The sequence below is a fragment of the Arachis ipaensis genome, chromosome B2, assembly GCF_059453495.1.
Source record: "Arachis ipaensis isolate K30076 ecotype BB chromosome B2, ASM5945349v1, whole genome shotgun sequence".
NCBI lineage: Eukaryota > Viridiplantae > Streptophyta > Magnoliopsida > Fabales > Fabaceae > Arachis > Arachis ipaensis.
Genome location: NC_142437.1, coordinates 90,770,364 through 90,842,452, shown reverse-complemented (window position 1 = coordinate 90,842,452; position 72,089 = coordinate 90,770,364). Strand labels below are relative to the sequence as shown.

The following is a 72,089-nucleotide window of genomic DNA, read 5'->3' as shown; positions in this document are numbered from 1 at the left end:
TGTTGATTCTGTCTGTTGTAGCTATCTTCCTTGGCATGCATTGCTTTTCTATTTTGCTCCACCACTTCTGTTGTCCTTGTAGCTGCTCCACTAACCTCTATTGTTCATACATTTCATTTTTGCTCTACCAACCTCTGATGTTTGACTCTTTGTTGTTTTTAATGCAATGTTGTTGTCTTTGTGTCCTTGTTGTCTCTTGTTCTCCATAATGTTGCCAAATGTTCCATTTGCATTTTTCTTTCTCTTAGCAAATGCAGAACCTTCTCTCATTGTATTTTGGTTATGATTTTTGTCTTCATATGCATTAGGATGATGCTTTTATTTTTACATTGTGGAAGTTTGTTGAAGCAACATGAAGTGGGTTGAGATGAATATCTTAGGTCTGCAATACTCATAAACCCATTAGCACACTTTTGGGCTTTTAACCCAATAACAATATTTGTCATCATATTATTAACCCAAAATTAATTTTTTACTCAACAACTCTCTAAACAAAAGAAAGTAACTACCCACCACTATAGGTGGAAGAGTTACAACATGATGGTCAAGCTTTCACCTTAACTATATAAATATTCCATCACACATAGGTATTTCTCAGTCTTAATTTATAAAAATCTATCTAAAATCTTTGCTAACTTAAGCATATTGAAGTCCTTTACAGGTAACACCCCCTGTTCTCACTAAGGAATTCGGACAATTTTGCTTTGTCGGAAAAGACGTCGAAACTCTCATCAAAAGAAGTCTGAACTTCATATTCAGGTCCAAACCACATCAATTTTAAATAATTCTCGGAACAATTAGTATTTTTATATTCTAAAAAAAATCAAAACAACAAAGTGTTAAAGGCCTAATGCTAATTAAATTTTGGCTAAAAATTATTAAAAATGATAGCCATTGAGACTTTCTCTCTATTTATTCTTGGCCAATCTATATTTACAAAGTAATTATAAGTTAATTATTTAAGAGGATTACTATTTTTCTAAACTAAGAATATTTTTATAATTCAAAGAGAATGGCCCAAGTGACTAAAATTTTAAAATAAACACTATATTTATTCCATATGGAATTCATTAAAAAAAATTCTAGTAAGTATATAATTAAGAATTATTTGATAAAATCATTTAAAAAAAATTTGTCCATTACAAAGGTTACTGACATTTAAAAATGTTAAAAAACAAGAATTTGAAAAAGTGACTTTGTAATAATTTAATAATTAATTATTTCTATCAATGGTTATTATTACTCATATCCACAATATTAGATACATAAAAAATAATAAAATTAATAATGTAAGAACACCAAACAGATACAAGAACCATATAAACAAGCAAACAAACCAGATCAGACCATGTTTATCAAATAGGGGTTAAAAAACAAATTAATTAATTAAACTGTATAAATTTATAATATATTAGATAATATCACGTAATACTAATATGACATGCAATAAATCATTTAACATGTGATATTGATACATTATTATCTAACTCACAAAACAATTAATTTATTATCATAATTATTTTATAAATTAGTCGGATTGAATTTTCAATAGTCAAAATTGCTAATTAAAATATAATTGAATTAAAATCATCACGTAACAATTTTGATATATATATATATATATATATATATATAGACACACACACGAAGAAGATTATAATAAAATTCTTTTAAAGTTGTATTTTTTGTGTTCGAAGGAAAAACATAATTCTATTAAGTAAATTCATCCTTTTCAACTGTCAACATTCAACTTATTTGCATTAAAATCGCCAAACCCCATTTTTCTTTTTTAAAACTATATATGTCGTGTGATATAGTGCCATAAGCAGTAACTAGTAAGTATTCCCATATGGTAGTAATTGTATCTTTGCACTCATTTTATTAGTTAATATAGATGTTGAAAATAATATTTTTAAATGTAAAATATTTGTCAATATATTTTTTTGTTTGTTAAATTATACTATTAGTTAATTTGTTAAGGTTAACTAATAATTTGTTATTTTCTTTCATTCTTTTCACACTTATTGTATAACTATATAAACTGTATAGCATAGTGTAAAATTCTTATGATGTATTATTCAATTGCAATTAAAATATTCATCATCACCATATTCTTCTCTCTCTCGGTTTCTTCTCTAATCATTCTTTTCTTTTTTTTCTTTTTCATTCTGCTACAGCTATTTCACTGGCAGTCAATAACCATTCTTTCTCCCTTTGTTGCTAATTTGTTGCTCAAGATTGGTACCATTTTTATATGGTATCAAAATTAGGTTACATCAATGGAGACAAACGAAGAAAACAGCACAAATGCTAACACTTAAGTAGATTTCGCTGTAGATTTCGAACGATTCACAGCGTTTATGCGTCAGTTCTCGCAATTTCAAGCTCAGCTCAACAGATCGAACTCTTATTCTCCAATCTCTGATCCTATCAGCCCGTATTACCTGCATCCGAGTGAAAGCCCAGCTACGATTTTAATTCTGCTTCAATGTAACTTACTTCTCAAAACTACTACCAATTTGCACGATATGTGGAGAGTACTGATAAACCACTATTTTATGGTTTATAATGTGTTTAATTGTGTGGTTTTATCATGATCTTTACCCACTTATTCATATGATTAGCATGCATTTATATTTCCTTCCTAAAATTATTACATGATTGAAAACTTGCTTCCTAGAGACTTTTAATTATGTATTTTAATTCTCCTTTATTCCATTCGATGCCGTGATCTGTGTGTTAAGTGTTTCAGGCTTTATAGGGCATAAATGAGTTGGAGATTGGAAAGGAAGCTTGCAAAAATGGAAGGAACACAAGAAATTGAGGAGATGACCATCGAGAAGTGACGCGGCCGCATGGCTCACGCGACCGCGCGAAAGAGAGGAAATCGCAGTGACGCGGCCGCATGGTTCACGCGACCGGGCGGATTGGAATAGCACAAGTGACGCGGAGGCGTGGACGACGCGCTCACGTGGCAGGGCAAAATGCCGAATGATGTGGCCGCATGAATGACACGATAGCGTGACGTGCACGATCTGCATAATCTGCAGAATTCACTGGGGGCGATTTTGGGCCCTGTTTTGACCCAATTTTTGGCCCAGAAAAGCATACTAGAGCCAAAGAACATGTAGAAACCAACAACAACATTCATTCTACACAATATTAGTTTTTAGATCTAGTATTACTCCTCCTCTAGGTTTTCTCTCTACACATTCATAGTTCTTAGGATTTTTTATTTTACTGCTTTTGCATTGGAATATTGAGAAGAGTTATTACCTTAGCAAGACTTCGTCATTCTAGTTCGTTTTGTTTACTTGGCTCTTACTCTTCCATGTCCTTAATTTGCTCAATTTTACTATTGGATTATTTTATAATTTATTAATACAAGAATTACTTTTATTTTTAATTGATTTCTTTGATTATTATTTATCATGACTTTCCTTAATTCCCTTTCCTATGTTATGAATTCTACATTCACAATGAGTGAGTAGTTCACTAACTTGATGGAGAGTTGATTGAAAGGAACCCTTGAGTTGGAATGCTCAAAAGAAAAATTGTAATTGGGTTTATTGTTGGATTGCCCTCTAGTCACTGACAGCAATCCCTTTTAATTGAGTGGGTTGGAACTTGTGAATAGAAGTAGCATTCCAACTTGTTTGACTTTTCCTTACCTAGTAAGGGATAACTAAACAGAACAATCTTCAATTATCAATTAATCTAGAGAGTACTTCAACAAGAATAGGGCTTCCAACTAATCTACTCCCAGTCAAGGCTTTTATTTAAATTATTTAATTTCTCTAATTTAAATTCCTGTTTATTCAACTCAAACCCTTTTTGAAAACATCTGATTAATAAAATAGCACACCTTTCTGCAACTCGTTGGGAGACGACCTGGGATTCATACTCCCGGTATTTTAATTTTAATTTTTGTGACACCCTTCTAAATTGATAAGCGGATTTCTGGTTGGTTAAGAACTATACTTGCAATGCATATCTTATAACAATTATTGACTCGTCAATTTCCGCCACATCAATTTTTGGCGCCGTTGCCGGGGAGTTGCAATAGAGTGCTAAGTTATTAATTGAAATTTATTTATTTGCATTTTATTTTATCTTGCTACTATGAGCTGCTTGTTTCTTTTGTTAGATGACGCGTTCACTTCCTGATCCAAGTTTGCCAGTATTCGATCCTGAGATTAAAAGAACTATTCACGAATAAGGCAAGCTCGGCGTCGGTTAGTCCTCTCTGAGGGTGGATCTGAAACGTCACTTGAGGAAGAAACCAGCCCCCGTTCTACTAATTCGGTTTATTTACGTGTAGGTGACATGGCAGCAGCTAGGAGAGTTACTATCCAGGAGGCCGGAGCTCCTGATTTTTCAATGCAACCGTTTCAAGCGCATCACCCAGCGGTGGCTACAGACTTTGAAATAAAGACTGCACTGCTCAATTTGATGTCCAAGTTTCATGGCTTACCTGCTCAAGAGCCTATCAAGCACCTGAGAGATTTTCAAGCAGCCTGTTCTACTATCAGGCGTGATGGTGCAAATGAAACTTCAATTTTGTTGAAAGCTTTTCCGTTTTCTCTTGAGAGAAAGGCAAGAGAGTGGTACTACACTCAACTCGCAGCAACTGTATCCGACTGGGATACAATTAGAAGAGAATTTTTGGAAAAGTTCTTTCCAGCTGAAGTTACTGATAAACTGAGGAAAGACATTTCCATGATTGTTCAGGACGAATTCGAGACTCTCTATGAATACTGAGAGCGCTTCAATAATCTTCTGGAAGCATGCCCCCACCATATGATTGACAAGATAGTATTACTCGGTTACGTCACACAGGGCATGAGGCCCAAAGATAAGACCACATTGGAAAGTGCTAGCAATGGGTCTATGAAAAAGTACAAAACCACTGATGAGGCATGGCAATTGATCAGTGACTTAGCTGAATCTACTCGGAATCACAGGCAGAAACAAGGCCGTTCAAAAGCCGTTGCAGAAGTATCCTCTAGCAGAGAGACTGCTGCTCTAACTCAGAGTATCTGTGAAATGACCAACTTGCTAAAGCAGATGCAATTGAATCAACAACAAGTTCAGCAAGCTCAACCTTCTCCACCACAGCAAAGCCAACAGTTAGTCCCACAGAGAGTTTTCAGAGTCTGTGCTGATTATAGCCATTATACTGATGAATGTCCGCAGCTCCAGCAGGAAGACAACACTATGGCAGCCACTCATAACTTCTATGACCGCCCCAACCAATTGTACAATCAAGGTGGCAATTACATCCATGGATGGCAGGACAATTCTAACCAGAATTGGAGGGACAACAACAACAGAGGAGGCAGAGACAATCCGGGAAATCAGAGGTGGAATAATAACAACAACAGGCAGCAGAACCAGAACCAGCCTTATAGAGCACTTCACCTGAGGCAATCCCAAGGACCACAGAATACCCAACAGCAGACCTCTCAAATTACTTATCCTTCTTCATCTTCTAATGACGACTTACTACAATCTATTGATCGAAGACAACAGACCATGGAAAATAACCTTTATGCTACACTAAATAGTCTGAAATCTACTTTGCAAGCTCTTGTCTCACAGATTGGATCAATGAATAACTCCAATAACCAGCCTTTGAGCTCCAGTGGCATCCCCTCTCAACCATTACCCAATCCAAAGGGTGGCATTAATGCCATCACCCTAAGGTCCGGAACCACACTGCAGGAGAGGAATCAGGAGGAGCCAAGCCCACCAAAACACGCCTCAGCTGAAGAGATAGTAGAAATAGAAGATGTTGAAGAGGAAGAGGACATACAGGACATGGCTAAAAAAGAAGAAGTTCAACCATAGGAGGAAGCACCAAAGGGCGCAGACACTGTAGAAGATACCACTCCCATTCCATTTCCACAACTTGCAAGGAAGCCCAGGAAGCAGCTGGAACCTGATCCCAAAATGGTAGAGATATTCAAAAAGGTTGAGGTAACTGTTCCTCTTTTTGATGTTATTCAACATGTACCTAAATATGCAAAGTTTCTAAAAGATTTATGTATACAAAAAGACAAAATTAATGAATTAGAAACTATTCCTTTAGGTAGTTCCATATCTGCTTTAATGGGAGGTTTACCTGAAAAGTGTAGTAACCCAGGTCCATGTATGGTTAATTGTACTATTAGTGGTGTAGTATTTTCTAACTGCATGTGTGATTTAGGAGCATGTGTGAGTATAATGACTTTGTCTATATATGATATTTTGAGGCTCCCTCCCTTAAAAGGGTCGGCAGCTCGTTTTGTGTTAGCAGATAAAAGCATTATTACAGTGGCTGGAGTTGCTGAAGATGTATTAGTGGGCATTAAGGGGCTCACATTTCCCATTGATTTTTATATCCTGGAGATGCCCCAAAATGACTCAGAGAAGCCATCATCAATCCTACTCGGAAGACCATTCCTAAAGACCTCGAAGTTCAAATTAGATGCTTTTTCAGGAACATACTCTTTTGAAATAGATGGCCGAGTAGTAATCTTCAATCTGAATGGAGTTATGAAGCATCCTCCGGAGGATCATTCTATCCTCCAGTGTGACATCATAGATGAAACCGTGGCTGAAGTTCACCAGGAGGAATTTGAAGAGAAGTACATAGGACAAGGTCCAAGTGTGGGGACATTCTCAGAGGACAATGACAGTGCTTTACCATTGTTATCAGCTCCAGACAACCCAGAGCCTGACCATGATCAGAAGTTAGAATTAAAACCCCTTCCTCTACACCTTAAATATGCTTACCTTGAAGACGAGCAGAAGTTTCCAGTTATCATTGCAAGAGAACTCACTTCTCAACAGGAAGAGCAGTTACTTAATGTGCTGAGGAGGCACAAGAAGGCAATTGGTTGGAGTTTGGCAGACATAGTAGGCATCAACCCTGAAGTCTGTGAGCATAGGATATTTTTAGAAGAGGGAGCAAGACCTGTCCGTCAACCCCAAAGAAGACTGAACCCCACTATCTTAGAGGTTGTCAAGAAGGAAGTGACCAGACTACTAGAGGCAGATATCATCTACCCCATTTCAGACAGTGAATGGGTAAGGCCAGTACAAGTGGTGCCCAAGAAGTCTGGAGTCACTACAGTGAAGAATGAGCATGGAGATCTCATGGCAACCAGAGTTCAGAATGCATGGAGGGTCTGCATTGACTACAGACGCCTCAACCAGGCCACTCGTAAGGATCACTATCCTCTTCCATTCATTGATCAAATGCTGGATCGCCTGTCAGGTAAATCACATTATTGTTTTTTAGATCGTTACACAGGTTATTTCCATATTCATATAGCTCCTGAGGATCAGGAAAAGACCACTTTCACATGTCCTTTTGGAACCTATGCTTACAATGTAAGACCCAGAACTTTTGAAAAGTTTTATTATGATCAAGTCTCAAATCATATTGTTATTTATAGCCTTAATTTCAGAAATTATTTTATTAAAGATAATTAAGGCAAATTTTGATTTATTGAATTTGAGATAAGTTATGGTTATTATCCAATTTTACAATTATTGGATTATTTTCTATATTTGAATCATATAGTTGGTAGTTATGAAATAAAAAGGATTTTTATATGATTTTGGACTAAGTAATTAATATTTTAGAATATTGATATTACTATTTTGGAAAATGAAGAAAATAAGTATATTATTTCTAATTATTTGGTGGGGACATTTTATTGAAAATAATTTATGAAATTGATGAGCAAATAGTATTTTTATACATTATTATTAATGGATTAGAATTTATTTCTAATTACTATAATATCCCCACTTTTATTTGAAATTACAAAAGTACCCCTAACCTTAATTTTCAAAAAAATGAAACCCTAGCCACCCCCCTAAACACACATAGCCGCAGCTGCCATCAGAAAGAAAGAAAGGAAGAAAGGAAGTGAACGGGGAAAAACGGAATCAGGGAAAGGGGGAAGGTCCAAGAGAGCAGTGAGGTAGAGAGGGAGAAGGGCTTGGCGCCGCCGTGCATCTTGCCGCGCCTCCTGCCACTGCCGCCCCACTGATTCGCCGAACCCGACACGCCCTGCCGCCACAGCCGGTTGCGTCTGCTGCCTCACCGCCGCCGTTTTCGCATGCATCACCGCCCCGTAAAGCCGCGCCTTGCTGCTGATCTGTCACCGTGTTGCAGCGCCGCCATGGGTGAAGCTTCTGCCACCGCCATGAACTGCAAACAGAGGAGAGAGAGATGTTAAAACAGAGAGCTACGCGAGGAAGAGGGTGGCCGTGGGTCACCGACGTCGGGGCTTCCGTCATGCCCTGCCGCTCGCCGACGCCGATCGATGGAGGAAGAAGACGTGCAAGTCAGGGGCGCACCAGGTAGAGGTCGCTACGGTCGCTGACAACGCGAGGAAGAAAAGCGTTGTCGTGCTCTGCCGCTACCAGCGCCGCGCCTCTCTGTCTCGTCGCCGCCGTCCTCCTCATCGCCGACCAGCCCGTCTCGTCGCCGTCGTCGAACCCGTCCTTTGCCGCCGCCGTTGAAGCTGCGAACAGAGAAGAGGGAAAGGGATGAGTCGCGAGGAAGCAACGCTACCCTTCCATCGCCGCTGCTGCCACGGTTGTGGTTGAGGGTATTCCCATCGCCGTGGGTGGCTCCACCACCCTTGCTGCCGTGCCGTCAGAGTCTGCCGCCATGGCCGCCGGTCTCCTAGTCGCTGCTGTGGTTGGGGGTCTGCTGTGTATGGTCATCGGAGCTGTCCTGAAACACCATCGGAGTCTGATAGCGCTGCTGCCGGAGTTCTGAGGCCACCGGAACCACCGCCAGAGATTCTGGCTACTTTTGCCATTGTCGGTAAGGGTTTTAATTTGCAGTTTTGGTCATTTTGGAACTTGAGAAGGTTTTAATGTTGCGCGGTTTTTATAGTTGATCCACCGGAGCTTCTGGCTGCCGCCGGAGCTGTTGTCGAGGCCGGTTCGAAATCGCAACTGCTTCGTGTTGTTATTCCGGTAAGAAATTATGTTTCGAAAAGCATCGCGTTAGTATTCGGTTGTGTTTGATTAATGAATATGAGTCTTGGTAATGTGGGATCGAGTCCTGATTATTATATGTTGCGATTAGTGTTGCTATGATTATTGCGAAAGTGGCTGGGAGCTAAGGTTTTGGTTGCCGTCAGTTCGGGTTGAGGTGGAAAGGACTCTGTGAGGCGTTTGGGTTATGGAATTGCGTTTTGAGGTAGGGGCGCTTTCTAAAAACTATGTTTTATGTATTGGAATTATTACATATGGATACTGATGTGAGATATTGTGTGTTTGGTGATTGTATCTGTCTCATGTATTATTTGACTGACTCGAATGATTATGGATGTTGGTTTGGCTGAATTGTTGTGCGGCTTTGTAAAATGTAATGTTTTGAAGTTGATTCTTTAAAGATTTGAAATCTGAGTTTAATCCGCTGAGGATTGATTTGATTTGAGTTAATTGTTTTGATGAATTGCAAAGTCGAATGCACTTTTGAATTCAGCCTGGTTTACTTTAATTGATTTGGTTTTGGACAAATGATTTGTTATTGAGCCATTTCTTTAAAGCTTTAGAAATGAGTTAAATCGGTTGATATTGAGTTGATTTTTGAAATGGTTTCCTTGAGGTATGCCACTGAGGCGACTGTTGAATTAGCTTGCTTTTGAATTGATTTCTGGTTTTGAGCTGTTGAAAAGGAATGAGAAACGGTTTAGTTGGGACCCAAACCGGGTGGCAAAAGTCTAAGTTTTAGGGGAGGTGCTGCCGAAATTTCTACAAAATCCTACACTTGTTTGTAAAGTTATTTAAAAAGGGTTGGATTTGAGAAATTGTATTATTTGATTTATTAAGAGAATATTTATGTTTTCAAGCTTAATTTATTTAATGAACTTTATGCGTTGATTTCGGCTTATTTAGAAATGAACTATTTGTACAGTTTGAATCACTGAAGGAAAGAATGATGCTCTAATATTGATTTCAATATAAAAAGGAGCTTTTAGTGATTTTAAAGGAATTTAGACTTTTGATAATCAAGTTTGAGGCATTTTGGAAGAGCTAGAAAAATGGGTTCCAAAAAGAAACCTGAAAGTGGTTTGATTCAAATGAACCGGTTCCGTTTCAAATGAGTTGATTTTTGGACCGGGTTGGAACTTGTGATTTTGTATGATCGGTTTCATAATAACTTCAGTTTTATTTACTTGAACCGGGAATCTATGATTTTAAAAGTTTCAATGAATTTTAAGGAATTTATATAAGTTGACCTTCCCTAAAGACTTGGGACTCTGGCAAGAAACTTTTGTTATAAAATCCCATTGTTGGATGGGTGATTTTGAATGTTCCCAAAAAGAATCTTTAACTTTCCATGGTTTTGGAAGTTTTGGAAAGAGAATGCCGAGAGTGGCTTTGTTTTAAAAAGGGAACTCACTTTGAGTAGATTTGGCTTATGAGCCTGAGATGATTTGAGAAATGAGATCTTTAAAGCCAAGGCTAAAAAGAGTTGAAATTTGATTTCAAGGTGAAATGGCTTGAGAAAAGTGATTTATGGCTTAAATGCCGGTTTTATGAATTTGATGATGTTGAATGGTGGAAGTGTTGTTTTGTTGTGAGCCGGAATGGCCGTGTATGCTATTGAACTATGGCTGATTGCCGAATGAGTTGTGAGCCGTATGACTGATTATGAATTATGAACTTAAGCCGAAGGGCTGTATTTATTGATAAATTGGCTGGTTCTGGATTGAACCGTGAGCCGGATGGCTGAGATGGATGGTGATCCATGGTTGAGTATAAATGCATGTATGCAATTGAATGAATTGTGAATTTAAGCCGGATGGCTGAGATGAATGTTGTATGCGAGTATGCTTGTGTTTTCTCTCTGGTTGTAAGGGTGACAGGGCACCGATACCCTCTAATGGCGACAGGGCGCAGATACCCTCTAATGGCGACAGGGCGCAGATACCCTCTAATGGCGACAGGGCGCAGATACCCTCTAATGATAATAAAGCGCAACAGAGAGACTGTGTCTGGGTTAGCTACCGGACACGTCGGGTTGGCTTGGTAACCGACAGATGATATCATCAGCCACTAAGGACAGGCATGCATCATATGCATTTGTGTGACATTGGTTGGGTGTGCATATTATACTTGGTTTGCCTATGTGATTAATTGCTAACTGTTCTACTTGTAATAACTGTTTGTTTGTGCTTGAACTTCCTAATTGTGTTTGCTACTGGGACTCTGTTGGACTGTGGTGATTGGTTGATTGTTGGATTGTTTGGGCCTAGGGCCGTGGTTGGAATGAGATGAACCGATGGTTGATTTCGGTTTTATGTTTCTGATTTGGAATAAAATATGAAAGCCTATTTTGTTTCAGTATAGATAAACCGTTTTGAAAGGCTTTTGAGTTTTTGAGAATTGAATGGTTCCTCTTTCAGAAAAGATTTCCGACTTTACTTCTATTGTAAACCGTTGTTTTTGAAAAGAGGCATAAGACGGTTATGAATCACTGGTGCGGTTATCTTCATGTATCCTATTACAGTAATTCCCAAAAACCCTCTACTGAGAACCCTTTCGAGGATGATGTTCTCACCCCCTACATTTTTCCCCTTTCAGGATATGGGCGCCGAAGTTACGAAGAGTTTATTTAATTATTGTGATGCTCTGTATTGTTTTAGCTATGGTTTATTGTACCCTCGCCTTTATCTTGATATAATCTGTAAGAGGGATAGGAATTGTATTAGATTATGGTTGTAATATTACTTATATATATGTATGTATATATATGGATGTACTCTTTATGAGTTTTGTAAGTTGTATGGTATTTATGGATGTATGATATCGGATGAAAGTATTTTTGGATCGGTATTGCGATTTAAAGTTTTAAACAGGCTCATATTTTAGTATTAAATAATATAAAGTCGTCGTAATGTCCGAACTATCAGAGTCGCGCAGCCGGAAGTGTGAGCTTTGGTAGTTAGGATGTTACATTATGGTATCAGAGCAGTTCTTCCTGTAGAGCCTGAGGAATGGACTGACTATGCTTCAGTTGCATACTCTGAGTGTTTGTCATGTATTAGGCCTTGTCGAATGACAAGAATTAGAGCTTTATGCACATGACGATCTATTGATTAACGCTGTTAGTCTTGCATTGCATACTTCCTGATATTAAGTTTGGCCGGCTTAATACTAGTGAATTATGTATATGAAAGCATTGATGGGTTATCATAGATGAAATACGAGTTTTGAGTAAATCGAATCGCGGGCTTTGGGAACGTTAAAAACTATTTCTCGAGGCTATTCAGTTGTGTGTCTTGAATTTTATTCGAGTCGATCTGTTCTTTTATACCCTAACCTGAAGTTCTTGTTTGCTAATCCTCTTGAAAAGTAGTTTGATTTTCTCGACTCTATTCCTCTATTCATATGCATTCTTGTTTGATCTTAAGTGCATATGCTTGGTTGAACTCCTTGTTGTATCTATCTTTCTCTGTTTGAGTTCTTCTTGATTCAAGTATTCTTTGATATAGTCTTGAACTTATCTTAATGTGCTGTGACTTTTAACTCCGGGTTCCGTGTTCATTCTTAGAGAACTTGTTGATTCAGTTTTCCTCTTATTTGACAGTGATTACAGCTAATTTTGAGATTTTTATAAAAATTGCTGTTGATTAGATACATACTTATCTATATACAAATTTTGAAGATTTCTTATACAGTTTAACAATTATTTACTCCTATTACCTCGACAGTACTTTTACTGGTTTATAGAACTGCACCTACTTAAAATACAATTTGACTTTCTAGTAACTTTACTATAGTTCCAATGGATATCTTCATTTGATTATGTATTTGGTTATTCTTCAAGATTCTAGAAAGAAAGAATTTTTCGCTTTTACTTAGGTTGAGTTTCGTTTGGTAAACTTCACTTAATTCATTTTGATTGGAGTTTGATTTAACATACTACATGGTTTATGCCATTGTTGTTCTTTTGAAAATGTTGGACTCATAGCTTTCTTTCTATGGACAGACTAAATTCTCTATTAAATCTTCCATCTCCATGAATGTCATGTTTGACCTTGTTTTTAACTGATCTTTTACATCTTGTGAATATTGCCATTGATCTTGGTTTTTCCTTTTTATGAATCTCATTCGTATATGAGTCAGTTTGATTCGTTCAAGTTAGTGCATTGTTTATTCTCCCGTTATCTCTACAAGAGTTTTTAGTCAGAGATTTATCATTTAGAAATCACAAATGATTGAGTTGTCTTTTCCTATGACTTTTTCTTTTAGATCAATTGAAAGCTTGTTTGATGTCGCATGCCTAGTGGATCTTGTTTAAACTACTTTGATTTAAGATCTTTTCTAGTATGGCTTGACTCCTTTTTAGTACATCTTAAACTTCTTGAATGTTCTTCTGAGATGGTGATTTCAAGAACACTTTTGGAGTCTTGTTTTGAATCTTTTTAAAGAAGTTTTGAATTCTCTTTGAAGACACATTAAACGGAATTTACCTTCTGTTGCTTGATTGAGATCGAAACCATTGTTCAATTTTGATGAAGTTAATTTAAAATTCGGCATGCGCTATTTTAAATGAGGTTTTGGAGGACTTCCTTGTTTAGTGGAAACCGATTCGTTTGTAACGCACCACTTATTTCCTTTACCAAATTGTAAGCAAATTTTTACTTCGGAGTTTCTTTTCTAAAAAGAGTTTAACTTCCTCTTTCGTACTTGCTATAAATGTTATACATGCTTGTTTGAATATGAAATTTTGAGAATTTTGAACAAGCATTTGATACTTCCGAGTTTTTATGAACTGCTTTTGGTTAAGTTGTGCATCTAATTATCTTTCTAAAATATTTGAGGAAATATTTTAGCTCTTAGCCAAAGTTGTGTGCATTTGTTTTTGGAACTCTACAAAATCTACTTCAACATGAAATTGTATTGAAGTAAAGTCACATTCATGCTTTTGTTACTCTCTTGAAGGATATTTGTTGCTTAACTTTTCTTTTAGACTGCGAGGTGATTTTCCTGCAAGTTTCCGATTCTTTTAAGAACAATGTATTCAGAAGTATTTTTAATCATGCTCTTAAGTTCTGTGAGTTTTGTCTTGGGTTTGAAATATTTTTTTTTTCTGTAAACCTTATACTTCTTCGACCCAGCTTGAGTTTGTTTCAGACTGATGTGCTAGTTTTCCTCCTATTGATCTTGTTGAACTTCTTTGATCCAAGGGTTATCTTTGAAGTTGTCAATTGATTCATTTCTAGCAAACTTCACTGCTTGAGCATCCTTGTTTATCTGGAATTGGATACACTCTCTCAAATCTTTGAGTATTATCCTTGACATTTGACTCTCCTTTCTAAAGTCTTGTATCCTTCTGAGTAGACTCGAGAATTATTTTGATATCACGTGCGACTTGTAGACGTAGTAACGCGATGCGTTAGTTCTTTAAGGCGTGATATGTGTATACGGAAGTTGAAGCGGTAGGTGTGCAACGTTATGAGTTGTGGGTGTTTTGTTCCTTGCGAACGGGTTTGCGGTTGTCAGGCTTGTGATCGAGTATGGGGATTGTAAAGTGGTTGATGGAGTTGGAAAGTTGAAACCTTGAGGTTGATATAAGATTAGTGTGCGGATATTGAGCACATCGTTTTAACCCCATCATGTTTTATAACCTTCAATGCCTTGCCTTACTATCACATGTTTGAACCATGTCATCATTACTTTGTGAACGCCCATCTTGATTTGCATCCTATTTGGTACCTCAAGTTTTTGTAAAGCTTTGAGATCATATGGCCTTGTGCATTGAGCCTATCTTGTAACGTTTGCTTTGCAATCACACTCCTACCTTTGTATCGTTATGCATACGACCACCCAAGTATTTGAAAACCGTATATATGTTTATGTTTTGGGGATATTTTTGCTTCTTCTTTAAATGTGTTCAAGGGTGAACTGTTATGAAATTCCTTTCATTTTGTATCAATTTTCGAGGGCAAAAATTTTTATAAGGTGGGTAGGATGTAAGACCCAGAACTTTTGAAAAGTTTTATTATGATCAAGTCTCAAATCATATTGTTATTTATAGCCTTAATTTCAGAAATTATTTTATTAAAGATAATTAAGGCAAATTTTGATTTATTGAATTTGAGATAAGTTATGGTTATTATCCAATTTTACAATTATTGGATTATTTTCTATATTTGAATCATATAGTTGGTAGTTATGAAATAAAAAGGATTTTTATATGATTTTGGACTAAGTAATTAATATTTTAGAATATTGATATTACTATTTTGGAAAATGAAGAAAATAAGTATATTATTTCTAATTATTTGGTGGGGACATTTTATTGAAAATAATTTATGAAATTGATGAGCAAATAGTATTTTTATACATTATTATTAATGGATTAGAATTTATTTCTAATTACTATAATATCCCCACTTTATTTGAAATTACAAAAGTACCCCTAACCCTAATTTTCAAAAAAATGAAACCCTAGCCACCCCCCTAAACACACATAGCCGCAGCTGCCATCAGAAAGAAAGAAAGGAAGAAAGGAAGTGAACGGGGAAAAACGGAATCAGGGAAAGGGGGAAGGTCCAAGAGAGCAGTGAGGTAGAGAGGGAGAAGGGCTTGGCGCCGCCGTGCATCTTGCCGCGCCTCCTGCCACTGCCGCCCCACTGATTCGCCGAACCCGACACGCCCTGCCGCCACAGCCGGTTGCGTCTGCTGTCTCACCGCCGCCGTTTTCGCATGCATCACCGCCCCGTAAAGCCGCGCCTTGCTGCTGATCTGTCACCGTGTTGCAGCGCCGCCATGGGTGAAGCTTCTGCCACCGCCATGAACTGCAAACAGAGGAGAGAGAGATGTTAAAACAGAGAGCTACGCGAGGAAGAGGGTGGCCGTGGGTCACCGACGTCGGGGCTTCCGTCATGCCCTGCCGCTCGCCGACGCCGATCGATGGAGGAAGAAGACGTGCAAGTCAGGGGCGCACCAGGTAGAGGTCGCTACGGTCACTGACAACACGAGGAAGAAAAGCGTCGTCGTGCTCTGCCGCTACCAGCGCCGCGCCTCTCTGTCTCGTCGCCGCCGTCCTCCTCATCGCCGACCAGCCCGTCTCGTCGCCGTCGTCGAACCCGTCCTTTGCCGCCGCCGTTGAAGCTGCGAACAGAGAAGAGGGAAAGGGATGAGTCACGAGGAAGCAACGCTACCCTTCCATCGCCGCTGCTGCCACGGTTGTGGTTGAGGGTATCCCCATCGCCGTGGGTGGCTCCACCACCCTTGCTGCCGTGCCGTCAGAGTCTGCCGCCATGGCCGCCGGTCTCCTAGTCGCTGCTGTGGTTGGGGGTCTACTGTGTATGGTCACCGGAGCTGTCCTGAAACACCATCGGAGTCTGACAGCGCTGCTGCCGGAGTTCTGAGGCCACCGGAACCACCGCCAGAGATTCTGGCTACTTTTGCCGTTGTCGGTAAGGGTTTTAATTTGCAGTTTTGGTCATTTTGGAACTTGAGAAGGTTTTAATGTTGCGCGGTTTTTATAGTTGATCCACCGGAGCTTCTGGCTGCCGCCAGAGCTGTTGTCGAGGCCGGTTCGAAATCGCAACTGCTTCGTGTTGTTATTCCGGTAAGAAATTATGTTTCGAAAAGCATCGCGTTAGTATTCGGTTGTGTTTGATTAATGAATATGAGTCTTGGTAATGTGGGATCGAGTCCTGATTATTATATGTTGCGATTAGTGTTGCTATGATTATTGCGAAAGTGGCTGGGAGCTAAGGTTTTGGTTGCCGTCAGTTCGGGTTGAGGTGGAAAGGACTCTGTGAGGCGTTTGGGTTATGGAATTGCGTTTTGAGGTAGGGGCGCTTTCTAAAAACTATGTTTTATGTATTGGAATTATTACATATGGATACTGATGTGAGATATTGTGTGTTTGGTGATTGTATCTGTCTCATGTATTATTTGACTGACTCGAATGATTATGGATGTTGGTTTGGCTGAATTGTTGTGCGGCTTTGTAAAATGTAATGTTTTGAAGTTGATTCTTTAAAGATTTGAAATCTGAGTTTAATCCGCTGAGGATTGATTTGATTTGAGTTAATTGTTTTGATGAATTGCAAAGTCGAATGCACTTTTGAATTCAGCCTGGTTTACTTTAATTGATTTGGTTTTGGACAAATGATTTGTTATTGAGCCATTTCTTTAAAGCTTTAGAAATGAGTTAAATCGGTTGATATTGAGTTGATTTTTGAAATGGTTTCCTTGAGGTATGCCACTGAGGCGACTGTTGAATTAGCTTGCTTTTGAATTGATTTCTGGTTTTGAGCTGTTGAAAAGGAATGAGAAACGGTTTAGTTGGGACCCGAACCGGGTGGCAAAAGTCCAAGTTTTAGGGGAGGTGCTGCCGAAATTTCTACAAAATCCTACACTTGTTTGTAAAGTTATTTAAAAAGGGTTGGATTTGAGAAATTGTATTATTTGATTTATTAAGAGAATATTTATGTTTTCAAGCTTAATTTATTTAATGAACTTTATGCGTTGAGTTTGGCTTATTTAGAAATGAACTATTTGTACAGTTTGAATCACTGAAGGAAAGAATGATGCTCTAATATTGATTTCAATATAAAAAGGAGCTTTTAGTGATTTTAAAGGAATTTAGACTTTTGATAATCAAGTTTGAGGCATTTTGGAAGAGCTAGAAAAATGGGTTCCAAAAAGAAACCTGAAAGTGGTTTGATTCAAATGAACCGGTTCCGTTTCAAATGAGTTGATTTTTGGACCGGGTTGGAACTTGTGATTTTGTATGATCGGTTTCATAATAACTTCAGTTTTATTTACTTGAACCGGGAATCTATGATTTTAAAAGTTTCAATGAATTTTAAGGAATTTATATAAGTTGATCTTCCCTAAAGACTTGGGACTCTGGCAAGAAACTTTTGTTATAAAATCCCATTGTTGGATGGGTGATTTTGAATGTTCCCAAAAAGAATCTTTAACTTTCCATGGTTTTGGAAGTTTTGGAAAGAGAATGCCGAGAGTGGCTTTGTTTTAAAAAGGGAACTCACTTTGAGTAGATTTGGCTTATGAGCCTGAGATGATTTGAGAAATGAGATCTTTAAAGACAAGGCTAAAAAGAGTTGAAATTTGATTTCAAGGTGAAATGGCTTGAGAAAAGTGATTTATGGCTTAAATGCCGGTTTTATGAATTTGATGATGTTGAATGGTGGAAGTGTTGTTTTGTTGTGAGCCGGAATGGCCGTGTATGCTATTGAACTATGGCTGATTGCCGAATGAGTTGTGAGCCGTATGACTGATTATGAATTATGAACTTAAGCCGAAGGGCTGTATTTATTGATAAATTGGCTGGTTCTGGATTGAACCGTGAGCCGGATGGCTGAGATGGATGGTGATCCATGGTTGAGTATAAATGCATGTGTGCAATTGAATGAATTGTGAATTTAAGCCGGATGGCTGAGATGAATGTTGTATGCGAGTATGCTTGTGTTTTCTCTCTGGTTGTAAGGGTGACAGGGCACCGATACCCTCTAATGGCGACAGGGCGCAGATACCCTCTAATGGCGACAGGGCGCAGATACCCTCTAATGGCGACAGGGCGCAGATACCCTCTAATGATAATAAAGCGCAACAGAGAGACTGTGTCCGGGTTAGCTACCGGACACGTCGGGTTGGCTTGGTAACCGACAGATGATATCATCAGCCACTAAGGACAGGCATGCATCATATGCATTTGTGTGACATTGGTTGGGTGTGTATATTATACTTGGTTTGCCTATGTGATTAATTGCTAACTGTTCTACTTGTAATAACTGTTTGTTTGTGCTTGAACTTCCTAATTGTGTTTGCTACTGGGACTCTGTTGGACTGTGGTGATTGGTTGATTGTTGGATTGTTTGGGCCTAGGGCCGTGGTTGGAATGAGATGAACCGATGGTTGATTTCGGTTTTATGTTTCTGATTTGGAATAAAATATGAAAGCCTATTTTGTTTCAGTATAGATAAACCGTTTTGAAAGGCTTTTGAGTTTTTGAGAATTGAATGGTTCCTCTTTCAGAAAAGATTTCCGACTTTACTTCTATTGTAAACCGTTGTTTTTGAAAAGAGGCATAAGACGGTTATGAATCACTGGTGCGGTTATCTTCACGTATCCTATTACAGTAATTCCCAAAAACCCTCTACTGAGAACCCTTTCGAGGATGATGTTCTCACCCCCCTACATTTTTCCCCTTTCAGGATATGGGCGCCGAAGTTACGAAGAGCTTATTTAATTGTTGTGATGCTCTGTATTGTTTTAGCTATGGTTTATTGTACCCTCGCCTTTATCTTGATATAATCTGTAAGAGGGATAGGAATTGTATTGGATTATGGTTGTAATATTACTTATATATATGTATGTATATATATGGATGTACTCTTTATGAGTTTTGTAAGTTGTATGGTATTTATGGATGTATGATATCGGATGAAAGTATTTTTGGATCGGTATTGCGATTTAAAGTTTTAAACAGGCTCATATTTTAGTATTAAATAATATAAAGTCGTCGTAATGTCCGAACTATCAGAGTCGCGCAGCCGGAAGTGTGAGCTTTGGTAGTTAGGATGTTACATACAAGAGAATGCCCTTTGGCTTGTGCAATGCACCAGCTACCTTCCAAAGGTGCATGATGAGTCATTTCTCTGATCTTATTGGGGACTGTATGGAAGTCTTTATGGATGATTTTAGTGTATATGGAGATTCTTTTAGCCTTTGCTTAGATGGATTATCTAGAGTATTAAATATATGTGTCAGTACAAATCTTGTATTAAATTTTGAAAAATGTCACTTTATGGTAAAACAAGGTATTGTACTAGGACATGTTGTGTCTAATACTGGCATTTCTGTAGATCCAGCAAAGGTGGATGTTATTTCTAGTTTACCTAACCCCTCCTCTGTGAGGGAAGTCCATTCGTTCCTTGGCCATGCAGATTTTTACAGGAGATTCATTAAGGACTTCAGTAAGGTAGCACTTCCCTTATCCAGACTACTGCAGAAGGATATTGAGTTCGAGTTCAATGAGGATTGCAAACAAGCGTTTGATAAGCTGAAGACCGCCCTGACTCAAGCTCCAATTGTGAGAGGACCAGACTGGAGCTAGCCATTTGAAATAATGTGCGACGCCTCCAACCATGCAGTAGGAGCAGCACTGGCTCAGCGTGAAGGTAAGGACCCCTTTGTTATTGCTTATGCGTCTAAAACTTTAGATGCCGCTCAGTCCAATTACACTACTACTGAGAAAGAGCTTCTTGCTATTGTTTTTGCTCTGGATAAATTCCGAGCCTATTTACTTGGTACGAAGGTAGTAGTGTACTCAGACCACGTAACTCTAAAGTATCTATTAGCTAAAAAGGAGTCCAAACTAAGGCTTATACTTTGGATACTGCTATTACAAGAATTTGATTTGGAAATTAAGGATAGGAGTGCTAACCAGAATTTAGTGGCAGACCACTTGAGTCGCCTTGAGCACATTACAGATGACCCCACTCCTATAGCTGATAATTTCCCATTTGATAACCTGCAAGCAGTATCTGAGGTAGTCCCTTGGTATGCACCTGTAGCTAATTATCTAGTTAGCCGCACCTTTCCTCCAAACTTTTCTAAGAATCAAAGAGACAAGCTGAAAAGCGAGTCTAAATATTATATATGGGATGACCCATATTTATGGAGATGTGGCGCTGACCAGGTAATTAGACGGTGTGTGCCTCAATTAGAATTCCAGTCCATCTTAGAGGCCTGTCACTCATCTGAGAGTGGAGGACATTTTGGCAAGAACAGCTAGAAAAATCTTAGACTGTGGATTCTGGTGGCCTACTCTTTTTAGAGACGCTGCTGAATTTTGTAGATCTTGTTTCCCATGCCAAAAATTTGGTAATATATCCAAGAGGAATGAGATGCCTCAACAAATTATGCTTTTCTGTGAAATTTTTGATGTTTGGGGGATTGACTTCATGGGTCCATTTCCAAATTCTAATGGTTATTTTTATATATTGTTAGCTGTGGATTACGTTTCCAAATGGGTGAAAGAAATTTCTACCCGCACTGATGATGCTAACACTGTTGTTTTCTTTGTGAGAAACTACATTATTTGTCGCTTTGGATCACCACGAGCAATCGCGAGTGATCAAGGCACCCATTTTTGTAACAGGAGACTAACAGGATTAATGAAGAAGCATGGGATAATTCATAAGGTTGCAACAGCCTACCATCCTCAAACTAATGGGCAAGCCGAGGTGTCAAACAGAGAGATAAAGCATATCTTGCAGAAGATAGTCAAACCTCATAGAAGAGACTGGAGCACCAGGCTATAAGATGCACTCTGGGCATACAGAACAGCATACAAAACACCCATTGGGATGAGTCCTTTCCGCTTAGTTTATGGAAAAGCTTGTCATCTCTCTATTGAAGTAGAGCACAAAGCCTTTTGGACAGTAAAGGAATGCAATATGGGAATTGAGAAAGCCGGAGCTGAAAGGAAGTTGCAACTGCAAGAATTGGAAAGCCTTCGCCTAGAAGCTTATGAGAACTCAAGACTATACAAGGAGAAGATGAAGGCTGTACATGATCAGCACATCAAGAAAAAAGAGTTCCAACCTGAGGATTTAGTCCTCCTTTACAAATCTCGACTGAGGCTCATGCCAGGCAAGTTGTGATCAAGATGGGAAGGTCCATACAGAGTAGAGAAGGCCAAACCGTACGGAGTTTTTCACCTAAGTCATCCTTCAAGCTCTGAACTTATCAAAGTTAATGGACAACGTTTAAAGCTGTACCATGGAGAGAGGATAAAGAAAAACAAGGAGCTCGAGATCTTCCTCTTGGAAGATCCCCACATAGCCGAAGACTGAGCTAGTGAAGCGTCCAACTTACGGACGTTAAAGCAAAGTGCTAGGTGGGAGACAACCCACCATGGTATGATCGTTCTTTTCTTTATTCTTAGTTTTCCTATTCAATAACTCTTCTCTTTATTAGTACATTTCGTGCATCTGCATTTACATACTTTTATTTAAAAAAAATTCACGCGACGCGACCACATCATTGACGCGTCCGCGTCGCAGGTGATTGGAGAAAATAATAAAACGAACAAAGAGTCACGCGAGAGCGTGGCTGAAGGCGTGCCCGTGGCACAAATTGCCCCACGCGACCGCGTCGGGTGGGAACATTGGCCTCCCACGCGACCGCGTCACTCACGCGGCCGCATGCCCTGGAATTCGTCGTGAAAAGGGTACACGACCAAAAGTTGTGCTAGAGTGGTGCTGGATTGGCGCTTAACGCACAATTCTTCCCACGCGGACGCATGGCTCATGCGTCCGTGTCATATCCTTCTAATGGCCACTCACGCGATCGCATGCCCCATGCGATCGCGTCACCCAACATTTGGCGCAATAAGAGTTTGAACAGAGAGTTGTGCAAGTGCGAGGCTGCCCTCGCGCCAGTAGCATAAAACGGGTTACGCGACCGCGTGACCGACGCGACTGCGTCAATTAGTATAAGTTCAAGTCACGCAACCGCGTGTCCCACGCGACCGCGTCGCTTGCACCGCACAGCTTTCCTGATTTGCCAATTATCTTATCTTTCTTTTCCCCAAATCCTATTTTCTTTTTTCCTTCTTATTTCTTCCTTCTTCCTTCTTCCTTCTTTCTCACTTTCTACTCTCTCTCTCTCTCTCCCTCACCCCATTAACAAGGTTTTCTTTTCTTCTTCCCCCCTTACTTTTCTATTATTCTTCTTATTTTTATATGTTATCTTCTTTTCTTTTCTTTTTACTTCCATTATCCATATTTTCTTTTTCTTTTTTTTCCTTTTTACTTGGTGTTGGAAATTTATTTGAGTCATTATTTCTCATTATATGCTTGTGGATTGTTGTAAAATTGTTTGGCAATTATATATTACTTTTTTTAAAGGGTTGCTTGCATGTTCACTTTAATACTTTCTATACCTTATTTACCATGCATGCTATGTGTTTGTGAAAAAGCCCATATGGCATCATGCATTTTTCTACATTATTATATTCTACTATTCAATGCTTGTTTTTCACAAATTCCCTTTACTATTGTATTAATTGAATTTAATTGTCAATACAAATATGATGGCTAGTTTGTTACGAGTGATAACACATTCAACTAATTAAATGCTTGATCTATGCTACTCATGCCTTTGCCTGCATGCCAATAAACCCCTTGCATTTAATTATTCTCCAATGCACTTGCTATATTTCCATTGATGAACTTTTCACATGTAGTCATGACCATGTGTTAACAATATCCTCTTTACCGTGCATTGTTTATCACTTATACAACCCTCTTTCCTTGCCCTATCTCTTTGAATTTACATTACTTTCTTTTTTTCTTTTTCAGGATGGCCACCAAGAAAGGAAAAGAGAAAGCTACTCCCAAATCACCAGCAAAAAGAGGAACAAAAAGAGCATTAGTGGCAGAGCCCTCTTCAACTGCGGTTAAACCCTCAACAAAAAGAACTAAGAGGATTATAAAGCTTGATGATAAAGAAAGAGCCTTACCAGCAAAGGACACTGCGCGATTTCCCAATCGCTACTGTGAGCAGATGTTCCCCATCCTGGCAGAAAGGAGTTACAACAACGAATACCTTCTTCTCCTCCCAAATCATATTGCTACCTTTGTTGAGCCGCAAATTGCACAAATACAATGGGGTTTCCTACAGAGACAGCCAAGGCAGGTCAATCTTTCTTGGGTAGTCGAGTTCTACTCCAACTTCCACCTGCCAACCCTGTAGTCTGTCTTTGTCCGTCAGAAGCAAGTCCCCATTACAGAAGAGGCCATTCAAAAAGCTCTAGGTCTTTCCCCAGTTCCAGAAGGATTGGACGCCTTTCAAGAAGCCGCACTCAAGCGCCAGATATACCAATTTGACTGGAACGCCGTTCTCAGAGTTATCACACTACCTGGCAGCCGTTGGATCTACGGATACCATCGTACCCGCCCTAAGGGAATATCGGCTTCAGCACTTACCTTGGAGGCTCGCGTATGGGCACAGATCATGTCCCATTACGTCTTTCTGAGCACTCACGAGTCCTCCTTCACTGCGGACATGGCCGTTCTACTATGGTGCATCCTTACAGACCAACCTCTGAACCTACCAAGACACATCCGGAATGCCATGTGACACGTACAAATTGCGGACAACTTACCTTTTTCCGCCTTGGTCTCAGATCTTGTCTCAGCAGCCGAAATTTTCTACAGAGCTGGGGACACCAAAGCCATGCTCCCACGGGATGATCAGTATGTCCCTAACGGGAAATACATCAGACATCCATCAGCCGCTACAAGCCATCCTACTGAACCGGTTGAAGATATTCCTTCTTCAACACCACAAGCACTTACAACAGACCAACTGCTCCATCAGATACTCGAAAGGTTGGATCGGCAGGAACACAAAGCTAAGATGAGAGAGCGCCGTAACAAGCGCCAATTCACATACCTCAAGGAGCTGATTATGAGAAAATTCAAGGACTCAGACACCCCGGACTCCACTTCCTTTACTAGCACAGGAAGCCATGATGGTCCCAACTGTGGAGATACTGCTACCAGCCCACCTTTGTTCCTGACAGATGGCACCGAGGACGGTGCAAGGCCTTAAGTGTGGGGAGGTCGATCAGTACCTGACTTTCGGAGGTAATTTCCCTCCCTAAACACCAATAAATTAGGATATTTAGTTAGTTTTTCTTTTGTAGAATAGGATAAATTGCATAATAATAGGTTAGTTGCATGCATGTTCTACTTGATTGAAAAGACAATAAGTTTTCCTCTAAGACCCTATTTTTGGAACAAAATTTTACTAACTTTAATTAAAACTCTTATGTAAAATTTGCTTGAAGTTGTATTTAGAACATGATTTTTGAGCTAAAAGAACACACAACCTGTGAGATTTGAGCCTTTATGCATGGTTATATTATTTAACCATAATTATTTTTTTCTTGTGTGTTTACTTCTCTATGATTGTAATCTATATTTTGTTCCATCCTATATGTCCAATGTTTATTATATTTATATGTTTGTATATGATTGAGGCCATTAATTGTTTAGCTCACTTATCCAAATTAAACCTACCCTTTCAATTACCTTTGTTAGCCACTTTGAGCCTTTAAATCTCATTTGTTCTATATTTTACCACATTACTAGCTTTAAGCAGAAAAAAATAATTATATATCCCAAATTGAATCTTTGGTTAGCTTAAGATAGAATTGTGTGTGCTAATTAAGTATGGGAAATTGTGGGAACAAAAGATAATAAGGGAATGTGTCATGATAATATAATGGGAATTTGGATACCTACTCATGTGAAACTATAAGAATTAAAAATCTATGTGTATTGATAAGCTATGTTTATTTTTTTTATTTATGTTAAAAAAAAAACAAAAATATTCAATAAATAAATAAGGGGACAAAATTACCCCAAATGCTAAGTTAAGAATTCAAAGATCAATGCATGTATGATAAAAATTAAAATAAAAAGTTGATACACGAGTATGGAATGTGAAAGGGAAATACCGGGTAGCTAGGTATGAATTCTAAAGTTATAAAGAATATATATAGGTTATGTTAAAGCTTAGGTTAATTAAAGATTCAGTTTATAAGCTTACTTAGCCACATATGTATCCCTACCATTACCTTGGCCCCATTACAACCTTGAAAAGACCTCATGATGTTTGCATTAGTATATTAAATATTGTTGATTGGTTAGGAGAAGAACAAAACAAAAAAATTAGAGAGCATGATTAGAGAAGGATAGAGTGATTGTCCTATACACTAGAAAGATTAGAGCATACATACATCATCAGTGAGGGTTCAATGCTTAAAATTCTATGTTCCCTGCTTTCATGAGCTACCTTCTTGCATTTTTATCTATTCTTACTGTATAAGAATTGAATTAGTGGAATTTGATTTGTAATTGTTTTGAAGAGCTTATTTACTATTGATCAAGTAGACAAGAATCACATAGTTGCATTTACATATATAGGTTGCATTGCATTGCATGAGTTTTACATGTTCCTACTCATTTATTTTATCTCCTTCAACTAAGCATGAGGACATGCTAATGTTTAAGTGTGGGGAGGTTGATAAACCATTATTTTATAGTTTATAATGTGTTTAATTGTGTGGTTTTATCATGATCTTTACCCACTTATTCATATGATTAGCATGCATTTATATTTCCTTTCTAAAATTATTACATGATTGAAAACTTGCTTCCTAGAGACTTTTAATTATGTATTTTAATTCTCCTTTATTCCATTCGATGCCGTGATCTGTGTGTTAAGTGTTTCAGGCTTTATAGGGCATGAATGAGTTGGAGATTGGAAAGGAAGCTTGCAAAAATGGAAGGAACACAAGAAATTGAGGAGATGACTAGCGAGAAGTGACGCGACCGCATGGCTCACGCGCGAAAGAGAGAAAATCGCATTGACGCGGCCGCATGGTTCACGCGACCGCGCGGATTGGAATAGCACAAGTGACGCGGAGGCGTGGATGACGCGCTCGCGTGGCAGGGCAAAACGCCGAATGACGCGGCCGCATGAATGACGCGATAGCGTGACGTGCGCGATCTGCATAATCTGCAGAATTTGCTGGGGGCGATTTTGAGCCCTGTTTTGACCCAATTTTCGGCTCAGAAAAGCATACTAGAGCCAGAGAACATGCAAAAACCAACAACAACATTCATCCTACACAATATTAGTTTTTAGATCTAGTTTTACTCCTCCTCTAGGTTTTCTCTCTACACATTCATAGTTCTTAGGATTTTTTATTTTACTGCTTTTGCATTGGGATATTGAGAAGAGTTATTACCTCAGCAAGACTTCGTTATTCTAGTTCGTTTTCTTTACTTGGCTCTTACTCTTCCATGTCCTTAATTTGCTCAATTTTACTATTGGATTATTTTAGAATTTATTAATACAAGAATTACTTTTATTTTTAATTGATTTCTTTGATCATTATTTATCATGACTTTCCTTAATTCCCTTTCCTATGTTATAAATTCTACATTCACAATGAGCGAGTAGTTCCCTAACTTGATGGGAAGTTGATTGAAAGGAACCCTTGAGTTGGAATGCTCAAAAGAAAAATTGTAATTGGATTTATTATTGGATTTCCCTTTAGTCACTGACACCAATCCCTTTTAATTGAGTGGGTTGGAACTTGTGAATAGAAGTAGCATTACAACTTGTTTGACTTTCCCTTACCTAGTAAGGGATAACTAAACAGAACAACCTTCAATTATCAATTAATCTAGAGAGTACTTCAACAAGAATAGGGCTTCCAACTAATCTACTCCCAGTCAAGGCTTTTATTTAAATTATTTAATTTCTCTAATTTAAATTCCTGTTTATTCAACTCAAACCCTTTTTGAAAACATCTGATTAATAAAATAGCACACCTTTCTGCAACTCGTTGAGAGACGACCTGGGATTCATACTCCCAGTATTTTAATTTTAATTTTTGTGACACCCTTCTAAATTGATAAGCGGATTTCTAGTTGGTTAAGAACTATACTTGCAACGCATATCTTATAACAACTCTTGACTCGTCAATTTCCGCCATGTCAAGTACTCAGATCGAAGAACAAGGTGAAGTTCTTGGATGGTTTGATTCCGAAACTAGCTGAGAATCAACCTTTGTTTGAAGCTTGGGATCGCTGCAATAACATCTTGCTTTCGTGGCTCAACCTCTCGCTCACCTTAAAAATTGCTAAGAGTGTGATGTGGATTAGCAATGCTTCAAATCTGTGGAAGGACTTGAAGAATCGTTAGTCACATCACATGGAGATGTCCACAAAGTTGGAGAATTGAAAGAGAAATTCTACACTATCAGGCAAGGTGATTCAATTGTTACTTCCTACTTTACCAAATTGAAGTCTATTTGGGAAGAATTAGAGAACCTTCGTACAATCCCTAGCTGTATAGCTTGTGTTAATGATTGCAACTGTGGATTAAAAATTATTAGGGTTTATGCTTCTGAGGAATATGTTGTAAAATTTCTCAGAGGTCTAAATGAGTAATACTCTACTGTGAATAAATCTCAGATTATGCTACTAAAACCTTTGTCTGATATCAATATTATTCTGGTAATGCTATCTCAACAAGAGAGGGAACTAAGTTCATATTTCTTGGATATAAAGATAATCACAAATTCTATGGAAGTATAACATCAACAAAGAGGTAATTCTTCCTCAAGAGGCAGAGGAAGAGGTCGAGGTGGTGGCAAGGGAAACACTGCTCAAAAGACTTTTGGTAAAGGATACACTTCTAAATTATGCACTTACTGCAACAGAATTGGACATTTGGTTGAAAATTGCTACTTGTACACTGGAAGTAGAAAAGTGCAAATCACATCAGTACTGACGGTGAAATTGAAGATTCAGGTGCTGGTGGTAACGTTACTAATTCAGGTCAAGAAGAAGGTGGTAATGAAACTGTTTTTGTCTTAACTCCAGACCAGAAGCAAACTTTAATTGCACTTCTCCAGCAACCACTCATGACAACTCCAAGTAGTGTGAATCATATCACTTCCTCAACCACCTTAACTCAACCAAAAGGTAGACATATTTTGAATGCATGTTTTACTTAAACTTCTTGGATACTAGACAGTGGTGCTACTGATTATGTCTGCTATCTTCAAGATTTTTTTTAAAACTTTTTATCATATAAAGCCTGTTTTGGTTAATCTACCTGACGGATCTAAGACCTCTACAAATATTTGAGAAACTGTATAATTGTTAACCTTTTTAATCTTTACCAATGTTTTATTCATACCTCAATTTAAATATAATTTGATGTTTGTTTCCAAGCTTACTAAATCATTACATTGTGAATTTAGATTCACTAATTCTTACTGTGAGATACAAACACTTCCTTCATTAAAGATGATTGGACAAACTGAGATGCAAGGAGACCTATATGTGATGAATGTTGAACATATGAAACCGCCTTTATTAGATTTTAGGATACAATATGTAACTCTCAATGTACAGTAAGACCTAGGAGCTCTTTAGCATGCTAGACTAGGTCATTTACCTTACAACAAAATTATTACCATAAAAAATAGTTTTCCTTTTATTGATTGCATTACTTCTTCACATGTTTGTGATTCTTGTCAATATGCTAGATAGAGGAAATTACGTTTCACAACAAGCAATACAAATTTTGAAAATGCTTTTGATTTATTGCATATTGATATTTGGGGACCTCTTTCTATCCAATCAACTTCAGGTTATAAATATTTTCTAACTATAGTTGAGGATAAGACTCGGTTCACATGGATTTATTGTATGAAATTGAAATCTAAAACTAGAAAATTGGTTCAAGATTTTGTCTAACTTGTGCAAACACAATTCAGTAAAAGAATTAAGCAAATTCGAACTGATAATGGTATTTAATTCAAAATGGACTCATTCTATAGTTCAAAAGGCATAGAACATCAAACTTCTTGTGTTGAAACTTCACAACAAAAGGGTGTTGTGGAGAAAAAGTATTAGCACCTACTAACATTTGCAAGAGCATTATTGTTTCATTCAAATGTTCCCAAATATTTTTGGCATTATGCTATGCAACACTCAGTTCATTTAATTAATAGGTTACCTAGTGCATCTTTGAACAATACAACTCCATATGAGGCTTTATTTCATTCAAAACCTTATCTAAATGAGTTTAAAGTTTTTGGCTGTTTTATGTTTGCTTTAACATTTACAGCTGGTAGGACAAAACTAGATCCTAGAGCTCGAAAGTGTATTTTCTTAGGATACAAGTTAGGAACCAAAGGTTCTATTTTGTTTGATCTAAACACAAAAGAAATTTTTATCTCACAAAATACATAATTTTTTGAACATATTCTTCCTTTCAGATCTGTTCAAACAACAACTAGGACTCATGCACACTCAAATTCTCACACACAACACTCTTTTAGTCCAACAAATTTTGATCATTTTCCTAATTTACAATTGCCTTCTACATCACATTATGAGGATATTATTCATATATTATCACATCCTAGAATCACTGTTGATGTCTCTAATAACAATAACTCTCTTTCATCTTTGAATAATGACATTAGTAAGAACTCTATATCATCTGCATATGCATCATACATTCATGAAAATAATGATAATGCTATTGCCTTTATGCCTCATGTTGATCACATTTAATCTGAACTAACTCAGTCTGTCCTGAGAAGGTCTGAGAGGGATAGAAAACTATCCTTATACCTTAAGGACTTTCATTGTTTCAGCATGGTATCACATGAGGATCCCATCAATGCTGCTCATTCTTCTTTAAGCTGTAAGTACCCTTTATCACACCATTTGTCATATGCATCTTTCTCTCCAAAACACCTAGCCTTCACTTTTGCACTTATAAATAACCCTGACCCAAAGCACTACTCTGAGGCTATTATGCATGATTGTTGGAGAAAAGCTATTGATGCAGAACTTGCTGCTCTTAAGCAAAACAAGACCTAGATCATCACTTCTCTTCCTCCTGGCAAGAATGCAGTAGGATGTAAGTGGGGTTTTCGCACGAAATTCAACCCAGATGGGACAATTGAAAGACATAAAGCTTGGTTAGTTTCTCAGGGATTCACTCAAATCCCAGGAGTTGATTATATTGACACCTTCAGTCCAGTTGTTAAAATGAGCACAGTGAGAGTTCTCTTAGCAATTGCGGCATCAAAGAATTGGTATCTTCATCAACTTGATGTCAATACAGATTTTCTTCATAGGATCTTCATGAAGATATTTCTATGAAGTTACCAAAAGGGCTGAAGTGTGATAATCCCAAGTTAGTTTGTAAATTAGAAAGATCTCTTTATGGTTTGAAACAGGCAAGCCGCCAATGGAACATTAAACTATCCAATGCTCTAATTGAATTAGGATATATTCAGTCTGAAATTGATCACTCTTTATTCACCAAGTCCACTAATGTTAGCTTCACTTTTATTTTGGTCTATGTGGATGATCTTGTGTTGGCTGGTGATGATCTCTCAGAAATTGAAGCTGTCAAATGCTTCTTGGACAACAAATTCAAGATAAAGGATCTTGATATTTTAAAATTCTTCATTAGCATGGAAGTAGCAAAAAGCAAAACAGGGATTGCTCTTTGTCAAAGAAAATACGCTTTGAATTTGATCAATGAGTATGGCTTACTTGGAGCCAAACCTACCACTATACCCATGGATTATACTACATCTTTGTCAAGAAATTGTGGTTCTCCTCTACCTGATGCTGCTCTTTATAGAAGGCTAGTTGGTCGCCTTCTTTATCTCACCAATACTAGACCCGACTTGAGCTACTCTGTAGGTTGTCTTACTCAATTCATGGATTGTCCTACTGATGTTCATTTCAAGACAGCTTATAGAGTGATTTGATACTTGAAACAGTCACCAGCATCAGGTCTTTTCTTTTCTGCCTCTAATTCTTTTATTCTCTCTGGATATACTGATTCTGATTAGGGTCTTATAAGGATACTAGAAAATATATTACTGGTTATTACTTCTTTCTTGACCAAACTCTTATATCTTGGAAAAGCAAGAAGCAAACAATAGTCTCTAAATCCTCTTCTGAAGCTGAATATCGAGCTTTAGCAAATGAAACTTGTGAACTTATATGGTTGCTAAAACTTTTGAAAGAATTCAAGATTTCTCCTCTTCTGCCCGTTGATATATTCTGTGACAATAAATCTGCTATATATATTGCCTCAAATCCGATTTTTCATGAACGAACAAAGCATGTTAAAATTGACTGCCATATAGCTCGTAACAAATATAAAGAATGAGTTTTAAATCTTTCACATATTGCCTCTAGTGAGCAGCTGGCTGATTTGTTTACAAAGCTCCTTACACTGGGACCTTTCTCCTACTTGCTATCCAAATTGGAATTACTTGATCTACACAAGCCAAGTAATACCAGCTTGTGGGGGGATGTTAGTTAATATAGATGCTGAAAATAGTATTTTCAAATGTAAAAAATTTGTTAGTATATTTTTTATTTGTTTGTTAGATTGTACAGCTGACTAGTTTATTAGGGCTAGCTTATTATTCTCTTTCATTCTTTTCACACCTATTGTACATTTATATAAACTGTATAGCATAGTGTAAAATTTTTATGATGTATTATTCAATTACAATCAGAATATTCATCATCACAATATTCTTTTCTCTCTCTCTTTCTTTTCTAATCATTCTTTTTTTTTTCTTCATTCTGCTGCAGCCATTTCACTGGCTGACAGTAACTCTTTTTTCAATTATTGTTAATTTACTGCTCAAGATTGATATCATTTTTACGCATTTTGCCAAATTTAAGTTGCATCCATCCATTCTTAAAAGGAGTTCCATACTTATTTGATATGCATCATAGGAGTTGATTGGCCATGTACACAGCTTTATATATATCAAATAAAAATTTAACACAAAGCCCGTCTAGCTCAGTTGGTAGAGCGCAAGGCTCTTAACCTTGTGGTCGTGGGTTCGAGCCCCACGGTGGGCGTTTTGAGTTACTTAAATGAATTGATCACTTAAATTCGTGCCCATAGCTCATTTATTTTGGTTATTTATTTTGGTTTGAATTTCGATAAAAGACTTTCATGTTGCTATGATATAGGTTAAAATGTTTTTAGAAAACATTTTATAAAATAATAGTTTTGCGACAATATTTAATATTATTTTATAAAACATATTAAAATAAGAGAATATTTATCCATTAATTAATTTATTAGTCACATCTTTTTATGGTTGGATAATTAGCTAGCTACTTTTCACGTTCTGCCCTAGGATACGTTCAAATATTTTCTAGGAAAAGCCCTGCCTGCAATGCTAAATTTAGCGGTAATTCTGTTTGTGAAAAATATAAGTAAATATTTATCAGAAAAAAAAGATAAATCTAAATATAGAACAAGAACTTTGCACCTAACTATTATACTAATCATCATTGTTCGTACGTTCAAGCTAGAAACATATTAGTCATTATATTTTGATTTTCACGAATTTGAGGGGAAAAAAATAGAAATCTTCAATAATTGAATATGTTTAAATTTTCGTTCATACAAAATTAAAAAAAATTAAAAATAAAAATAAAAACCAATATTATTTTAAGAGAAAGTGTATGCATCAGCAATTTTATTAAAATTTAGACAGCACTTAAAATTTAATTAGTAAAAAAAAAGTAAACAATCATATATTATTAAATATAATCTCATACCATTAAAAATACAAATGATGATTAATTAATAGTTACAAATTATAAAATTTGATGTCTCTAGCATTCCTCTTATTTTAATTGTTTTTGCCTCATAAAATCCTAAATCCAAAAATATAAAAAAATGGAAACAAAAATAAATATATTTTCAAAGCAAACTGGTCATTATTAGTTTAAGTGAAAATATTTTTTTCTATTTTCTATTTTTCTTTGAGGTGCCATGGCTTGTCGTTTTTGTTTACGACCATGCTGATTGTTTGAATTCATTTATTGGTTTTGCATACGTAAGAATTCTCAACTAACCCACCCAAAGAGAAGAAAGAAAAAAATGTATATATATTGTAGTATAGACATTAGGTGAGTTTATCTTTAATTATTTTTTTTTCTTTGTTTGCAGAATTTATTATTTGGTGTTGGTATTAGATTGCGGCCGGAATGAAGATCATAACTTTGAGACGTAAGAGATACCGTGATATCCCTTATTGCAGCATATTGACAACTGCTCGCTGCCAACAAGCCACAACTTTTTCCATTTTTTTTTATTTTATTTTATTTAAAAGACATTTTATCTCTTGCTTCTTAAATTCAACCACTCTTTGATCAAATCACAAATGGACCTAATTTTTTTAAAATTTTGATTTGCTCTCGTTATTTACTTTTTTGACATACAATAGTCACAAATATATACATATATGGTAATTGTTAATTATTTGGTCTGGACTGTGACATGGTAGTAACATATAAACATTTAGCCATTTAATATTGTTCAATGTATGTTAAGACTTTAAGGTCTTTTCCTCTGTTTTTTATCCTGTGCAACTGGTACATGCGCTCTATCACTTTTCATGCATTTGACACAGAAAAGGTATAGATTGCAGACGGTAAAAAGAAGATTAAAATAAAAGAGTTTTCCTATGTTACTAAAATTAGTTATTAAAGTCAATTATTAGTATAATATACATGTTAAAATATAAATATATATTAAAAATAAATTAAATTATATATGTATTTATACATAAATATATTTATGGTTGATTTTAGTGTACAAATAATATTTTTAAATATAAAAATAGATAATAGTCATAATACCCCTCGTTGTAGGTAATACTTTTTCTATTTTTTAATTTTAAAAACTTCTTAAACAGATAAATATGACGTACACATAAAACGTGGCTAATTTTTTTATATAGATAAAGATAATGTGATATACATTGTTATTAGAAGGGTTGATATTTTTTTTAAAATATAGGATTAATATTTTTTAAATTGTTATTATACAAATCAAATAGTTCGATTTGTAGAGGAACGAAAAAAAAGTATAAAATCGGAGGGTTTGATTTTAATTTTAAATTTTTTATTTACAAAAACAAAAATTAAAAGTTTGATTTTAATTTTAATTTTAATTTAATTTTTTAGTTTATCTTTTGAAAAAATTAGAACATCCAATTTCAATATTTTAACTTTTTTGTGAAAAATAAAATCGAAAAGTATAATTTTAATTTTAAAAATATTTCATTTCTGAACATAGAAATCAAAAAGTTCAATTTTTATATTATAACTTTTTTTAGTTTTTTACAACAAATGAGATCTTTCGATTTGAGAATTTGTCGTACTATTGTGATACATTTTTTTGCATCATATTTGTGCATTATAAGTATATCTCCTCCATTTTAAAATAAAAAAAAATGATAAAATGTATCTCACTTTTAAAAAAAGAAAAACAAATAAGTTCCTAATACATGAAAATAAAAAAAAAATTTAATTATTCTGTTAGTTCTTATAGTTTTGCAAAATTTTTAATTAGGTCATTGTACTTTTTTTTTTAATTTGATCTCTGCACTATAATTTTTTTTTCAATTAGGTCATTCTTCACATTAATTGATTTAATTGAATAGGAACCTAATTAAAAAAAAAAATAGTGTTGGGATCCAAATAAAAGAAAAAAAAAAGTATAGGGATCTAATTAAAAAAAATTGGTGCAAGAACTCAATTAAAGGAAAAAAAAGTATAAGAACTTAATTAAAAATTTCGCAAAACTATAGGGAGTAATAGAGTAATTAAACCTAAAAAAATTACTAAATTAAATTATAAGTAATTCTCTAATTTTTGTAAATAAAAACTACGTAGATTTTTTAGCGATGGTTTGGATTTGATACAAATAGGCCTATGTGTCTCTTGTTTACAGAAATTAATAGCCTAAAAGAATTAAGAATTTATTTATTATTTTCTCTATTTGTTGCCCAAAAACATACTCCGTATTTTTATTGATATTCATTTATATTTAAGGACTTCTAGTATAGGGTTACTCGAACACGATTGAAGAGAAATACGGTAAGAGATTGATTATATATACCAAGTTGTTAATTCTCTCGCTCCAAATTCATTATTTCCAATTTTTTTTTGAAGTAGAAAGGTTGAAATGTAATTATTAATTACATATTGTCTAAAAGATTATTAATCACTTAAATTTTCTATAAAAATCATAAAGAAAAGCATCTTCGTCCTTTCACAAACTTTTGTTGTAAAATAATTCTATTACGTGGGGCTATATATCATATATAAATGATACCCGGAGCATAAAGTTGGTGGTGGAACCTGTCTTAGGGGCCTCAAAGCCGAGGAACTTTCTATATTTTATCATGATTCGGTAGAGATAATACAAGAAAATCAACATTCCGCGCTAAAAAGAATTAATAAATAAAAAAAAGAACTCAATTTTTTTAACTGAAAACTTTAAAACTAATTCAAAATTGTTGCAAAGGATAAAGTTCTGTTATAACAAAAAAAAAGTATATATGTTGCCATGGAAAAAAAATTTGTAAAAGATATTATTATTACCAAAAATAAATTAGATCTTTTGTTACAAATTATTTTGAAATAAAAATATAACCATTTATATCAATAAAAACACTAGATAGATGTACATTAAAAAAGATTTTTGATAAACATTATTATCCAAACGAATATATATTATAAATACATAACCATTTTTAAAATACAATAGTACTACACTGCTAGTATAATCTATTATTTTCGATAAACAATTAACCAACAAGTTTGCCGATGTAAAAAATATATATATATATAAATGTATCACCAGAATACTAATATAAATATAGTGCTAGCTACTAACCGTATAAATAAAAATAATAATGCTAAAAAATATCAGTTTAAATTTTTTATTTAATATTTATTTATTACAGAATATATTAAATAAAAATAAAAATAATAAATTTTGGTAATTTTTTAATAAAAGTTTTTGTTTTTCGAGACATTTTGAAATAATAAAAACGAAACTATTGATACCCGAACTTTTCTCTTTAAAATAACATCTATACTATCTCACTTTTGTACATGATGCACGTAAAGTATTATGTCTGATAAATATAAAATATTGTTGCAAGATAATAACTTTTGCAACAGAATATTTTAATCTATAGTGGTAGCAGTTGTTACTGTGTGGTAGCGTAATGTGTTTTGGGATTTACCCCTTATATTATGGCAGGTTAGGAACTTTTCAACCCCCTCAAATAGTTTTATTAATTATTCCATGAAGATTCGTTCATGTTATTTCAGAAGCTACCATACCTAGCTAGCTCCTCACTCCTCACTACTATATAAGTTTTAAACACTTAACCAATTGCTGATGAATTCACCCTCAACCATATACAATGCAAACTACTTAAATTAAAATGTTCCTTGTCTTTTTAGGGTCAAAAACTCATTAGTTTTTCAAACTGTTCTCATCAACGTTACTAGAATGATGAAGCGGCCGCGAATAATGGGTAATAATAGTAGTGTTGATGATGATAATGAGAAGAATGGTGGTGGTGATGTGGAAGAAGTTATAAGTAGTAATGGCTGCTCTACACCGAAGGCGAAAAGGTTCAGAATACCTGAGATCTTAACTTGTCCACCGCCTCCAAAGAAGAAAAGAGTAATCCCTAAATTCTCATCGAATAAATCTCCGATTTCGCTCTTCGCTTCTACTACTTCACCAGAAGAGATAGAGCTTTTTTTCTTTACTGCACTAAAAAATGTATCAACTTGAAACTTTTCGTTCTCATTCCCAACTCCAAAGGGAAATATATATGTAGATGTATGTATGTATGTATGATGAATTTACATACTCTCATAGTTAGGCTTTACCATATATTGTTAGATACATTTTTCTTTTTGGTTCTATGACCCTCTATGTTTCCGCTTACTAATCCCTGCGCTGTTGCTTATTAGATAGATTCATACTTTATACTTTACTAGAATTGAGATTCGCTACAAGAATCTTAGTATATTGCGGCGGTTCTAGCGTTAGATAGCGACAGTTGGATAATCGTTTTAAAATAAAGCGCGACTAAACTTTAACGACGGTTTCTTTAAATTACTGGAATAATTGCTGTAAATTAAAATTACATAAATTAACCGTCACATAATGTCGGTGATTTTTTAAAAGTTTAGCGTTTTTTTTTTAGCAGATTAGCAATCACTATCAAATTCTTTATTTTTGTTTCATTTTTTTAATTTAACTGAATTTTTATTGTATATCTCAATTAATATTTTTGTATCTTTTATTTTATGTCACGGTATAAAAAATGTCTCACATTTATAAACTATCTAAATCTTATCCTTAAGAATGAGGGACTTGTAATATGTTCTTTTTTCCGGATTTGATTTTACTTGGCCGAGCAGTGATGGTATTAATATCTAGCTAGCTTTGTATAAAGCATGAAACTCCTTACATGATATATATTAGTGATGTTAATAATAATGCATCTGTATTTAATTTTTCTCATTATTTTTTTCCGGTGTATATGTTGAGTTTCTTGTTGAAAGAGAATCAATGTAATTTTTGATAATTAATATATATTATGTACTAATGCTCATCAGCTTGAGCCTAGCTACTAGTTGCTCAATTAGCTTGATGGAATATGCATGGCTCCACAGCAATATGATTTACATTACATTGTGCTTAAATTAATAATTTTGTATTATTTATATGCTTCAATAATTCATCAATATGCATGCATTGATGCACATTATTCTTTTCAAATTGGATACTACTGTCTTTAATATGCTTACTCTCTTTTTGTTCAAATGTATATACTATGGGAGTTTTACCTAACAAAAAGATGCACGCAAGTTTTGAATGACCCCGCGGGGGGGGGGGGGGGGGGGGCGGGGTAAATAATGCTTTCAAATATGAAATATTTCTGTTTATATACTATTTCTATCTTTTTGGCGCTCTTTTCAATGGTTAATTTGGAATAAATTCTCTTAATTGCGATTAATAACTGAACGTCAAATATTTGCATTTTATCATTAATTATATTTGTTAATGAGTTCTCTAATAATTTTTCATTTTTGTTGTTATTTAATAGTGAACTCCATAATACTACTTAATTCTTTTATTATTTTTAAATGAGTTTGAAAGAAGGGGTAAAAAAAAAATGTGAAAAAAAAAATATGAGAAAGAAAAAAAGGTGTTATTGACAATGGTTGAAAATTCACCATTTTTTAATTCGATTTCTAATTTGGTGGTTGTTCTCTACGCTCATCGAAAAAAATTTTATATTTTAGACTATTCAAATTGTGATGTAAATAGTTTGAAGAAAGAGAAAGAGTGAAAGTTGAGAAAGAGAAAAAAAAAAGTTCTTCTCATTTAAAATTTTTTTAAATGAATAATAAAAAACTAAAAAAATATTTTGTCGTTAACTTTATATACTTTTTATGTATTGATACTATAATTAATTACTGTCAATATTAAACTAATAAAAAAATCTAAATAACATTAATTTTATGTATTTTTGTTATGCAAAAATTATTTTTTGTAAGTACAAAATTGATTTTATTTATTTATTGTTAAATTATTTAGTATTTTAAAATTTTATAGTTAAAAATAATAGTTTATTCTTATTTAAATTTTACAAATTTAAGAGCACTCTTCTGATAAGAAGAAATGATTTTTTTTTTAATTTATAAAACATAAGAGATTAAAATATTAAATTGTGATGCTATTTGATTTAATTTGAAGTAAATCAATTAGTACAAATACTTGCAAAATTACATGGTGCAACGTGATTGGCATGTTTACACATAACATATATATAAACGTGTGAACGTTAAATATAAGGGACCTGCTACACATACAAGCAAAGAGGCCCTACAAGTTTTACAAGTTTTCAGCCCACACTTCATTTACACGCGCACTCATCTCTTTTTGAATGGAACGTAAACTACACGCGCCCCACTCAACAGTTGCTCTTCACAAAATAGCGCTCCTTAATGGCGCACTCTTCCATTTTTCCAAGCTCTTCGAAGAAAACACAAACTGTCTGTTTTCGAGCAACATTCCAAACTGCAGAGATAGGACTCGTCGCGAAGATTAGAACTCTCCATCAACACAACATAGAACTCTCGATCAACAATCTCCAGAAAAAACGAAGTTATAATACTCAAGGTACGTTACGTTACTATTTTACTCATATTGTATATTTTCCACATTTCGAAAACGAAGAACTAGGTTTTACTATTCTTCTACGTTTTTCTAGGTTTTACTGTTCTTCTTGTTCTAGGTCTCATTTTACAGTTTTTAATGTTCTACTTGTTCTAGGTTTTATTGTTATTCTTGCTTCTAGGTTATTCTGTTCTTCTTAGTTGTTCTAGGTGTTACTGTTCTTGTTGTTCTAGTTCTTCTGGTAACTGATTTTTGGGAGTATATTGCGTGATTTGGTGGGTGTATATTGAGTATTTTGTTGGGTGTATATAGCATAATTTGTTGGGTGTATATTTCTGAACTGATATACTGTAATATAGTCAACAGTTGCAACTGTTCTAATATTTGCTTGTCCATGGGTGTATATTGCTTGACCTTGTAATGTTGCTTGACCTTGTATATTAATCCATGTTTGAGTGATATCTGACTGATATCTATGGGTGTATCTGACTCATATCTATGGGTGTATCTTACTGATATCTATGGGTGTATTTTTCATTTCAGAAAAAATGGCAGGCAGAAACCAAGCTGAAAAAAATGTAAGAACAAATATATGTCTTAGATGAAATCAGTTTTATATAATAGAAATATATCTGACTATAATTTTGCTTTGTTTACAGCAAATCAAAGACCTTAAGTGTGCAACACATTTGTTAAGTGAGAAATTCAGAAACATGAGCGAAGAGAAGAAAACAATTGTTAGGGATTTGGGATTTGGTGGCCTGATGCACATCCCGCCGCTAAGGGTGCATCACCAAATTGTCAGATAGATTCTAAGGATATTGACACTGATTAATATAAATGTTATATAGTCCTGTAACAAATTGAACACATGCTGTAAAAATTTTCCAATTATAATCCAGTTTATTGTAAAATTTCTTTCAATAATTAAACTCTCTCTGCTGTATTCAAAATGTATGAATTACAGGTACTATAATATGAAGGAAAACATCAAACCAAATATACACCCATAACCTGCCATTTTTTACACCCAAAGAAAGTTGAATATACACCCAAAAATCTATCCCCTGATGCTTTATCCCTAAAATCCTGAACCCTAAACACTTAAAACCTAAACCTTAACCCCTAACCTGTAAACCCTAAAACCTAAACCGTAAACTCTAAAACCCTAAACCCTAATACCTAAAACCCTTAAACCGTTGTAAAAAAAAATAAACAGTATTTTATAACATAAAAACAAGATTCTGAAGTATATATATGTATATATATGTAAAATGTGAAATACAAGAAAATTCAGAAATACACCCAAAAAAATACTGCTTTTACATCCAAAAGAATGCATGCTCTCGCTCCTTTGTGTGCTTCTCATCCCTGCCCAGAAGTGGTGATTCAGATAGATTGGAATCCATATATGACGGTCTTCATAGAGATCTGCAGAATACACCCAAACACAGACTCTAAATACACCCAAAAAAAAAATTAAATTTACACCTCTGCTGCAAATTTTAAACAAACATTACCTGAAAGCCACTTGTTGTCTACAAGACCAAAATTCAGCAGAAAATCATTCCAATTCCTATCAAATAAGTCTTTAAGCACACCCACGCTTCTCGCACTTCTCTCGTAATGTAATTCCTCACATCCTTTTCAATAAAATTTAACAAACTGGTCATCAACAGAGAGAGGCTGCAGAATACACCATGTCAAAAACAAAAAATACACCCAATCATGTCTGATCTAATACACCCGAACGTCTGCTATAAATTGCAGATAATTAATCAAAACTAATACATTAGATTCAATCCACAGATTTATGTTCACGCGTTAGTTTCACAGTCAATGTTCACGAATTATTCAGCTACACAATGCTATACAAATAACTGCAACAAAATTCAGAGTAATCATATGTAAATCGCTCTCGCTCCTTTGTGTGCTTCTCATCCCTGCCCAAAAATGGTGATCCAGATAGATTGGAATCCATATATGACGGTCTTCATAGAGATCTGCAGAATACACCCAAACACAAACTATAAATACACCCGAAAAAAAAATTAAATTTACACCTCTGCTGCAGATTTTAAACAAACATTACCTGAAAGCCACTTGTTGTCCACAAGACCAAAATTCAGCAGAAAATCATTCCAATTCCTATCAAATAAGTCTTTAAGCACACCCACGCTTCTCGCACTTCTCTCGTAATGTAATTCCTCACATCCTGAGGTTGAATCATCCATTATCTTCAAAACGAGTTCAAACTTTGATTTCAGAAACCAGAAAATCGAAAAGAAAACGAAGCTGGAGTTACAGAGAGAGGAACTAACGTCAATGACGAAGAACAAACCAGTGAGGAAGGAGGAGAAAAGAACGATCGAAAAAGCAGGGGAAGACGCGCGAGAAGAAGAACGAGCAAATTTGGAAAGAAGGAGATATATAGCGCGTGTAAGGGACGTAGCACTTGCAGCGTGTTTTGGGGAGTTAGGGGTTAATTGACTTGTAATGCTTACAAGCCCTAATCGCTTGTATGTAGAGCTTTTCCGTAAATATAAATATTACCTAAACACAACCTACAAATAAAAGAAACATATTAAAAAAATCATACCATACCCGCTAATAAAAAATATTAAAACATATAGAATTAAGATAGATAATTATCCAATACATATATAACGGTTTATCTCATGTAATATATACATCTGTAATGAAATATTTTTATTTTAAAAATGAAAACCGTCAAAATGGCAACAAAAATCAAGTGACGTCGAGTAATACGATTCAATTTTGGTAACAACTTGTCATCTTTTATTTTCAAGTAGTATTACGGGGATTCTTAGATATATAAAAGGTTAACCACAAAAAAATATTTTTGAATTATTTAATTTTGACAAAATATATTTAAATTTGTCAACGAGTTATAACTCAAATGGTATAGACTCTTCATACTCAATTAAGAAGTCGTGGGTTCGAGTCACATATCTTTCCAAATTTTTAAGCCAACGAGTTATAGCTCAAATGGCATAGACTCCCCATACTCAATTAAGAGGTCGCGGGGGCTGAATCACATATCTTTCCAAATTTAGCTAATGAGTAATAACTCAAATGGCATATAAAATATTTTTAAACAATTTAAAAATGTGATAAAAATGTCCAATAGTAAATATATATTTTCAAAAAATATCTTAAAAATTAAATTTTGATGTAATTTTTTGCAAGTATAATAAAAAAATGAGATATTATTATTCTTAAAATTTGGTAGTTTTTTTCTAAGTATATATTTTTTTGTGATTTTTAAAAGTATTATTAGTTGTTAACAAAAAAATTACAAAAAAATTTATATACTTAACAAAAAATCACCAAATTTTAAGTATAATAATATCTTATTTGTTTAATCATAAAATTATATACTTAACAAAAAATCACCAAATTTTAAGTATAATAATATCTTATTTGTTTAATCATAAAATTATATACATTGTAAAAAATCATATCAAAATTCAATCTTTAATATATTTTTTGAAAAATACATATTTAATGTTAAATAATCTTGCAAAAAAAATAACATTAAATATGTATTTCTTAAAAAATATATTAGAGATTGAATTTTGATGCGATTTTTTCGCAAACATATTTAGAAAAAATGATATATTATTATTATTAAAATTTGGTGATTTTTTAAAAGTATTATTGGTTGTTAAAAGAATTATAAAAAAAATATATACTTAACAAAAAATTACCAAATTTTAAATATAATAATATATTATTTTTATAATCATGATTGCAAAATATTTCATTAAAATTTAGTGTCTAAGATATTTTTTGGAAATATATATTTACTATTAGATATTTTTGTTATGTTTTTAAATTATTTGAAGACATTTTTATTGATAGTAAAATTTGAATGTATTTTTGTCAACGTTTAAATAATTTGAGGGTATTTTTAGTAGTTAACTGATATATAAATATACAAAAATATGAGAAGTGCTATGGGGTTAGCAAGTTTTATGATTTGTAGTTATTAATTAGTTATTATTGTGTTTTTAATGGTGTGAGATTTCATTCAATGGTGTGGGTTCTTCACTTTTTTTTATTGGTTAAGTGCTGACCAGATTTTAATAAAACTGTTGGTCCCTGGACTTTCTCCAAAAATATTAGTTACATATCAAAATCAGTCACCAATATATTTGTATATAAATATATATATAGTTTAATTATTTTAAATATATATTTATATTTTAACATATATTTTATACTGATAATTTAGTGACTAATTTTAGTATACACATAATATAATATATTTATCTCGGATAAGTACTTTAAAGTCGCTAAAAAATTAACCTGAGTCAATCGAGTACGCTTAGTTCACTCATTCATTTAAATAAGTATTAAAAATTTAAATTTTATCTTATATATACAAATAATATATTAATTAACGACAAATTTTAAATAAACCTCAAATAATACACGACATGTTAATTCTTAACTTACTAAAATATAAAAGGTCACAAAAAAATATTTTAATCTTTAATAATAAAGTATTTTTTATTATTTTATTATTTTTATTTTCAAATAACAACAACTACTATTATAATCACTATACTTACGATTTTTGTTACTACTTACAAAAATCATACTGAATGAAAAGATATTAAAAAAAAAAATTTTTTGACTATAAGATTAAAATATAACAAAATAAGATATATAAAATAAAAATATGATGTTTTAAATATTAGAAATAAAATTAAGACTTAATTCAAATATTATAAACTAAAACAGTATTTTACTTATAATATAAAAAATTACTTGAAAAAATTAACACAGAATAGTATAGATAGATTAAAGCTTGTTTGAGTGATTTTTATAAAAAAAAATTTAAAAAAAAATTAAAAAAAAATAAAAATAATTTTATATTTAAATTTTTTATTTAAATATATATTTTTATTTAATAATTATGTTTAAATATAATAATATAAAAATTTTATTTATTATAGTAAAAGTTAAAACCATCTTTTTTATTGTATAAAAACAAGCTTACTTTTTTATTTCTAGGTCATGCACCGCATGTACTAGGAATTGGAGAATTGTCCATTCTACTTTAGACGATTAAAGTTGGTTCTATCATGAGGAACGCGTTACTCGCATATTAAGAAGCAGCTATGATCACTATCGTGGTCACTTCTTATCTTCGTTCAACTTTAAGCTCCAAAAAGGAAAAGAAAAAAAAAATGGAAAAAGAAAGTGCGGCCAACACTAACATCTGCAAAATAATGAGAATCCAAAGAAACTAAAAGATAGATACGAATACATGGAAACTTTGAGTTTAATTATTATTATTTGATGAAGAAAATGGTGTCGTGCAGGAGGAAACACATGAAAGGGGGGATGAGAGAGAAAGTAGCTAAGGACAGAAGAGAATCCGATGAAGAAGATGGTGTGGGTGGTGTTCATTTTTAATTTTTTAATTTACCTTTTCGAAGGGCACACGTAAAGGCCGAATCTCTCTTCCAGCAACTCCTCGTGAATATTTTAATTCTTTATTAATTATTTAACTCCCCGAGATTAACACTCACATTTCTAAATTTGAGTGTCGTCACTTTATTGTTTGTCGGATTTTTTTATTGGAATTAAATAAAATAAAAAAACTTAACTAGTTTATACCTTAAAGATATATTTTAAGAGTATAGTAATAAAATTTTTAAAGTTTTGGATGTATTTAATATATCAAAAATTAAAAAAGTTATATTTTTAATTATTTTTAATAAAATATTTTTTATAGCCTTCTTAACACATATTTAATTTTTTAGAATAATTACTCAAATCAGTCTTCAAAAATTTTTAAAGTGGATATTTGAGTTTCTAAAAAAAAAATTAATATATAAAAATATCTCCAAAATTTTGTTCTAACAGTTATTTCGGCAAAATAATTATCCAAATTAATCTCCAAAAATTTTAAAAGCGGATATTTTAGCTCTTAAAAAAAATTAATACAGAAATTAATTTTTAATATTTTTTTGTCAGACATAACCATTCCTCGATTATAAAAAAAATATTATTATTATTATTATTATTATTATTATTATTATTAATTACACAACAATACTGTATTATATTTTTTTATATTTTTTAATAAAAATAATAAATTTATTCATTAGATTCTTGTGTATGTATTTATAATATAAAAAAAGATTTTTGCATAAAAATATAAAATATATATATAGTCATTCAATAATAATAATAATAATAATAATAATAATAATAATAAAATTATTAGAGATTATTCTAAAAAAATTTAAAATTAAAATTATTTGATATTTTTATATTTAATATAATAAAAAAATATCCTATTTTAAAAAAGAATGTTTGTATTAAAACTAATTTTATTTTGGCACACTTAAGTAATTAATATGATATTTATGTTAGGATATCTTATGTTATAAAAACTAGAATAATTACTCAAATCAATCTCGAAAGATTTTAAAAGTTGACATTTTAGTTTTTTAAAAAAATTAATATACAGATTAATTATAAAGTTTTACTTTCGGCAGTCAAATCAATCCTAGTCTATTTTTTAGTAGAGTAATTACTCAAATCAGTTTTTAATAATTTTAAAAGTTGACATTTTAGTAAAAAAAAAATTAATACACAGATCAATTCTCAACATTTTTTTTATCATACATAACAATCCCTGTCTATTTTACTTTTACTATATGTCAACCTTTATTATTATTATAGTTTGATTTTGTACATGTGGACCATGACACTAGCATATTGATACACTTTTTTGTTGGAAATAAATAAGGTGAATAATAATGCTTTGAAATCTAAATTAAAATATTTTTTTTTGAGAAAAGGACAAATAAGTCCCTGACCTTTTGCTTCGCGGATATTTTCGTCCCTGACCATTAAAAAATACTTTTAAGTCACTGACCTTCACAAAACTTGGACGGATCAGTCCATTCGTCCAAATGCCTCCGTCAGACCCAACGAAAAATGCTTGTCACGCATACGCGTGGGTCACGCGTACGTGTCGCCTGGCAAACTTCCCTTTCACGCGTACGCGTTAAACTGATTTTGGGGTTCACCAAGGATTGAACTCTTAACCTTTCGGATCTAGTACTCTAATACCATGTCATGATACCACTCATCCCAAAAGCTTCAGCTGATAGGAAAGGGTAACACTAATGATTATATCTCTAATACTCCCTAAACCTCTATTGTACACATTGTATAAATATTCCATTGGCTCCCCATACTTTTCCCTCCTCATTTCTTCATGAATTCTCCACTTTGCATGCTTTTTTTCCACTTCTTTCAAGTCATTCTTGCCTTCAAAATTTTAAATCATTCAAACAAATATATTAAGGTATCGAATGAGAGAAAAGTAAGAATGATACAACCTTTACATGATTAAAGAAAGTTACAATGATGAAACTGCTCTCAAAATTAAAAGTCACTGTTAGTAACATTTTTCGTCGATTTTCTTTTTCTTTTTCTTTTTCTTTTTTATTTTTTGCATCATCATAGCGTTGCATTATACATCAAAATGTTAATTTAGTATTCTTTTACATCGTACTCTTATTTCAATACTCTCAATAATGTTATTCTTAATATTATTTTGAAATCCAACGTTTATAATTATATTATTACCTATGATTAATTTTTTATTTAATTTGTCTTTTTTAATGAGATCATAATTTATATTATAAAAAAATTACACTAAAATATAGTATACGAGAATTATAATTATAAAAAAGAGTACTAAAATAAATAAAATTTAAATATTTATCTCGACAATGATGGAAATAAATCTAAAATTTTTTATGATATTTTTATATAGATATTTTTAGTACTCTTAATATTCTTTTTTAGTATGCTATAATTTTACTATTATTATTCTATACAAAAAAATAATAGATAAAAAATATATATAAACAAAAAAAAAGAACAAAGAATAATAATATCCATGAGAGAGTATTAAAGAAAAAATGTTATAAAAAAAACCAACAAAATTAATCATATGAACAATGAAGTACAAAATTGGGAGATAGAAAATAAATTTCAATCTAACTGTGAAACGTAAATGCAAAAGCTATCATTTTTAGCTTTGGCTAAACTTGGGTTGAAGAGCAGAATTACGTTTATATTTAGAAGAAGAAAAAATAGCCAAACTAAAAAGTGAAACTTTCAAAAAAAACTAAACCTACATTTGATGCTTCAAACGCTAAGTCAAACACACCCTAAATTGCTAAATTTAATTTACTTTTCTATCATTCGATATCTTGATACGTTTGTTTGAGTGATTTAAAGTTTTGAAGGCAAGAATGACTTGAAAGAAACGGAGAAAAAGCAAAGTGGAGAATTCACATGAAGAGACGAGGGTTTTGTTAAATTCATAGTGACGCGTACGCGTGAGAGGGAAGTTTGCCATAAGACGCGTACGCGTGACCCACGCGTATGCATGACAAGCGTTTTTCGTAAAAAGTTTTGTGACGGTCAGGGACTTAAAAAGTATTTTTCAATGATCAGAAATAAAAATGTCCGCAAGACAAAAGATCAGGGACCTATTTATCATTTTCTCTAAAATTAGTTATTTCTATGGGTCATGAATTTTTTCAATGGGTCATGAATTTTTTTAAAGAAAAAAAAGAACATTAAGCATGTTCAAAAAGATAAGATAAAATTTGAATTTATCAAAATTGAACTTCAAGTAATTGATATACTTATAAACTTTTTTGTGATAATAGATATGATTTTCATAAAGAGTTTATGAATATAATAAATGTTTATGATATGTATTCATATTAATTATACTAGTGTGTCTGTTCTGTACTTAGACCCAAGCCCATAAAGCAGAGGTTACGACAAAGACAAACAATAAGCTCAGGAGGTCGCTGATTTGAATTGATATTTAGAATTAGCGAATTACTAAGGACAAAAGTAATATTGTAAGGTCAAAACGACTTACCAATGGGCATTAAATAGGCATAAATGCTTAATACCAAATAAAGGCCTGCGATCCGGTGAATAAGAATCGAGCAGATATAAATAACTAGGGGGTGGCAAAACGGGTCGAGTCCGTCGGACCGATCTGCTAAATTCGCTAAAAAAGGCGGATCGAGCAAAGATTTGGAGCTCATCAAATTAAAAAAATTCGCCAAATTCACACCGCCAAATTGACGGATTTTGGCGGGGCGGGGTAGGTCGGTCCCCCGGGGCCAAAAATTTTTATTTTTCTTTTTTTTTATTAAATAAAAGAGTGATTACTATTATAAAATTAATAATTATAGAATTTTTAAATACTTTTTTTTTCATTTTTATTTTTATTCTTCATTTAGTTATTAACTTTGTTTATTTTATTTTACAATTTCGTATATATGCTCAAATTATGTGACTTATTTTTTAAAATAAAGATGATTCTATTGACAAATATTATTTTGAACAATTTTATTGAAGTTAAAAATAAAAAAAAATAATAAAAAATTATATTATAATTTGACTATTTTTATTTGTATTTGATTTTTTAATTATTATTTTTTGGTTAATTTTAATGAATTTTATTTTTCAAAAAAAAAAAAAAAAAAAGCGGGCTAGCCCGCCAACCCGCCAATCCGCCATAAAGTGGGACGAGCTAGCATTTTGAACCCATTTTAGTTGGCGGGGCGGCCCGGTCCGCCCCGTTTATGGGGCAGACCTAGGCGGGGCGGGGGGGGGGGTTGGGGCGGACTGACCCGCTTTGCCACCCCTATAAATAACCTAGAAAATGGTAAAAAGGGGTATACACAACATTTTTAATATAATTCTTTCTATTCCTATTCTTAGAATTTTACTCATTTAGGCAATAGAATGTCTTTGCAAATATTAATCACAGTTCATTGCCAAAGAGAATACGAGGTCCCAATTAGTTTAGTTGGTGAGTTTGCTAAACTTATAAACATTTGGCGTCGTCTATTGGAATTCTTCATTCTTTGGTTACGGATAATAACTGATGTGAGTAAGGAGATTGTAGAAAATGCAAAAGCTCTGGAAATTCCATCGCAAACCCTCACTTACATGACACATGGCCTACTAATAAGGATCATAGGGCAACACGTCAACCTAGTGTCCGTCAAACCCAAGTTACTCCTGGTCATGAATACAGTGATTCTTGTTAGAATCGTGATTTTCAATGTTGGGCTTGACAACCAACACAAAATGAAGATGCTCGAGAAGGTGGGCGTGACGGAACCAAACCCAATGGAATTTAGGTGAAGTCCATGGTGGAAGTAGACTACGTGATAATCAAGCTGATGCTAACGCTAAAATGATACAAGAGATGATGTAACACTTTTACTATCAGAATGTCACATTTTTTGCTGTGTCATTCTGATAGTGAGAAGTATTACGGCGACTTCATATACTTAATAATAAAATAGGAGCTTTAGAGTCGAAACTGTATCGCTGATTTCTTTAAAAACCGAAAAAAAAACACTTTATCATGGAAACAAACAAGCATGTATTTATGTACAAGCATTTTTATATAAGTAGCTTATAAATATAATATACATTTAAAACAAACAACTATCCTATCCCTCTTACATTGTTATAATAATAAGGGCGCAGGAAAAAACTCTATAACATTTGTAAACAAACAGAAACTGCATACTTAAGTACTTAACTAAAACTCCGCAAACTTCTTTGTCCGTCCTAAAAAGATAAAGCTGTAGGGGGTGGGAACATCATTTTCGCTGGTTCTCAGTAGAGGATTTTGAAGAATTGTTATAAGATATTTTAAATAAAACTATTTTCAGTCGCAATGAACGTCAATTCATTATCCAAATTTAAAACTTAATGTCGGTAAAGATTTTCACAAAAATATCGCGTTGCAAGTATAGTTCTAAATCGACAATTAAACCTCAATCAACGTTTAGATTGTTTGTCACTTAAGCAAACCCAATAAAATTAACCGAATTATTTAAACCTCAGGTCGTCTCTCAAGGAATGTAGAAAAGTATGTTTATTATTGGTTATGGAAAAGTATATTTTCGGGTTTTGTAATAAGAAACAAGAAAGTAAAATGGCAAGAAAATAAACTAATAACAAAGAAAGCTCTTAGCAAGGAAAGAGAATTAGAAGTCCTATCCTCATTATTATCATCAATTGTGATGGTAAATATAAATTGCTTTCACTTAGTTATCCTCTAACAAATGAAAGAAAGTCAAGCGAGCAAAATTGACTTAAGTTCACAAATCCTAATCAAAGACTAGATTTAGTGAGACTCAAGCCAACTAGCAACTTTCAATCACCAATCAACAAAAGAATTTTGATAACTCAAGAGTCTCTAATTAATCAATCTAAGTCAAGAACATAAAAATCTAAATTAAAATTCACCCAAACATTTTATCAAACACTTAGAATGCATAAAATAAAAAATAGAAAATTGACAAGACATAGGAAATTTTAAGACAAACCAAAGCAAAGAAATAACCATAACAAAGCAATTGAACAATAAGAAACATGAAACATAAATTGCATTAATGAAAATTGAGAGTAACACATGAACTCATAAACTAAATTAGTAAAATAAAAGAATCAATAAGGGAAGTAGATAACTAAAGTGCTAGAACAAATAAAAGTAAGAGAAAACTAAATTAAAATAAGACTGAAACCTAACTCTAAGGAGGAATTGGAAGAAGAAACCCTAAACCTAGAGAGAGAAGAGAGCCTCTCTCTCTAGAATTCTACATCTAAAACCTAATATGTGTATGAACGAAAAGTGAATGATTGATCCCCTGATTTGTCCCACTCTGTAGCCTATAACCTTCATTTTCAGGCTTGAAACTGGGCCAAAAACATCCCAGAAATTGCCCCCAGCATTTTCTCGTAATTCAGACACGTGAAGCTCGTCACGCGTACGCGTTAGCCACGCGTATGCGTTGCTGAACAAATTCCTGGTCACGTGTACTCGTCATCCACGCGTATGCGTCATCCAAGCGTGCGCGTCAATGCCAGCTTCTCAAAACTTCAATTTCGTGTGTTCCTTCCACTTTTGCATGCTTCCTTTCCATCCTCTAAGCCATTCCTGCCCTAGAAAACCTGAAATCACTTAACGCACATATCACGGTATCGAGGGTCATAAAAGAGGATTAAATATTAGCAATTTTAAGACCAAAGAAGCATGTTTTCAATCATAGCACGAAATTAGGAAGAAAACTTAAAAACATGCAATTTATATGGATTAGGGTGAAAATAAGTGACAAAATCCACTCAATTCAATCCAAAATATACCATAAAATAGTGGTTTATCATGTATACATATATAGTTTCAAATACTTGGATTTTCATATGGCATAAAGATATAAGGGTAAATATGTGATGCGACATAGAGGCTACGAGGTAAGCTTGATGTAAAAGATGACATGGCTCAAAGATGCGATGGTAAGGCAAGGCGGCAACGAGTTATAAAATAGGTTGGGGTTAAAATGATGTGATTAACGTTCACATATTAATCTCATATCAGCTTCAGAACTTCAACTCCCCAAACTTCAACTTCTAACATTTTTCCAAACCCCACGATATGCGTTACCTATTAGTTCTTTTTTGCCTATGATAACCTATTAGTGCTCTCATATACATAAACCATCAGTGTTAAGCCGGCCAAACTTAATACCGTGATGCATGGAATGGTAGACTAACGGTATTAATTAATAGGCAGTCATGTGCATAAAACTCTAACTCTCGTCATCAGGACAAGACCTACAACATGACACACTCTCAGAGTATGCAACTGAAGTATAGTCAGTCTATTCCTCAGTCTCTACAGAAAAGACTGCTCTAATACCATAATGTAACACCCTTATTATCAGAATGTCACGCTTTCGGTTGCACCACTCTGATAGCGAGAAGTATTACGATGACTTCATATACTTAACAATAAAATAGGAGCCTTTGACTCGAAATCGCATCGCTGATTTCTTTGAAAATCAGAAAAAATACTTTATCGTGGAAACAAACAAGCATATATTTATATACAAGACTTCTTACATAAGTAGCTTATAAATATAATATACATTTAAAATATACGACTCCTATCCCTCTTACATTGTTATAATAATAAGGGCGAGGGAAAAAATCTATAACATATGTAAACAAACAGAAACAACATATCTAAGTACTTAACTAAAACTCCACAAATTTCTTCGTCCGTCCTAAAAAGATAAAGCTGCAGGGGTGAGAACATCGTCCTCGCTGGTTTTCAGTAGAGGATTTTGAAGAATTGTTATAAGAAGATATTTTAAATAAAACTATTTTCAATTGCAGTGAACGTCAGTTTATTATCCAAATTTAAAACTTATATTTTTCTTATTTATAAAATTTCGCACAAAACAGCACTCCATATATTCCACCGCTTACTAAGAAACCATTTTAAACAAACTTGCCACTGATCTAACCAATCCCGGCTCTGGTCCAAATCAAATCAATCAACTTGTCCTCCGACCCAATATACAATCAAATCTCGGCCTTTGGCCCAAATCAAATCAATTCACCATCAAAACTGAATCCTAAAACAGAATCAATCACAAACACAAACAAATTCAAGGCAAACACATTTAACGAACAGTTACATCAAGTATCACAATTACCAGTTAAACAGAATTCATCAGATAGACAAACCAAAAAATTTAAGCACACTCAAACAAAGCACACAAATATAGTATGATGCATGGCTGTCCTATTGGCCGTGAGCTCACGTGTCTGTTAAATTCCGAGAGCCCAACACATCTGGTAGCTAACCCGGATATTGTCTCTACATTGCGCATCTCCAGGAGGTAGGGATGTGCAAAAAAGTCCAAATTACGGATTTTAAACTTAATCTAAACCAAACCATTTAAAAAAAACCAGTTTTAGACAAAAATATCCAAACCAAATTGCATCAATTTTATAGTTTGGTTTTTCAATCCAAACCATTTAACCAATTTAAATCCAAATCCAGATCCAAATCCGAATCAGGATCCAAAATTGGAAAAACCCTAACTCGGTGAACCAGTTCACAATACACATGCACAAATCCAGTCGTCCTCTCCTTCGACTTTTCTCCTTCAATCGTGTAGTCTCCGCCGCAGCCGGCACTAGAGCAGGCAACTGGCACTGGCACCGTGTTGTCTCCTTCAACCGTTCAATAGCCTTAGCTCTATTTTTCTTCTTCTGCATTTGGTCTTCTCCTTTCTCGTTCGCCGTTGTCATCCTTCGATTTCACCGTCACCGACTCGCCGTCACAGGTGTGGGCTTCTGGTTCTTTTGCTTTCCATTTGCCTCTGCTCGTGCTTCTTCTCGAGGAATTTTGGGTTGTCGTGTCTGATTTTGCGTATTTTACAATTGATTGCATTGCAGATTTTATTTTTCCACCCAGGAGCACAGCAAAGTTTGTGAAACTGGAGGTAACCCTGAATTTTCACTGAACCAGAACAAGCAGAACAAGCAGTTCCAGGACAAGCAAAATATGTAGTAGCCTTTGTTTTTCTTTTTTCCACAGAGTTCCAACACAGTTCTAGCACATTAGCACCACCTGTAGCAGCGTCCTCCATCCACCGCCACTGCAACACCCCTGTCCCCTTTCTTTTTGCCCTGTTATAGTTCTTTGCTTCCAGGTTTTTGTCCATTTTCCTTTTTATTTTTTTTAAGTTTGATTAATTTTGGTTAATTAGTTAATTTTGGTTAATTAGCTTAGTTAGATTAGTTGTTGTTAGTTAATTATAGGTGGTTAGGTTAGGATGAATTTTTTTAGATTGTTACGTTTTGATTGTTGATGAAAGTGTGTGGAGCTAGTTTGCTGTTTATGATGGAATTGTTGTTTTGATGAGAAACTAGGATGAAATTGTGTGAACATTGTTTGCTTGTGTGGAAATTTACTACTTTATTGTAAAATTGCTGAAATTGTTGCTGCAAAATTCTGTTGTTGAGACATAGAAATGCCTCTAAGATTTGATTGTTCTTTGTGTTTCGTTTCTTCTCTTTTTTTGTTTATGTCCTTTGCAACATCCTGTTGAGCCTGAGCTTTGGAATTCTACTGTTCTTTTTGTTTATGTTGATATGCTTTTTTGTTTTTTAAATTTTCTCCACATGAAAATTATAAGCTAATTATAAGCTTTGTTTTTCTTTTGTTGGATTTGCTTGTTACTTTGGTTTGGACAGGGAGGGTTAACTATAAGCTAATTAATACTATAATCTCAATATATATGCATATTATTATCCCTTGAAATCAATAACCAAATCATTGCATTTGAACTTCACTATATAGTAGCTTTTTTCTTTTAGTTTGAACCTATCTCTAACACGATGTATATATTATGATATGACATTAAAATATAATACACAGTAGTAATCGATTCCTTTGCTTAGTCAAACACACATGAATTAATTCTTAATATGTGTAGAAAAGTATATGGTTTATCCCTCTTGTTCCTGTGCCATGTTTTCTTTATTAGATATCTGCTGAGACACCATTGTTTTGTTGTTCCTCTTTTAAAAAACCAAGAAACTGTTTGAATTATTTCACCTTATGTATTACTTTCCTTTTATATCTTTTATACTTTATTAGAAAATGGGAAGCATTAAGGGGTGTTTCAATTTCTAATTTTCTATGTAACCTTTATCACATTCTCTTAGCATATTAAATGGAGTTTAGCTGAGTTTTAATCCATTTTAGTTTCTGGGTACTCAACATACTATTGTAAAGATGGTAGTATGTTTCTTTGGCTGCTGTTAATAGCATTGGCTGCTATTTTTTTAGATTAGTTTGTATTAATTTTAGTATTTTGGACACCAAATTTTGAGTTATGGCCTTGCTTTATATGCAGAGCAAGATGACTGAAAACAGTAATATTGAAGCAGTAGGGATGTCTGCTAGCACTCAACCATCTTCTCCACCGTTATTTAGATTAAATGTTATTTAGATTAGCTATTATCATTAGATTTATAAAGAACCAAATCCTAGTTGTAATGAACTTATATAGTTTAAAAAGGCTTTAGTATTAATTTTACTTTTAAAAAAGTTATGGTTTGAAAATCGAATTTTCTAAAAACTGGTTTTAAAACTGGATTTAAAAAAAAAAACTGGATTTTAAATTTGAATATTAAAAAATCAGATTTAAAACCAATTTAGAACCGGTTTCTCTTTTTGATCCAGTTCCAGTTTGGTTTTATGAACCATAAAACTAGTTCTAAAGTGGATGCAGTTTGGATTTTTGAAAATCCAAACCATGCCCAGAGGAACACATGCGAAGGAGAGTGACTTTTCACCTTCTCCTAGAGGAATCACGAAAGAGAGTGTCTTTCCATATCGAAGGAGTGTGCCTTTCCACCTTACAACCAGGGAAAGATGTGGGAAAAACAATATGAAGGAGAGTGTCTTTCCACCTTCCCCACATTCATAGCACGATAAGAGAGGAAATCCTTCATCCTCAACTTGCCAAATCCGTGAGCAGGACAAAACCACCGTCCTCACAACATAAATCATACTTATAAATCATAATTCTCTCCTCAAATTAACTTAAGACAAAATAGGTTATTAAACAAGATCAAATTACTTTAAATCAAGATTTATTAAATTAAATTTCACGACAAAGTTTCTGAACTTTAGAGGATCGGCAACCAATCTCATTACCATTCAATTAAATACCCGAAACATAATCCTCTTTATAATTAGTTAAACCAAATTCATTCTTTTGAAAAGAAAGTTAAATCATCGTTTTTACTCGACCAAAACCCCAAACTGCATCAAAACCATTTAGAGTTAAGACATTTTTAAAAGTCTCGAAATCCACTTCATTTTAATCAAATCAAGTTCTAAATACTTTAACTCCTCAAAACAAATTGCTTCAATTGAATAAATCAACCTCAACTTCTTTTCACACTTAACTTTTCCTCAAAGACTCGAAAATCGTTATTCTTGAATGTTTATAAAAATATCGGCAGCACCTTCCCTAAAACTTGGACTTTGCCACCCTCTACGGGTCCCATCCAAACATTTCTGAAATCCCAAATATTTTTCCAAAATCAAACAAAATTCAGACTACCAAATATCAAATCATTTTCGATAACAAACTAATTCAAAATCAAACCGCTTACAAAAATCAAAGCATTTTCATATCTCAAATCATCCTATCATAATCCAGAAACCAAATTCAAAAATTCCAGTCCAATAACAACCAACTCAACAAACTAAAACAACAAATCAGAATAACCAGCTTCCTCAATAATTCAATCAGATAAACAATTTCATTCATTCAAGGAAATTCAATTTAATTCTTTAAGACTTAGGAAAATCATAAAAATACATTTTTCGTGTTAAGATCGACACTTAAATTCTTGAAATTAAATAGAGTTTAAGAAAATTGCCCCTACCACGTTCGCAACTTAACTACATGACAAAGCCCTTAAAACTCTGATTTCACAGTGGAGGCGTCAAATCTGACCATCCTCGCAGCAGTCACAGCACGCAAGAACCATAGCTCAACCCTAAGACATTAATGTTGCGTAAAAGTCAATAATCTATAACAAAACAACGACAAAGATGGCTTTTTAAAGCAAAAAGACTTACTGGACCACTAGGAAGGAAGAACAGGGACAACAGCACCTCCAGCGGTGCTTTCTGGTGACCATGGCGCCGTTCTTCGGTAGCTAGGCATGGCAGTGCAGCTTTCTCCTCATCTAGTGAGTTACCCTCCTCTCTGTTCACGTTCTACTCGATCGTGATGGCAACGCTCCTCGTGGCTCCCTAATCGGCGATGTGATAGCTCCTGGCAGCGCACAGCAGCTCGACGACGACCAGGGACCTCAACGACGGCGATCCGCGACCCTCTCTTCTTCGCGTCTCTTACTGTTGCACTCTCTCTTCCTTTGCGGTGGCTTTGATCGCGGCGCGAACTTGTGACTCCATGGATGGGATGGCGACGAAATACATGCGGTCAATGATTTAATTAAGTTTTTAATTATAAATACCTTCAATTTGTGAAGAAATATTCAGTTAACTCTAATATTTTTTATACTAGGAATGACTTAATTACAAAATTAAAGCAATGTAGGGATCTAATTGAAAAGACTAAAAGTACAGGGACCTAATTAAAAATTTGTGAAACTATAGGGACCAACAGAGTAATTAAACCTTATCATAAATCTCATGGCCACCGCGGGAGGATTGTCTCGACTTGAAGGATGTCCTTGATCAAGCAGTTAGAGATGACAAATTAAATGAATTCTTCCAACATGTAAGCCTTCCAAAAAGGCAGTTCCAATATGAGACAAAGCATAAAAGTCATAATCCCAAGACTAACAGGTCGCCTCATGAACAACCCAATGAAACTGTGCTTGTTGTTGTTGTTAAGTTGTTGTCAGAAAAAATAGTTTTCCCAGGTCTAGAACTACAGTGAAAATAGATTTGAAGGTGTTAATAATGGAATTCCAAAACCTCTTTCTTTCTCAGAAGTCAAATTCACAATAAAGGATCGCAAAAGTGATGTTTTTGGAGACGATGAACCACTCGTAATCACAGCTAAGCTAGAAAATGGAGTGGTGAAGAGGTCTTGATTGATAGCTGGTGCGGAATTTCTAATCCACAAACTTACCGGCAAGTGCACCGGGTCGTACCAAGTAATACCTCAGGTGAGTGAGGGTCGATCCCACGAGGATTGATGGATCAAGCAACAATGATTGATTGATAAGCTTAGTTAGACAAACAGAAAAGAGTGTTTGAATGTTCAAAGAGCATTAAATAATAGTTCAGAAATTAAAATAGTAAAGCAGATAAGTTGGGAATAACATATGAAGAAAGCAGTTAAGGTTTCAGAGTTATCTATTTTTCCGGATTAACTTTTCTTACTAACTATTTTAATTATGTAGGATTTAATTTATGGCAAACTATATGTGACTAGACCCTAATTCCTTAGACCTTTCTAGTCTCCTCTAATTCTCATCAACTGCCAATTCCTTGGTCAATTAGTTCCAATTAGAGGGTGAAGTTTACTTCCAGTTATTATGCCACAAAACTCTAATTACCCAAAAATAAAAGGATTATATGTCACGTATCCGTTAAGTCCAGATAATTAGAAGTTTAGGAGAAGTTGTTTTCAAGCTGTTGTTCAAGTAAAGAGCTTTTCCAAGTTATACAAGAACTCAAGTAGAAAGAGGGTCATACTTCCGTTCCACCCAAATTCATAAGATAAAGAACGAAAACAATTCTTAAATTGTAAATCCATACATGAATTAAAATAGAAAAGTAATAAAATCAATCTATACAACTAGACAGAGCTCCTAACCTTAACAATGGAGGATTAGTTGCTCATGGTTCAGAGAAGAAAATAAGGATTCTAATAAAATGTATTTTGGTAGTCTGGAATGGAATCCCCCCTTGTGGAATAATTCCAATCCCCTTTCATATCTAATCCTAATTAATTTAAAATCTATCTTCTAAAATTAAAATAATATCTTTTTCTAAAAATATAAGAATTGAATTTAAATAATAATTAATTAAATAATCAGCAAGTCTTCAGTTGATGGATGGGGACCACTTGTTTCGTCCATTCTGCAGCTTCGAATATGTGTTTTCTGGGCTAGAAATTGGGTCAAAACAGCAGTCGAAATCGCCCCCAGCGTTTTTCTGCATTTTCTGCACGTGGCACTTGTCAGGCGTACGCGTCAATCACACGTACGCGTCGATGGTCTTCTTCGCGTGTCACGCGTACGCGTCAGTCACGCGCACGCGTCGCCCTGGAAAGCTCCAAATCACGCGTACGCGTCAGTCACGCGTACGCGTCGCTCCTCGCTGATATCTCCTTTAATTCTTGTGCTGCAGAAACTCCATCAAATCCAGCCAAAAGCTACCTAAAATAAACAAAATTGCACAAGACTCAAAGTAGCATCCATAGTGGCTAAAAGATAATTAATTCTTAATTAAACTCAACAAATTAAATGCAAATTCACTAGAAAAAGATAGGAAAGATGCTTACGCATCACAACACCAAAGGCATAGTTTGTGCGAAAGGCATAGTTCCAGCGCCACTCCTGCTCAACTCTCTGTTCACTTTTATTTTTCACGCACACACCTATGACGCGTACGCGTCAGTGACGCTTGCGCATCGTGTGCTCGTTTTTTTCGCCTTAGGTGTTCTGTTCATGTTATAAAATAGATGCATGATCAGAGAAATAGTAAAAACTCAATAAAAATAAAATAAGTAAGAAAACTACTACTACAAAAAATAACTAAGGATATGAAATTATCGGGTTGCCTCTCGACAAGCGCTTCTTTAACGTCACTAGCTTGACGGTCAGTTCTGCTAATTCAGCAGATGAGTAGACCTCTGGCGATCAATCTCGCCTCCTAGATAGTTCTTCAACCTCTGGCCATTCACTGTAAATTTTCTGTCAGAATTCTCTTCCTGTATTTCCACATGACCATATGGTGAAGTTCTGGTAACCACAAACGGTCCTGACCACCGGGATTTCAGCTTTCCGGGAAAGAATTTGAGCCTTGAATTATATAGAAGTACTCTCTGTCCTGGCTCAAAGACTCTGATGGCAATCTTCTTGTCATGAAGTAGCTTGGTTCTTTCCTTATAGAGCTTGGCATTCTCATAGGCTGAATATCTGAATTCATCAAGCTCATTCAACTGAAGCATTCGCTTAATTCCTGCAGCTTCTGAATCAAGATTCAGATACCTGATTTCCCAGTAAGCTTTGTGCTCCAGCTCAACTGGTAAGTGACAGGCTTTGTCATAGACCAACTGATAAGGGGACATGCCAATGGGAGTCTTGTACGCTGTCCGGTATGCCCAGAGAGCATCATTAAGCTTCCTAGACCAGTCCTTTCTTGAAATACTAACGGTCTTCTCTAGAATCCTCTTAAGTTCCCTGTTGGAAACTTCAACCTGTCCACTTATCTGAGGGTGATAGGGGTTGCCACTTTATGACGGACTCTATATCTCTGCAGAAGAGAGTCCAGCTGTCTGTTACAAAAGTGACTTCCTCCATCATTAATGAGTGTCCTTGGGACACCAAACCAGCTAAAGATATATCTATGAAGAAAGCTCATTACCACCTTGGCATCATTGGTGGGTAGAGCCACAGCTTCCACCAACTTGGACACATAATTAACTGCCACTAGAATATAGTTGTTTGAATGTGAGCGTGGGAAAGGTCCCATGAAATCAATACCCCACACATCAAACAACTCAACCTCAAGGATCCCTTGCTGTGGCATTTCATGGTTGGCAGGAAGATTTGTGGCCTTTTCACATCTGTCACAGTGCTTTACAAATTCTCTTGAGTTCCTGAAGAGAGTCGGCCAGTAGAACCCACTCTGAAGGACCTTTGTAGCTATCCTTTCACCACCAAAGTGGCCTCCATAATCAGAACCATGACAGTGCCAAAGAATCTGCTGTGTTTCTTCATCTGGGACACATCTTCGAATTATACCATCTGAACACATTTTAAAAAGGTACGGTTCCTCCCAAATGTAGTACTTTGCATCAGTCAATAGCGTCTTTACTTGTTGTCTATTGTACACCTTTGGAATAAAATTCATGGCCTGATAATTTGCAATGTCTGCAAACCATGGATCCTGCTGAATTAGGAACAATTGCACATCCAAATGTGGGTGGTTGTACTCCTACTTCAGGCTCAATTCTGGAAAGATGGTCAGCTACTTGATTTTCTGACCCTTTCCTGTCTTTTATCTCAATATCAAACTCTTGAAGGAGCAACACCCATCTGATTAATCTTTGTTTAGAATCCTGTTAGGTTAGAAGGTACTTCAAAGCAGCATGGTCAGTATAAACAATAACCTTAGAACCAAGTAAATAAGACCTAAACTTATCAACAGCATACACAACAGCTAATAATTCCTTTTCTGTAGTTGTGTAATTCTTTTGGGCATCATTTAATACACGACTGGCATAGTAAATGACATGTACAAGCTTACCATGCCTCTGTCCTAAAACAGCTATAAAATCACTGGCATCACACATCAATTCAAATTGTAAATCCAAGTCAGGGGGAGCTATAATGGGAGCAGAGGTAAGGTTTACTTTCAGAGTTTCAAAAGCATGCAGACAATCAGAATCAAAGACAAAAGGAACATCAACAACCAACAGGTTTCTCAATGGTTTAGAAATTTTAGAAAAGTCCTTTATAAATCTCCTATAAAATCCTGCATGACCCAAGAAACTCCTAACTGCCTTAACATTAGTTGGGGTGGTAATTTTTCAATTACCTCCACCTTTGCTCTGTCAACTTCAATCCCCTTACTTGAAATTCGGTGTCCAAGAACAACGCCTTCTGTGACCATAAAATGGCATTTTTCCCAATTCAAAACAAGGTTTGATTCTTGACACCGTTTCAAGACAAGAGATAAATGCTTAAGGCAGGTTTCAAAAGAATTACCAAAAACAGAAAAGTCATCCATAAATACCTCAATGAACTTTTCAACCATGTCAGAAAAAATTGAAAGCATACACCTCTGAAAAGTTACTGGAGCATTACAAAGTCCAAATGGCATTCTCGTGTAGGCAAATACTCCAAAGGGGCATGGGAATGCTGTCTTCTCTTGATCTTGAAGGTCCACTGCAATCTGATTATATCCAGAATATCCATTTAGAAAACAATAAAAAGCATGACCATCTAACCTCTCAAGCATCTGATCAATGAAAGGTAGGAGAAATGATCCTTCCTTGTAGCAGTGTTGAGCCTCCTGTAGTTTATGCACATTCTCCATCCTGTGACTGTTCTTGTAGGAATAAGCTCATTCTTTTCATTCTTGATCACTGTCATCCCTCCTTTCTTGGGAACTACCTGCACAGGACTTACCCAAGGACTGTCAGAAATAGGGTAAATAATACCTGCTTCCCATAATTTCATTACCTCTTTTTGGACCACCTCTTTCATAGTTGGATTGAGTTTCCTTTGTGGTTGCACAACTGATTTAGCATCATCTTCAAGGAGGATCTTGTGCATACACTTGGTTGGACTAATCCCTTTCAAGTCACTAATGGTCCACCCAAGAGCTGTTTTATGGCTCCTGAGCACTGAAATAAGCGCCTCTTCCTCTTCAGACTTCAGGGAAGAGCTAATAATCACTGGATAGGAATCATTTTCACCCAAGAACACATATTTCAGAGAAGGAGGTAAATATTTAAGCTCAAGCTTGGGGGCTTCCTCCTCTGCTTTAGGCATGTGGACTTCAGCCTTCTGGGGTGGTGAATCATCAACTTCAACTAATTCTTACTCAGAAATAGGATCCAGAATGTCATCCAGTATCTCAGCTTCCAGTACCTCTTGAACAAGTGGTTCAATAACATCTATTTTCATACACCCTTCAGAATCATTAGGGTGCTTGAGAGCTTCAAAAACATTAAGGACCACCTGTTCTTCATTGATCCTCAGGGTTAATTCACCCTTTTGCACATCAATAAGAGCTCTACCTGTAGCTAAAAAGGGTCTACAAGTATAATAGAGGATTTTACCTCCTCTTCCACGTCTAATATAACAAAGTCAACAGGGAAAATAAATGGTCCTACTTTAATAAGTAAATCCTCAACAACACCCATAGGTTATTTAATAGAAAAATCAGCAAGTTGAAGAGAGAAACGAGTGGGTTTTACCTCCTCAATTTGAAGCTTTTTCATCACTGAAAGTGGCATTAGATTGATGCTAGCTCCAAGATCACATAAAGCTCTCTGAATGGTGATATCTCCAATGGTGCAAGGAATGACAAAGCTCCCTGGGTCTGGCATCTTCTCAGGAAGGTTGTGTTGAATAATGGCACTACATTCTTGGTTAACACCACTGCCTCTTGTTCCTTCCAATTCCTCTTATGGGTCAACAACTCTTTCATAAATTTAGCATAGAGAGACATTTGCTCAAGGGCCTCTGCAAAAGGAATGTTAATCTGTAACTTCTTGAAAACATCTAAAAATTTAGAAAATTGCTTTTCTTTGGAAGCCTTCTGAAGCTCTGAGGATATGGCATTTTGGCTTGTATTCAGGAGCCTTTGGCAAGGTGGGATAAGTGTCAATAGAGTCAGGGAACAGGTTGTCTGCATGTTTTGGAGGGGCGTGCTCCACTTCTCCCTTTTTTTCCTCTGGAGCTTCCTTTTCAACTAGCTCTTCATTGGCCTTGGTCTCAGAGCCAGCTACTTTACCACTTCTCAATTGGATAACCTTGCAATCTTCTCTTGGGTTCACCACTGTATCACCTGGAAATGTACTTGCAGACCTCTCAGGTATCTGCTTGCTTAGTTGGCTCATTTGCACCTCTAAATTCTTAATGGAGGCTCTGGTTTCCTACATAAAACTCCTTATCATCTCCCAATTAGAATCTTCTTGGGATTTAGAGTTTTCCAGCTGAAGTGGTTGTTGTTGCTTAGACTGAAATTGGCGGTTATTGTAATTGCTCTGTTGGAAGCTGCCCTGAGAATTATTGTTGAAGTTCTGCGGTCTCTGAGGTTGGTCTCTCCACCCAAAATTTGGGTAATTTCTCCACCCTTGATTGTATGTCTTAGAATATGGATCATTGTTGGGATTTCTAGGACCACTCCCCATGTAATTGACTTGTTCAGAAGAGGCTTGAGCATAATCATAATTATCATTTTGCACAAAGTTATCTGCCATGTCATAGGATGCCTCTTGAGGTGGATTTTGGGTGTTGATAGCCGAGACTTGCATGCCACCCATCTGCTGAGTAAGTAGATTTATTTGCTGAGACATAAGCTTATTCTGAGCAAGAAGAGGATTAAGAGTTTCTACTTCCATAACACCCTTCTTCTGAGGAGTCTCAGAGTTCACAGGATTCCTGTTAGATGAATATAAATATTGGTTGCTAGCCACCAATTTAATAAGCTCAATAGTCTCCTATGGTGTCTTCTTCTTGTGCAATGAACCACCTGCAGAAGTATCTAAGCTCATCTTGGACATCTCACCCAGGCCTTCATAAAAGATATCTAGTTGGGTCCATTTGGAGAACATATCCGGAGGGCATTGCCTAGTCAGTAGCTTGTATCTCTCCCAAGCCTCATAAAGAGTTTCACCCTTCTTCTGCCTGAAAGTCTGAACCTCTAACCTAAGCTTAGTCAGCTTCTTTGGTGGGAAAAATTTAATAAGAAACTCAGTAACAACCTTGTCCCAAGTATCCAAACTCTCCTTTGGTTAGGAATCTAGCCATAGCTTTGCTTTATCACTCAGAGCAAACGGGAAGAGCATGAGTCTGTACACCTCAGGATTCACTCCATTTGTCTTCACAGTATCACATATCTGTAGAAAATCAGAGATAAATTGATTTGGGTCTTCATGGGGAAGACCATGATACTGGCAGTTTTGTTGCACCAGGGTGACCAATTGTGGCTTCAACTCAAAGTTGTTCGTAGCTATAGGAGGTACCACAATGCTCTTTCCATAAAGATATGCAGTAGGAGTAGAATAAGAGCCAAGCACTCTTCTTTGTTGATCATTCTCATTCGGATTTGCCACATTGGCATTAACAGCATTATTAGGATCCATAGTGGACTCTACAGCCTTGTAAAGTCTTGCTTGTTGTAAACGTTGCCTACAAGTCCTTTCAGTTTCAGGGTCAAAGTCTAACAGAGGTTTCTTGTCCCTGTTCCTACTCATAAACAGACAAAAAATAAGAAAAGATGGGATTCTCTACGTCAGAGTGCAGAGAACTCCCAGTGAGGTAACTTGTGTAGAGAAATAAAATAAAAATACTAAATAAATAAAAAAAATTTGAAAATAATAACTAAACTTAAATAAAAAAATTTGAAAATTAACAGGAAAAATAAACAGAAAAATTAAAATAAATTTACAAGATAATGCCAAACTTAATTTTAGAAATTAAGGAAAAATATTAATACTATTATTAAAGAAAATTTCGAAAATAATAAGGCAAAATTTAAATAAAATTAAAACTAAAACGCCTAATCTAAGCAATCAAACAACTGATAGTTGTTAATCACAGTCAATCCCCGGCAATGACACCAAAAACTTAGTGCAGAATTTCTAATCCACAAACTTACCGGCAAGTGCACCGGGTCGTACCAAGTAATACCTCAGGTGAGTGAGGGTCGATCCCATGAGGATTGATGAATCAAGCAACAATGATTGATTGATAAGCTTAGTTAGACAAATAGAAAAGAGTGTTTGAATATTCAAAGAGCATTAAACAATAGTTTAGAAATTAAAATAGTAAAGCAGATAAGTTGGGAATAAAATATGGAGAAAGCAGTTAAGGTTTCAGAGTTATCTATTTTTCCAGATTAACTTTTCTTACTAACTATTTTAATTATGTAGGATTTAATTTATGGCAAACTATATGTGACTAGACCCTAATTCCTTAGACCTTTCTAGTCTCCTCTAATTCTCATCAACTGCCAATTCCTTGGTCAATTAATTCCAATTAGAGGGTGAAGTTTACTTCCAGTTATTATGCCACAAAACTCTAATTACCCAAAAATAAAAGGATTATATGTCACGTATCCGTTAAGTCCAGATAATTAGAAGTTTAGGAGAAGTTATTTTCAAGCTGTTGTTCAAGTAAAGAGCTTTTCTAAGTTATACAAGAACTCAAGTAGAAAGAGGGTCATACTTCCGTTCCACCCAAATTCATAAGATAAAGAACGAAAACAATTCTTAAATTGTAAATCCATACATGAATTAAAATAGAAAAAGTAATAAAATCAATCCATACAACTAGACAGAGCTCCTAACCTTAACAATGGAGGATTAGTTGCTTATGGTTCAGAGAAGAAAATAAGGATTCTGATAAAATGTATTTTGGTAGTTTGGAATGGAATCCCCCCTTGTGGAATAATTCCAATCCCCTTTTATATCTAATCCTAATTAATTTAAAATCTATCTTCTAAAATTAAAATAATATCTTTTCCTAAAAATATAAGAATTGAATTTAAATCAGAATTAATTAAATAATCAGCAAGTCTTCAGTTGATGGATGGGGACCACTTGTTTCGTCCATTCTGCAGCTTCTAATATGTGTTTTTGGGCTGGAAACTGGGTCAAAACAGCAGTCGAAATCGCCCCAGCGTTTTTCTGCGTTTTCTGCACGTGGCGCTTGTCACGCGTACGTGTCAATCACGCGTACGCGTCAATGGTCTTCTTCGCGTGTCACATGTACGAGTTAGTCACACGGACGCGTCACTCTGGAAAGCTCCAAATCACGCGTACGCGTCAGTCACGCGTACGTGTTGCTCCTCGCTAGTATCTCCTTTAACTCTTGTATTGCAGAAACTCCATCAAATCCAGCTGAATGCTACCTAAAATAAACAAAATTGCACAAGACTCAAAGTAGCATCCATAGTGGCTAAAAGATAATTAATTCTTAATTAAACTCAACAAATTAAATGCAAATTCACTAGGAAAAGATAGGAAAGATGTTCACGCATCAATAGCAGCATAGATTCAAACTTGCTTTTCTGTAATGCATATGATGCATTGGACTTGAAGGAATATCATTTGAAACCTCACTTAACCAAAGTCATGGTTTAGGTGATCATTTTATAAAACCTGATGGGGTTATTAATTTGTTAATATCTTTTGGAGAAGGTTTAATGATGAAAGTGGTCTAGGCAGAGTTTGTTGTTCTCAAAGATTCAACTGCTTACAATGTTATCTTAGGAAGACCTTAAATGACATTTCATCTTTTGTGTCCACTAAGTTTTCTATTTTGAATTTTTTAACTAATAAAAAAGGTATGCAACTTTGAAAGGAGATCAAGCTGCAATAATTACTTGACATAATATAGCCTGTAGTTTGAGAAACAAAACTAAAGAGGCTATGATGAGCGGATAATTTATACCCTTTTTGGTATTGTTTTTACATAGTTTTTAGTATATTTTAGTTAGTTTTTATCATATTTTTATTAGTTTTTATTCAAAAATTATATTTCTGCACTTTACTATGAGTTTATGTATTTTTCTGTGATTTCAGGTATTTTCTGGCTGAAATTAAGAGACCTGAGTAAAAATCTGATTCAGAGGCTGAAAAAAGACTGCAGATGCTGTTGGATTCTGACCCTGCTGCATTCGAAATAGATTTTCTCGAGCTACAGAAGCCTAATTGGCACGCTCTTAATTGCGTTGGAAAGTAGACATTCTGGGCTTTTTATCAATATATAATAGTCCATACTTTACTCGAGATTTGATGGCTCAAATTGGCGTTCAAAATCAGCCTAAAAATTCTGACGTAAAACGCCCAAACTGGCACCAAAATTGGAGTTAAACGCCCAAACTGGCACCAAAGCTGGCGTTTAACTCCAGGAACAGCCTATGCACGAAAAAAGCTCCAAAGCTCAGCCCAAGCACACACCAAGTGGGCCCCAGAAGTGAATTTCTGCACTATCTGCACTTAGTTACTCAATTTCTGTAAACTTAGGTTACTAGTCTAGTATAAAAACTACTTTTAGAGATTCATTTGAGAACTTATGACATTTTTACACTTCATATTGTATTTCTCACAGCATGAATCTCTAAACCCTATAGGTGGGGGTGAGGAGCTCTGCTGTGTTTCAATGGATTAATGAAATTACTATTGTTTTCTATTCAATCATGCTTGATTCTATTCTAAGATATTCACTCGTACTTCAATCGGAGAAGATGATGATCCGTGACACTGATCATTATTCTCACATCTATGAACGCGTGCCTGACAACCACTCCGTTCTATTTGAGCTCAACGTAGTCATTGGGCGACAGCTTGAGTGCGTATCTCATGGGTTTCTGATCCACGGACCAAGTCCGGAGGTTAGAACCTTCGTGGTATAGGCTAGAACCATTGACAGCATTTCTGGGATCCGGAAAGTCTAAACCTTGTCTGTGGTATTCCGAGTAGGATCTGAGAAGGGATGACTGTGACGAGCTTCAAACTTGCGAATGTTGGGCGCAGTGACAGTGTGCAAAAGGACAATGGTCCTATTCCGATGCTAGCGGGAACCGACAGATGATTAGCCGTGTAGTGACAGCGCATATGGATTTGTTTTCATCCGAGAGAATCATACAGCCTGCCATTGAGGGAAGCCATGCGTGTTTGGAGAAGAAGACAGTAGGAAAGCAGAGATTCAGATGACAGAGCATCTCTGGAACCTCAACCTATTTCTTATTACTGAATTACAAGTACCATTTATTTTACATTATTTATTTTTCATAAATACAATCACTCTTATCATTAATCTCCTGACTAAGATTTATAAAATAACCATAGCTGCTTCAAACCGACAATCTCTGTCGGATCGACCCTTACTCACGTAAGGTATTACTTGGACGACCCAGTGCACTTGCTGGTTAGTTTTGCTGGTTAGTTTTGGAGAACTGACGGTTTATTTTGTTGCTTAGATTAGGAAAAAAATTTCTTTTTTGGTTTAGAGTCACTAAAATTGATTCTTCTATTTTTTTTGGTTAAAATTTTAAAATCCTTATTTTATCTTTCTAAATAATTTTCGAAAATTTTCAAAACCAATAACTTCATAATTTAGTCTTCTGTTTGAGTTTAGTTTCATATTTTAAGTTTGGTGTCAATTGCATGATTTTATTTTTCTTTCATTTTTTCCGAATTATTAGTGTTCAAAGTATAAAAAATTTTTAAGTTTGGTGTCCTTTGTGTTTTTGTTTTCTTAAAAATTTTTCAAAAAGTTGCTTTTAGTGTTCATCTTGATATTCAAAGTTTTCCTGTTTGTTTTCTTTGCTTTGATCTAAAAATTCTAAGTTTGGTGTCATTTTATTATTTTTCTCTTTTCTCATTAAATTCAAAAGTATTTTTCTCTCTATTTAATTGAATTTTCAAAAATTTCAAAAAAATTTTCATATTTTTATTTTAAAATTTTTTCTTTATCTTATCTTAATTTTAAAATTTCAAAATTCAAAATTTTTTTCAAAAATCATATCCAAAGTTTTTCGAATTTTCTTAATTAATTAATTAATTTAATTTTCGAAACTTATATTTTATTTTCCAATTACTTTATTTCATCTTATTTTTTTTATTCGGTTGTTTTTAATTAAATAAAATAAAAATAAAAATATAATTTATTTGCAATTCATATTAATTCCCTTTTCTCCATCATGGACTTAAGTGGAAATGAACAGTCCAGTAGGACTCTGGGGTCATATGCTAACCCCATTACTGCTGCATACGGGAGTAGTATCTGTATACCTCCCATCAAAGCAAGCAGTTTTGAGCTAAATCCTTAACTCATTGTCATGGTGCAGCAAAATTGCCAGTATTCCGGTCTTCCACAGGAAGAACCTACTGAGTTTCTGACACAGTTCTTACAAATTGCTGACACAGTATGTAATAAGGAAGTAGATCAAGATGTCTACAGATTACTACTGTTTCCATTTGCTATAAAAGATCATGCTAAGAGGTGGTTAAATAACCAACCCACAGCAAGCATAAAAACTTGAAAACAGTTATCAGACAAATTCCTGAATCAATATTTTCCTCCAAAAAGGATGACACAGCTAAGGCTAGACATCCAAGGCTTTAAACAAGAGGATAATGAATCTCTTTATAATGCCTAGGAGAGGTACAGAGGGATGCTATGGAAATGCCCCTCTGAAATATTTTCAGAGTGGGTGCAGTTAGACATCTTCTACTATGGGCTTACAAAAAAAGCTCAAACATCTCTAGACTACTCAGCTGGTGGATCTATACACATGAGAAAGACAATTGAAGAGGCTCAAGAGCTCATTGATACATTTGCTAGAAATCAGCATCTGTACTTAAGCAGTGAGTCTCCCTAAAAGAAGAGGCTAAAGCAGTATCTACTGAACTTAGTCCTCAAGAACAAGTTGCTGAACTCAATCAGCAATTGCTTATTATAACAAAATAGTTTGCAGAATTCAAAGAGATGCTCCAAGACACTAAAAATGTGAACCAAAATATTGAAGCACAATTGGATCAGACAAGACAGCAGCTCTCTAAACAGATAACAGAAGAATGCCAAGCTGTTCAATTAAGGAGTGGAAAAACACTGAATGTATCAATCCAAGGTAGCAGGAATCCAAGAAAGGAACAACTGACAAAGGATAACCAAACTACTGCCCAAAATCCCTCTGAGGATAGTAAGGGCCCAGAGAGGAATGATTCTGGCGTTCAAACGCCAGAAAAGGGTGAAAAAGTGGCGTTAAACGCCCAAGGGATGGCCAATTCTGGTGTCCAGACGCCAGAAAAAGGTGGCAATCTGGCACCCATGCAACCCCCAATTCTGGCGTTCAAACGCCACAAAGGGGTCAGACACTTGCAAGTGATGATAACAACCCCCTTAAGCAGGCTTCTCCAAGCACTTCTGTAGGAAATAAACCTGCAACAACTAAGGTTGAAGAATATAAAGCCAAGATGCCTTATCCTCAAAAACTCCACCAAGCGAAACAGGATAAACAATTTGTCCGCTTTGCAGACTATCTCAGGACTCTTGAAATAAAGATTCTGTTTGCAGAGGCACTTGAGCAAATACCCTCTTATGCTAAGTTCATGAAAGAGATCTTAAGTCATAAGAAGGATTGGAGAGAAACTGAAAAAGTTTTTCTCACTGAAGAATGCAGTGCAGTCATTCTGAAAAGCTTACCAAAGAAGCTTAAAGATCCCGGAAGCTTTATGATACCATACACATTAGAGGGTGCTTGCACCAAGACAGCTCTATGTGATCTTGGGGCAAGTATCAACCTAATACCTGCATCCACTATCAAAAAGCTTGGTTTGACTGATGAAGTTAAACCAACCTGGATATTCCTCCAACTTGCTGATGGCTCCATTAAAATCCCATCAGGCATAATTGAGGACATGATTGTCAAGATTGGGCCGTTTGCCTTTCCTACTGACTTTGTAGTACTGGAAACGGAGGAGCACAAAAGTGCAACTCTCATTCTAGGAAGACCTTTCCTAGCAACTGGACGAACCCTCATTGACGTCCAAAAGGAGAGATAACCTTAAGAGTCAATGAGGATGAGTTTAAGTTGAATGCTGTCAAAGCTATGCAGCATCCAGACACACCAAAAGACTGCCTAAGCGCTGATGTTATTGACTCCTTGGTGGAAGAGGTCAATATGACTGAGAGTCTCAAATCAGATCTAGAGGACATTTTTAAAGATGTTTAGCCTGATCTGGAGGAACCAGAGAGAACAGAAGAACCTCTGAAAATTCCTCAGAAAGAGGATAAGCCTCCTAAATCCGAGCTCAAACCACTACCACCATCCCTGAAATACACATTTCTGGGAGAAGGTGACACTTTTCCGGTGATCATAAGCTTTGCTTTAAATCCACAGGAAGAGAAAGCACTAATTCAGGTGCGAAGGACACATAAGACAGCTCTTGGGTGGTCCATAAGTGATCTTAAGGGCATTAGCCCAGCAAGATGCATGCACAAGATCCTATTGGAGGATGATG

General features: G+C 34.9%; 1 long non-coding RNA gene and 2 other non-coding genes across 3 annotated transcripts; all 3 read left to right on the top strand.

The window, feature by feature from the left end:
• Nucleotides 1–32,455: 32,455 nt before the first annotated feature.
• On the top strand, nucleotides 32,456–32,528 carry TRNAK-CUU (transfer RNA lysine (anticodon CUU)). The gene has a single exon. It is a non-coding gene; the product is annotated as a tRNA-Lys (tRNA).
• Nucleotides 32,529–39,634: 7,106 nt separating this feature from the next.
• LOC148574823 (uncharacterized) lies at nucleotides 39,635–40,368 on the top strand. The gene is made up of 3 exons (XR_015905177.1): nucleotides 39,635–39,690; nucleotides 40,231–40,265; nucleotides 40,347–40,368. It is a non-coding gene; the product is annotated as an uncharacterized LOC148574823 (long non-coding RNA).
• Nucleotides 40,369–64,665: 24,297 nt separating this feature from the next.
• Nucleotides 64,666–64,772, top strand: LOC148574822 (small nucleolar RNA R71). Its single transcript, XR_015906110.1, has one exon. It is a non-coding gene; the product is annotated as a small nucleolar RNA R71 (small nucleolar RNA).
• Nucleotides 64,773–72,089: the final 7,317 nt, after the last annotated feature.